The sequence below is a fragment of the Argiope bruennichi genome, chromosome 3, assembly GCF_947563725.1.
Source record: "Argiope bruennichi chromosome 3, qqArgBrue1.1, whole genome shotgun sequence".
Classification (NCBI taxonomy): Eukaryota; Metazoa; Arthropoda; class Arachnida; order Araneae; family Araneidae; genus Argiope; species Argiope bruennichi.
In genome coordinates, this window is record NC_079153.1 from 103,318,439 (window position 1) to 103,390,527 (window position 72,089).

At 27.1% G+C, this 72,089-nt stretch overlaps 3 protein-coding genes across 5 annotated transcripts in view; 1 reads left to right on the top strand and 2 right to left on the bottom strand.

The window, feature by feature from the left end:
• Positions 1 to 6,858: 6,858 nt before the first annotated feature.
• LOC129963721 (BET1 homolog) lies at positions 6,859 to 21,815 on the bottom strand. Its single transcript, XM_056078242.1, has 4 exons — positions 21,641 to 21,815; positions 19,359 to 19,453; positions 17,243 to 17,299; positions 6,859 to 7,317 (listed from the first exon to the last, which is right to left on the bottom strand). Exons 1-4 carry the CDS (start codon positions 21,657 to 21,659, stop codon positions 7,162 to 7,164), a joined length of 327 nt encoding a protein of 108 aa, XP_055934217.1. The 5' UTR covers positions 21,660 to 21,815; the 3' UTR covers positions 6,859 to 7,161.
• A 13,596-nt stretch (positions 21,816 to 35,411) lies between these two features.
• Positions 35,412 to 51,482, top strand: LOC129964034 (toxin-like protein 14). Of its 3 annotated transcripts, none has more exons than XM_056078699.1 (4): positions 35,412 to 35,718; positions 45,752 to 45,872; positions 48,152 to 48,246; positions 51,325 to 51,482. In XM_056078699.1, exons 1-4 carry the CDS (start codon positions 35,613 to 35,615, stop codon positions 51,333 to 51,335), a joined length of 333 nt encoding a protein of 110 aa, XP_055934674.1. In that variant the 5' UTR covers positions 35,412 to 35,612; the 3' UTR covers positions 51,336 to 51,482. The 3 variants fall into 3 exon arrangements, with proteins under 3 accessions (XP_055934674.1, XP_055934673.1, XP_055934672.1); XM_056078698.1 differs by having other exon boundaries at positions 35,416 to 35,718; positions 48,152 to 48,297; XM_056078697.1 differs by lacking the exon at positions 51,325 to 51,482 and having other exon boundaries at positions 35,417 to 35,718; positions 48,152 to 48,530.
• A 15,111-nt stretch (positions 51,483 to 66,593) lies between these two features.
• The window catches only part of LOC129964033 (glucose dehydrogenase [FAD, quinone]-like), a 10,275-nt gene continuing 4,779 nt past the window's right edge, over positions 66,594 to 72,089 (bottom strand). Inside the window, exons 7-11 of the mRNA XM_056078696.1 lie at positions 71,338 to 71,491; positions 70,631 to 70,794; positions 70,348 to 70,525; positions 68,446 to 68,671; positions 66,594 to 67,215 (exon numbers count right to left, since the gene is read on the bottom strand). Of these exons, the coding sequence (XP_055934671.1) occupies positions 67,014 to 67,215; positions 68,446 to 68,671; positions 70,348 to 70,525; positions 70,631 to 70,794; positions 71,338 to 71,491 (924 nt within the window). The 3' untranslated portion in view covers positions 66,594 to 67,013. The remainder of the gene's footprint in view (positions 67,216 to 68,445; positions 68,672 to 70,347; positions 70,526 to 70,630; positions 70,795 to 71,337; positions 71,492 to 72,089) is intronic.

A 72,089-nucleotide genomic window follows, 5' to 3' on the forward strand; every position in this document is an offset into this window, starting at 1 on the left:
TCTTTGCCATTGTTAAAAAATAATTTTTGAGTCCATTCAAATTTCTTTCAGTAACTCTAAGTAAATATTAATCAATTATTTACTTAGCCAACTCTTTTTCATAACTCCTTTTTCCTTCTTCCAAATAAAAGCAATTAATTCCATTAAAACAGAATTAGAAAAAAAATTAGAAGAAAAAAATTGAACGTTTTTTTGGAATTGTTCTAAATTTTCTTTCAAAATAATTATCTTAATCATTCCAACAAATGCCATCTTAAGCATTACGTCTGTAATTACAAACCGAACAAATTAAATTTTATTTCTAGTTAAAGGGAATAAAAAGAATTAATGAATTCAATAAAATGAAAGCAGAGAAATGGGTTACATTTGCAACCCATCTCTAAACCACAGATAAATACTAAAAACGTAATTAAAAATGCATTAAATTGGGATTTGAATTTAATGCAGACAGTAAATAGAATAAATTTGATTATTGCGCCAAAAGATAAGCAAAACTTTTTATTTCATTACATAATTTGTTATTTCATTGGTCATTCCATTTTATTATTCTGCACAAGTATATTTTATTTTTCTCATTTTATTAATCTTTTTACTTAAAAAAGAATTAAACTATTATTGTCAAAATGCGTTCCGTTAAAACAAAAGAATTCTGAGTTAATATTTTGAGAACGGACACGACAAGGATAAAATTTCTTAAATTGTTCTATAACCGATCACAATTAAATATGAGGTGTTTAGATACCTCCTATACAAAAATTATTGCCTGAAGCACAACTAAATTTGTGCACATACTTTCCTAAGTGACTATTTCTTAATTTATACCGGGGGGGGGGGGATGGAGAGAAAAAAAAATCTTTTCTAGTCAATAGGGGAAATAAGTTGTGATGAAAATATGTTTGTTCCATGTAAAAAATTACCTGCAACAAGTATCATTTTATGAGAAAAAGAAAAGTTATAAAATTATGCGTGCTTTATTTACTACCATGTGCGTTCGTTATTGTTTGTTGAACAATTTCAGAAGCAATTCTTCTCTTTATTACATTTGGTTTGATAATTCATCTAGATTTCACTGCAAAAATCTCATTCTCTTCAAAACACAGAAAGGTTCATCGAGATTTTGCAATAGTAAATAGATGAAGGCTAAACGTTTCACCTGTCGAAATGTCTTGCGAGTGGCAAATTCACTAAAATTTCAATTTATTTAAACTAAATCTTGCCTACATTCATTAAAAAAATTTTCATTTTTAACCAAATTATTAGTACCGCAGAGCCATTTTTTACCAACAGGTTAAAATATGATTTGTTTACTTTAATAATTTTTTCTTCTGAACTATTAAAAAAACACCCAGAAAAGTATGTATACAAATTTTGGTTGCAATACGAAGAATAGATTTTGAAAAGGACGTGTATAAACACATTATGTTCAATTTAGTTTATTTTGGGACAGACCTCGTAATTTTGAACCGCGGTCAGATAACGAGGACAACACCTTAGTTGGCACTCCCCTCTCCAAACTTCCACACCACACCAGCGAGAGGACATTTAGTCCCGACGGATTTAACGTGCACCAGACCCGCTTTCACGGCGGTTCTTCGGTGGAATAGGCTCTCTAACCTGAAACCCGTCCGCTTCCGAACCCAAAACCATACCACCAGGACACCGCGGCTTCTGCTCCATTTGGATTATCCTACACATTGTTAAACACATTTAAAGTAAAAATAGATGCACATGAACAAAACAATACAGAATATAGAGTAAATTTTGTTAAAATCATTGCACATGTCGAAATCAATTTTACCACAGATTTAAATGCAAGATTATTTAGGTAATTACTATAATAACTAATAAATATAATCCTTCTCTTACATACAGCATGCCTCATATATTTCGGTAAATTTTAAAAAATTCACAAAAAAATTTAAAAAATTAATGTATTGATATGAGGTTTGCATAATATCACTTTTTAGAAGCTCGACAGTTTTGGAGACAAGAAATTTTTTTTAAAAAAGAACTTTTAAATGTTAACCAATAATATATGTCATCAGCTCTCAAATTAAAAATTTCTATTCTCTTGAAAAGTTAAAAAAAAAAAAAAAAATTCTTTCAAGAAATTTCATTTAGTAAAAGTTTTTAGTTATTTATTTTAGTTTTTTTATTAAAATCCCAGATTATGCGAGATCCAAGTTATCATGCCAGTCACTTGAGGAAATTCTCTAAAGCAATCTATTGTGTTCTTATAGTAATTTCTTTAAAATTTTCTCCATGACACGTACCACCCACTTACTCCTAAATAATATTTTTCACCGACATTACCAGCATAATTCTTAAAAGATGCTCAGTTCCAACTTGAGTATGAAAAAGTTTATTTTATATTCACATTGTGGCACACAAGCAATGCATGTCCACTTTCTTGAGATTGGCAATAATGCTCATCTCTTCAGTGACAGCTAGTATGATCAGCGTTTCTATTGCATCACATGCAAATATTTTCTAGTGCTTCACCACTTATGACCAGGAGTCATGTGATGAATCCTATCAATCTGTGAATAAACATTCATCATAAGATGAATGTTTATTCACAGATGAATAATTATTCATCTTTTAAATTCTTTCACAGAATTTTGAAACCATATGTATTTATGAATGAATGCATACAGGGTTTGTACCCAATCTACAGTAGAACTGCTTTTCATTTTTATAAAGTATTAATAATGAAACTCGTTAGTAAATCAATAAAAAGAAGACAAAAAAAAAACCACAATTTTCTCTTTAAAAAAAACTAAACTTTAAAATGGAAATAAAATAAAAAAATAAATACTTAAAGCAGGATTGTATCAAGAGCATCCATTATATGAAATCTTTAATAATAATAATAAAAGAGAATATAAATGAGTAGAGACACTCTAGGCTAAACTAACTGGCTTACATTAACTAAATTTGATACAGACATACATTAAAAGCTAAAAATGTGCACTTTGGAGATTTTCAAAAATTTTAATTCATTAAAATCTATTGCAAAAAAAAACACCAAAATTTCATTTAGTTTTGAAAGGATAAAGGTAATTTCAAAAAATTGCTCCAATATACACATTTCCCAAAGCATATATATAAAATTTTGACAACTCAAGGTCAAGCAATTTAGCTGAAGAGTGCCAACAGACACACACACACACACACACACACACACACACACACACACACACACACGCATAAACATATTTTCATCTTCATGTCTATTAATAATAAAGATGAATATGTGATGGCGCTGTACATGCTAAAATATTTCATGTACAACTACTAAATTTGACACATCTTGAGAATGGGAATGTTTCACTGTAATTTCTATTTTTGTGTATGAAATTCAAAATAGAACTAAGAACTAATTAAGATGAAATTTGACATTTATCAGTAATAAATTCTGAAAAAATTATAGCTCAAAATTTATTTTTACAAAACAAATAAAACTTTAGTATTTTTATTGATTTTCACTTAGCCAATGTGCAATTTTTTCAGAGTGTTAGCAATTTTTTAAAAATATTTTTCCATCATTTTCAACCACAGCTACCATTAATGCACGGATTTTCAAAACTTAAAATTTTTTTCAATCAAATATTTGAAAATCTGCAATCTTCTTCCACTGCTGAAAACTAAAGAAGAAAGATTCTGTTCCATATCTGTGCAATTTACAGGATAAATAACAATCAGAAGTTATAGTACTGCGAAAGTTAGCAAATAGCTAAATAAGCAATTACATCTTTAATAACATTGTAATGCTATGAAATTTGACATCATTGAAACAAATCATGAATAGAAAGAACAAAAAATAGGGTAAGGCTATTAAAATAGCAGTTTTAAGTCTATGAAAACTAGATGCTTAAAAATAGTTTACTGACAGAATTATGATCATGAAACTATATCTAAAGACTTAAAGGAATTTAAATAAATCAATTTTTGCAATTTGTAAGTGAATTTGAACTTTCTGGTCAAAAATGGTGGCAACTAAGAAATAAATGACAAAGATTTTCCCATAAACTTGGATTAAATCTAACCATTAAATATCATTGATGATATAAAAAGTAAAAGAAAATAATCATTAAAAGATTACACCAGAAGACAAATAAATAATTTTTCTCAATAGGACAAGCAAAAATTATCAGTCATCTCAGTTTCATAAAATTCTTTGTACCACATGTCATTTCTAAGAACTATTACATTTAAAAAAATAGCATTATTAGGATAATTTACTAATATTATGAAGATTGAAACTTTCAAAATAAGGTATCAATAAAATACAAAATTTCTATAATATATTCAAAAAATACTAAACCACAAAAATGTTTGATCAAAAAGTCTGAACTGGTGACTGGCTGAATATAAAAAAAATGACACTCTAATATGACTACAAGGAGCAACTTATCAAATAAAAAAATAAATAAGAAATTAAGAAAAAAATGACTTGTCTAACAAATACAACATGATAAATGTGCTAATTAATTTTATTTAAAATGAAGAGGAAGCAATTATTCAAACTGAATATAGATAGATGATGATTGGATTAACAAACATTACAATTAATTAAAAAAAGAAAGAAATATTGTATTGTTTTATTTCCAATTAAAAGCTATAATCAGCATCATTATTTGAATAATTAACAACTCAATAATGTAAAAAGAATAATGAATTTAACTAAGCATATTTAAGAAATGAAATTCAATAAAGAAAAAATAATAAATTTAAATACATAGGAACCTCCATATACTAATAATTTTATATTTCAGATTTTCTTTGAGGAGTACTTAGATTTTTAATTGAAAATAATTACTATATAGAAAATAAAATTTTCTAAACATTTTAACAAAACAAAAATTTTTTAAATGAAATTAATGCATTCTGAGTGCCAAAAAAGAATATCATTAATTTCTTTCATAAGAATGAAAAATAATGGAAGGAGAGGGGATGAATCTTACTGCAATAGAAATTTTCAAAAGACCAAAAATCGTTTACAATAAAGCAATAAATATTTCACATTGAGTCATATGTTATTCTTAACTTCTATTCTATGAATTCCTTCCTAACTTGTAATAATATTTTGCTTTTAAATACAATTCAATTTGACATATTTAATATTGAGTATGCTCCCATACTTTGTGGTATTCAAATGGAAATTTTAAAATTTGAAAGTGAAGCTCAGCTTTGTAAAATATGTAAAGAAAAAACGAAAAATATACAATAGTTAATTTTAAAAATTCTTAGATTATTTTCTTTAAGTCTCCTTTAACACTAAAAAATTAACTATGTTTAGTTGTTTTCAACAAACAATTTTTTTTTTTTTTAAATTTTAATATATACTTTTACATACTGAAATTTCTATATATCGCCCCCTCCCCCGAAACAACATTTTATATAGAGTCTTTATTGCATACTACAGATATGAAATATAATCATCTCAAAATCTAAACAGAAAAATTCACTAAAACTATTTATAAAAATCAATACTAAATTTACGATTACTAAATTAATTCAAATCAAGGATAATCAGTTAAAAGGAATAGGTGCAACAAAATTCTGGCAGACTTCTATTTAATATGAACAGCCATTATTCTTGAAATAGCTTATTATTATATTAAAAGAAAAAAGTTTAAAACAAATAAATGTCAAATCAAATACAATAATTAATTATATAAAGTGAATCTGAAAAGTATGACCATGTTAATAATCTAATCTCATTTCTAATGAACTTCATGCAAATTATTTGTAAACACATCCATTCAATTATTAGAAATATAGCCTAAATTTCTTATGCAAGCAGTAATATAAAGTTTGCTAACAGTCTCCTAAAATTAATAAACTTAATCATAACTGCAGCATACTGTTTAATAATTAAAATAAAAATTCTAAAATCTTTGGATATTTTTATAAAGATGTAAAAAGTTCTTTAGATAGATATATCTGATAAAAAAAGTGGCTAAAGGACAATAAACTCTCTTAGAAATAATGCACAATTGCAAAAATTATTCGAATTAATGTTCTACTTCACAGTACAAAATATAAATCTATCTTTAGTAGCAAAAGGTATCATTCTTTTAATAATAACTATATCAAATTTAATTGAGAATATATATAATAAAAATATAAAAAGACATCTTTAAAACCAGTTTTTTTTTCTTCAATTGTAAATATAAAACAGTAAATAGTCTATAAAATTAGAACTATTTTAATAGTCAAAACAATCTGTAGAACAAATAAAGTTCCAATCACAAAAAAGAATAGAAACACAAATCTAAAAAGAGTTTTAATTTTAAAAAATGATTTTTCAGGTGAAAAATTGACAGCTTTGAAATGCAGATTGGTTGATAAGATAAACAATGAAATTTTCAGATCTTTTTCTAGATAATAAACTGTATAAGTGTCAAAATGTTTCTTTTGATATTAAAATAATTAACTCTAAATGCTCTAATAGAGTTAATAAAATAATTAACTTCATTATGCACCTTTGCAATTTATGGAAACTTAATCATATCAAGAAATAATTTTCCCTCAACCATCATCTTAAATTCTTTTGGAGGAATATAAATCAAGATACAAAGGGGGAAAAAATTAAACTTTAAACTTCAAGAAGGATATATATCTAATGTAATAATTTAAAATATCATAAAACTCCATGATTTTACAATTTCTATACAATGTAACTGAAATTAAATCTTTAATTAGAAAACAAACCATTTTTTTTTATTTCTTTTCATTTACAAAACAAAATTATCACATACTATTAAAGTATACAAAAATGAAACAGATTACAGAAAAATAACAAGATAAAAAAAGTTTATTTGCCCATTATACTGAAATAAATGGAACAAGGTGTTTGCTTTGTATATTGCAAATGTAATATAATTAACAATCCATCATTAAAATTATAAATAAAAAATATAGCAAAATATTTTACATTTTAGAAAATATTTTTTTAGAATGTATAAGTTATATTATGGAATTCCACAAAAGTTATACATAATTGCAAAACCTTACAAGAAATGTTATAAAACATTTATAACATAAAAACAAATCTCTTTATTCATAATTACATTCAATACACATTTCTGTAAAACATGAATTGAAAAACTTATCTGTTATTAATATTTTACAAAATTGTACTTATAAGAAAAATCACTGAAATTTTAAAATGATATAAATAACAAAGAACACAAAGAAGGAAAAAAGTAATAAATATAAGATATAACGGTTATGGCCAGCTCTAGCAAGTTTCAAGACTCTTCCCATAGTTGTAGACAAAAATCCGGAAGTGGAGTCAAAATCGTCATCCTAGAAAAGTAGATCAAATATGATGCTGATTCTCATTTTGATAAGAAAATATTTTCTGTAACTTAGTAGTAATAGTAGCAAAAGCAAATGTGCCAATTAAAAACCAAAACATGCAGAATAAATATGAAACACATATAATTATTCCAAAAAAACTAAAAAAATATTTGACATTTATAAACATTATGGTATTTTATTAATTATTTCTTTTATTAAAATTTGGATATTAAAACTTCCATAAAATTCTATAAATAATTTTTAATTTAAAAACAGATTTATAAATATAACATTAAAAAAGTTATTTAAGGATAGTAAATATAGTATAGTAATAAAGATGTATTTCTGACTGGTGCAATACTTGCTTTATTAAAAAAGGAAGAAAAAAATTACTTCAAAAGTTCCAGATATTAAATCCTTTTTATCAAAACTCAAAATCTTATTTTGAAAGTTCATATAGAATATCCTACAAATCCTAGAGAATATCCTACGATTTTAAAACCAAAGAGTTTATATTGGTTGGAATTATAAATGTAAGATTCAAAAACATATTAATGAGACAAAATTTATATAAGTTCATTTCAAGCAAAACTTGCTTTGCGTTCAGTCCTACAGAACTAAACAAGATTCTTAGTATTTAACAACTACAAACTTAAATTATCTTAATTTCATAACAAAAATTATTTTAGCTGAAGACTCAACAAAATATAATGAGATATTAAGATAAATATATATTCCAGTAAAGCAATTGGCAATATTAAAATTCAAAAAAATAACTTTAAAAACTCTTCAATGTTTCATTAAATTGAGTTAATTTCATTCTGAAATGTAGAAGAAAAAATTTAATGTTTTTAAAATTATTTGAATGAGAATTATATCTCGAATACCCATGCGCATAATACATTTTACATAACAATGCACATAATTTGGGACAGTAAAAATAATTAAAATATACAACCAAATTCTAAAGATCATTAAACACTTGAATTAGTAATTACAATACATAACGAAGATATGATAGTGATCCAACAAAAAGAGATATGGCTGAAATGTTCCAGTATAAACCAAAAAGAACATTAGAGACCTGACTCATGATCTGTCAAACAACAAATCAAAAAATATTCACAATATAATAACAAAAGTCTATAAAATAGAATTACAAAGTCAGAACTAAAGATGTATAGATTTTTCATTTTTTACACAAGAAAAAAAATTAATAATTCATACATAATAAGAAGAAATTTAGGAAAAAAATCATGCAGCCTCTTGCACTTACATATTAAAGTAAACAGAAATAAGCCAAAATTCATGTGTGTGTGTGTTTTTTATGCAGTGAATATCATGCAAAATTTATTATAAGTATACAACATCATTTTTTTTCAGAATTTATCCAATTTTAAAACAAATACAATATAAATTTTCAATTGTTTGTTTAATTATAAAATAACAAGGTGACAAAGGTACCAAATATCACGTGACAGTAATCTGAGGATGGGTGACTTTAAGATTTTCTTATTCACATACTCATGTTTGAAAGAAATAAAGATATATTCCATGACAACATTGTGCATTTTAAGATTTGGAAATAAGAAAACAGTCTTTTTCAATTTGATTATTACAACATATAATCTACTAGCAAAATTTTTGTTTATAAAATTAAAAAATGCTACAATTCCAGAAGAAGAAAGATACTATATTAAGAAAGTCTCAAATTCTTATTTCTAGAAAGCATATAGAAAAATGGGACTTGATTTCAGAAAAGTAAAAAACTAGAATTTAGCCTGGTTTATAAATATAAAGCAAAAAGAACATTCAAGTTTTTTTTAAGCAGTTATATATGTAATTTAACACAAGATTAGCAAATAAATACTCTTACAGAATATTTTCTTTATTGAATAAAATATTTTTTGCAATGCCAATAAATGCTGCAAAAAATGTATTTTAAGGCTATTCAGCTGACCTTTTTAATTATTCCATGGTATTAAATATTTTTACTAAATATTACAAATAGATTCAATCTCAAATAAAAAAATATTCCTACATCTTTTGAATACTATGCAATGGTTCTCAGAACATTTATTCCTTTTGTTAGTTACAGGGTGCCTCAAACATATTAGCTTTATACATAATTATCTTATTTCTGTGACCTTCTGAGATGAGGTGCAAATCATGTATTTAAATATGAAACATATATTCAATAAATTGCCATGATATGTGAATCAAATTAGAACTCCAAAGACAGTAACTATGCTTATTCTAAGCAATTTAGAAATGCTAATAAAGTGAATGTATATAGTAGGACATATTTTGACCTGTCCAATTTATATAAACTGATACGCAAGTCAAATTCTACTGCAGAGCAAACATTATTGATATCATGTCCAACAGTGATGCATATGTTAAAGATAAAAAATCTATTTGCCTAAATATAATTTGTAACATAATGAATTTAGTAATTCTTAATTGATTGTCTTGAATCTAAAATTGCAACTATATGAAGTGTTATATGGAACTGTAACTATAAGAATGTATAGCTGAAGCCCTCAAAATGAACTAAGCTAATCTTTAAAAGTATAATTTTTTAGTTTATAAAGAATCCACAACTAAAAGATCATGCACAGCTCAATAAAAAGACATACAAATTGGTGGCAGTGATAAAGAAAGAAAAAAACACTTTTGGATTTACATTTATTTTGTTTTGGTAGTTCATTATCTTTTAAGTACAATTTTCTCATATTTTAAGCCTTTCAGTTCATATGTTGAACTGTACTTAACATAATATTATTCATTTGTAACTTATATGTTGAGCTGCACTTGACAGAACATTAGTCTTATATAACTCACAGCTCATATGTTGAGCTATGCTTGACATAGCATTATTCTTTTATAACTTGTATGTTGAATTGTGCTTAACATAACATTCTGCAGTTGAACTTAAATAAAACCTGTAGTCATATAAAAACATGACAAATAATGACCAAAATTAGTTCTATATATTTTGTGGATTTGGACAGTTTTTCTCTGAACTTCCTCCTCACCTAGCTTCTTTCCACAATTTCCTTGATTATAAAGATTGCTTTAGAAATGAATGCATATGCATCACAGGTTATCATGCAAAGAGAATTATCACCACTGATCAAGAAATAAAGGCATTACTAGTGTCATTAATATGGGGCTCATTGGATTTCCAAGCATATACGATTATCAGTCAAAGAAATTTCACTCAAGAATACCCTTTTTTTGCCCACATATTTTCATATAATCGATTCATGCAAATTTTTTTGCACATAGCATTTGGAAACAATTCCAACAAAAAATGTAAATATAAGAATAAGTACACATAGAACTGACATATATCTTGAATTCCTCAATAAAAATGTTATGAAGCATTTCATACCGAGAAAACCTAAGCATTGACGAATCTACAGTAGGGTTCAAAGGCAGAATTTCTTTCCTTTGAATAATCGAAAGTAGCCAAGAAAGTGGGACATTCAAACATATATACTAGCAGACTTTAGAAAGAGTTATTGGGATATTTTTGTTCCTTATTATGGGAAAATCCCAACACATAGTCTCATCAGCCCAGAGCTAACTTTTACAAGCAGGATATTACTCTATTTATATAACAATCTCCAAAATTCTCTTGGAACTTCCAGTTACCACATATTTACAGACAGACTTTACACCAATTTGGTGTTGGCTGCTGAATTCGTATAACAAAACTGCTTTATAATGCCAAAAAAAAAAAAAAAAAAAAAAAAAGAAACCAAATAATAAGAATGACAAAAAAGAAAGGTCTTGATAAAGAAACCAAGAAACCCAAATTAACAACTGACTAAATCATTGCATGTTGCAAGGTAAAAACAGTGGCTTTAATCTGGAGATATAAAAGAGTGATTACAATAACCAAACATGTATCAGCCATGCTAGTTTGTATGAGAAGAAAAAGACATGCGAGTACAGCTTCAAAAAGTCAACTTGTTGTAAAACCATCAATGATATTCTGTTAAAATAACAATATGGGAAATGTTGAATCACAGAACAACATGCTGTTTCATATTGTTTAATTTGCAAGATATTGAAATGATGGCAAAAACTCTTCTTCTGGGGTTTGGAAATCTCTACCATCAATTCTTTTATATTATATAAAAATTGTATTTAAAAAATGAAAAGCATACATATCAACATAAATTTCAATAGCAATTCTTGATGGAACTGTAAGAGACTTTCTTTGAATAAAGACAAAACCCAGTCAGGCATTATGTAGAAATATAGAGCAGCAATTAGATAAGACACTCCATTTCCTTTCCCAACTACCTAATAGGAAAACCAAAGACTGCTTAATGTGTTCCAAACACAACATTTCTGGTGGACAGAAAGAAACCATTTACTTCTGTGAGACTTGTACAGTGAAACTTAAGACTCCTTTCAGGAAATTGTTTCAAATGATACTATATATTACATAGCTATAAAATTTGAAATAAATACAATCAAAATTAAACGTCTTTATTATTTTTAACTTTTGCTTTTCACAAATATAAATAAATTATATATAATTATAGCAAAATTCTGTTTTCAATTGGTGAGTGCTTGGAACAAAATGTTAAATTAATTGTTCATCCACAAAAAGCTAAGATGAAAGTCACCATCAACATAAAAGTTAGAGGACAACAAATTGGAAAATTGGAAGAATTCTAAGCAAAGATTCTTCATGTATTTAGAAACCTCTGGAAAAATAAAGTGGAAAATATTTTTTAAACAAGGAATTGTCTTAAACACAATAGGAGAAGGATAACATGATATATATATATATATATATATATATATATATATATATATATATTTGTTTTTCCTATTAACTTGATTCTAATACTTTTGTATATATATATATATATATATATATATATATATATATATATATCAGTTTTGGTTTGAATGCTGAGGACTTTAAATAATTTTAAATAAATATTTATCACCTAAGAAAAATATTATTAATGTTTGATATAAATTCTTTAATTGCATTCAAAGAAAAAGCAAAAACGTTGATTCTTTCATCACAAATTTATATCTTAACTGAAGACAGTGATTTTGAAATGAAAGAAGAAAACTTAAAAGATCTTTTGTTTATAGGTATAAAAGGTATATCTATTAAAGAAAAGCATTTGAATTAATCAAGTCTACATTTGGATCATGCTGTCAATACTAGCAAAAGAATCTAGCAATCAAATTATGAATCATCAAAAAATATTTTCCATTCATACCATGAAAGAAGGAGAAATTTTAACAGTTTGCCAGTTGAAAATAAGGAAAGGAAGAAAAATATTGTAAATTGTGCAAAGGGGGAAAAAAACAGAGATAAATTAAAAGTAAGTATATGTTAAATGAAATGCAATTCATATGTTCAGAAAATACCCTGCTTCCAGTAAAAAAAATTCTATAAAGATAAATAAAGTATTTTCAGAATTTTTCCTCATTCTTTTACCTTGATTTTCTCCCTATTAGATACTTTTTTGTTCAATTTTTTTTCATGTGTTTGTGAATATCCTGTCAATTCTGACCATATTATTTTAATTCAGTCTGCATGTTTATTTTATTGGTAAATGTAAACATCCCCTCCTTTCATCTTTTCTCTCACCCCTATTTTAATGAATTAAACCCATCCTGAAACGTGCAAAAGCGTGGAGGGTTTTAGAATCTGTTGTCAAACAATGAATCAGTTGTTCATAGAATTTCTTCTGAGCAAAAAGAAAATATATGCATTAATAAAACTAAAACATTGTGTAAAATAGATATGGGAGCAGAAGTCAATATTCTTTCAATTTCAAAATTCATTATGGTAAATTGTATAAGATAAAGTCCAGGAAAAGCATGATGATAAATTAATATCTGTTCTAGATAGAGATATAAACATGTCATAAAAGAGGTCAGTCTATAAATGAAGACAAAATACAAGCTTTAATTTAGAATAGCACACATAAAGAATAAAGTTAAATTACAAAAAGTTTAGGATATTATTACAATTTTAGGTAAATTCATATCACACAGAATAGAGATATTCAGAAAGTTATTAGGGGAATATATAGAATTTAGGTAAAGTTGAAATAGACAAAAGATTTTTGAAGTTTTTAAAAAAATTGTTACAAATTCATTCATTTTATTTTTATAACAGCAATTTTATTATTATTATTATTATTTCATTTTATTTTTTATAAACCATCAACAATTTAGTTGATGCCAGCCAATAAAACCAAGGAGCTGCCTTGTAACAAGGACATGTTATTGAATATGCACTTTCCTTAATAATTGAAACAACAAAGGCATAGTCAAATAGAAAAAGAAATGTTAGCCATTGAGATAAGCTGAAAAATTTCATTATTATATACATGGAATTAAATTTGTGATGGATATCGAATGATAAGTTCTTGATAGGTTTAAAGCAAAATCATTTGATAAGCTCTTTTTGAGGCTGCAATAAACTGTCTAGAAATTGTTTAAATATAATTTCCAGTTCAAAAATGAGTCAGGTAAGAGACTATACACTATAATAATTTAATCTAAAAGTCCATTAGAATGCAGTGAAGACAATCCTTTTGGAAACTTATGCAGCAATCCTCCATATAGCTATAACAACTTCTGATGAGAAACAAATTTTGAAGAAGTCACTGAAGAAGATTCTAAGTTAGTTCTAATTAGAAAATATGTAAAAGGGAGGTTGGTCAGAAAATTATAAAGAAATTTCAGGGAAAGCTAAATACTTTTGTGATAAAAAAGCAATTACATTGATGCAATGGTTTCATTTTTCTGAGAACCAGATTAGTTGTCCTAACCCTAAAGAAAACAGATTTTTGTAGAATTTGCATTCAAGGCATCAAGCTATCACACCTCATATTAAAGTAGCATCTAGAAATGTATATTGGCTTAACTTTAGTGGGGAAATCAAGAAGTTCATTAATTCTTGTTCATTTAATTAACAACATCCGCAAGCCAATGTGAAGTCAACTCATGTCTTTTTAATCACCTTGACTTTCCAAAGAAGTTTCCAATGATTTCTACAGAAATAGACTATCTACTATGTAAGGATTCATTGAATTAAAATTCATTAAAATCAAAAAGCTCACAGTGAAAACAGCTAATCTCTGATAAATGCACTGAAACAAACATTTCAAACACACAGAATTCTATGCAGATAGTATTCAGACAATGATTTCCATTTAACAGCAAATAATTTGTTAATTTTGCTATAAATATCTAATACAGAGCATGCAACTTTTTCAACCAATTATCCAAAGTTATATAAGTTACAGAGATCAAACACCTGAAATAATCTTTTAAAAAAACTGAATACAGTATATTCGTATCTCATTAAAACAGTTGCTGTGAGTGAGTTGAAAATAAATAGGATTAATCTGAGACCAGATCAAAATCCAAAAAGCAATCTAGAGATCTGTCATAAGCAAATTACAGCTGAGTGCGCAAAAGATGCAAATAAAATGGAAGTAGGAGAAAAAGAATCAATTGCAAAATTACTGTTCCTAGGATTATAAAAAATCTTTACAGTAATTCTAACTGGCAAATTAAAAGTAAAATAAGGAAATTACTCCACGAAATTTATAAAATTATAAAATGCTACTGTTTGAATTTATACTATCATAAGAATAATTAGCATAATGTAAATGCAATGTCAATAGTAAGTATCATCTTATAGTTTACTTAGCTGAGAAGTAAAAATGGGCCAAGCAAGAAACTGCATTATAAAGGGATTTCTTTTTTATTCAAATAGATTTCTTACATAAATGTTCCTGGAAACTTAATAAGACTATAAGAAAAAAGTATTCAAGTTTAAGTACTAGCACTAGTTAAGTATATATTTTTTTTTCTATTTCATTTATTATATTCCCATGCATACAGACTAACAGTCTACTATAAACTACAAGGTCCAAAATTTGATACAAAACATTTTGAAAATTAAAAAAAATATATGCAAAAATTTATTCATCTTGCTTGTTATGTTTAGAAATATGACAGTAACAAATAAATAGACTCACACCAAATTTGAAATTGATTTATATTCTGATTTAAAGAATGCATAAAATTTTAATTTATCTAGCATACTCTTTTTTGAGTCATGTTCAAATACACACAATATTCCAAAAATCCCATTGCACTAAGGGTTCAGTTTGGATTATTGGGTTTTACTGGTACAAAAGCCATCATTGGCTAAAATGCACCAAACTTTTGTTGAACATTGCACTCAGGGTTATTTAAAATATGGAAATTCATTAAAAATCTTGAAATTAAATTTTTGAATGGTTTTGGCTTAATATTTTTAAAATTTATACACAAGTAAATAAAAGATGCAATAAAGGATTCAAAACTTTGTTGTATATCAACTAAGAGAAAATGACAGATTTAAAATGATATTTAAGTTATGAGAATTAATTATGTGAGTTGTATTATAAAATCTGATATTATGCAAGAGTCATTTCAAATTATAAATACAAAATTTATTTACATGTATACATTTTACTCATGAACAGACAAGAGTATTTTACAAAATATATGTTTTACCATTTTAAGGATAGAAACAACAATACTGCAACACCAAACATAGAAAAGCATGACTAGTCATGCCACTACTAAAATGATATAAGAGAGGGGGAAAAAAGTAGCCTTTTTATAGACAAAGCAGACAGAACACTGTCTATGAAATGTTAAAAGCTTAGGTTATTTACGATGCATGTCTGATACCAGTACCACACAGATTGCTCAACATTTTCTAAAATGCTTGAAATTTTACAGATATTTACAAAAGTGATGTTAATGTTTGCAATAAGATTTTTCATCAGGAGCAAAGATTGTTTTAAAAATAATACATAAATGTGTAACTACAACTGAATAGATACTACTACTAATGGTGATAATAGAAAATTCAAATATACATGAGGGTCAACAGATCTACAATGTCTAATCCACTTATTCACAACAATGCAATTCAGATATCCACATAAAATAAAGGCCATAATAGCATGGTGTGATTGCAATTCAAGCATAAAAGAAAGATGCTCAGATGTCATCTAATCATTATCATCCACAAGTCTATGCAGATAAAGCAATTCCTTTTAAAAAAAAAAAGCAGATTCCCAAAATGAAGTAATATTTAATGACAGAGATGCAGATATCAACCTAAAATACTGGCATACAGGCCCTACTAGCCATTTCAATCATGCTTCTCAACATAAAACATATTGATATTTACAATTGTTTTTTCAAAGTTTGTAAATTAAGCTTTGAGAACCTGTATATATAAAATCAAATCTAAATTCTGACCTAAGTTTTAGAGAACGGAAGGATTCATTTTCATTACATAAATGCAATTTCAATATAATAAGAAAAAAAAAAAATAAAGAATAGATTTTACTTTCACAGAGTTTCTAAATTTATCAAGATACAAAAGAGCAAAAATATTAGAAAAATTGCAATGGAAAAAAAAAAAAAAAAAAAAAATTGGAACACTTACACAGATTGATATTTTGAAAACACAACTATAATCGATAAAATTTTCATAAAGAGAATTTAAAAATGAATTATTCAAATTTATAGCACTTTAGAAAGGAGCATAATTAGTGAACATAATAATGGTGGCCTGTATTTAATTTCATCATCAAAAATCAATCATTGAAAAATTGCATGGATAACATTTAAACATATGAAAAATAACATTTTATAAATCAAAATCAAGCCTTTATGAGGAAAAAGATGGAAGTAAATAAATAAATTGAACAGTGAAATAAGAAACTCATTTATAATGGGAAAAATGTATATGAATTATTAAATACCTTTTCATAATAACTACTTAGATGATTTTTTAAAAAATATGCTTTATGAATGCAGCTTTGAACAATAGAAATAAATTTTTTAAAAATATATTTACCATTTCCCGAAGCATCTGATTCTGTGCTCGAACTTCATGACCAATATCAATTGAGAGCTTAAATGTAAAATAATTCATAATAAATTCACATGAAATCATTAAACACCTCTAGCTTTCAAATAAAACAGAAAATATTTGAAAGTATTGGTTTTTTTTATATATAATTTTTTTTTAAATGTTAAGAATTGCTTGTTTTTGCTAAGCACTAACTCTATCATAATAATGAAATTCATAGGCACCACACAGCTTAAACGTAATGTTTCTAACTTTTAAAGATCAAGAAAATGAGAAAGAATAGATGCAGTATTTTTTAATAAATTATTTTATTATTGGACCATATAAGTTTTCCCAATAAACCCATGGATGTATCATCAAGTATAGTAAAAGGTATAAAGGATTTTTTTTTTTTAATAACACTTATTTGAACAAAATTATTTGAGTTATTCAGAGAGAACTAATTGCTAGTCTAACATGTTTTATTTATTACTTTTTATTTTTCAATTTAGAAATCCAGTAAAGAACTTTTATCAGAAAACTGGAATTTCTTTCATTTATACATTCTATGATACAATCATTAAAAGAAGACAGCATTTTTCTTATACACTATAGATAATATTTTTAATACTTTATTTTATACATCAATATTAATGACAATTTTTTTATACACTATAGATAATATTTTCAATACTTTATTTTACACATCAATATTAATGACAATCTTAAAAGCAAAAGTGCAGCTAAAAAGCATCGGCTTATTCATTAATGTATCATATTTTCTAAAACAAAAAGTTTATTTCTAATTTTAGATTGGAATAATAAAAGTCATTTGTATGTGAGTGTCTCATTTAATTAAAATAATATTCTGATACAACAAGATGTACAAGATATTTTCCTCTAATTTTAAAAAAATAGTTGTACAAAATAATAATGTAAAACAATTATATCAGTACATAGCTTTGTACATAATTTTTTATTAACAATTAATAAGCAAAAATTAGTCCATTAATCTACGTGTCTGTTTGATAAACAGCATAAATAACAGGAAAAGAGTAATTTTGCAATTCCAAGAAAACTATTATTTCTACTTTTTTTTTTTTTTTTTTTTTTGTTTAGATTATGTTATGAATGGAATCCTCTAAAGGTATAGATTAAAAAACACTCAGCACTGAAGTTCTGCTATTTACCAGTTCCATGATAAAAAGTTACTGGTAAAGATTTTGGATGAGATGGATCACATTATGGATCCTATGTCTTTTTAAATCACTCCTCTTGATTTTTTTTAAAGTATTTTATTAAGAAAATGGAGTCTGCACCATCTGTTCATGATATTGGAAAATTAAGAGCTACAATAATAGATATGTTTAGCACTTTTAATATAAGACATATAATATAATCTTGACATTTTAATGCCAAGGGTACAAAAGAATACATTGAAATTTTATATAGAATTTTTTATTTTTTTTACAATATATGGAAATAAAAATATATGTCAGCATAATAGTTTCTGCATATATTTCAGCATAATAGTTTCTGTATATATTTCAGCATAATAGTTTCTGCACAAAGGTAATAATTTCTGCAAAAAGAGATTTAATGCTATTTAAATTTGGCAACAGCTGCTTTATAGCTCATGGAAAACAACCCTTTTAATAATTCAATTTTGAACAATCACAAATTGGTTTAATTCAAGGAAAAAACTCAGGTACATCTCCATCAGCAGTGTTCCAAACACATCAACTTTAAACTGAGCCAATATTTCATAAGAAGTTATCACTAAGTTTTAACAGCTTATCACCTTGTTAACCATATAATGTGGAATGGGAATTTCTTAAACATAGAATAAACTATGTTCTGCATGTAATATATGCATTTTTGCAATAAGTGGATTTATATAAATATAATGTTGGATATAATAAAACTTCAAACCTAAATATAAATAATTTCTTATGGTTTAAAATTTATATTATGAGAGTCACCATCTAATTCAATACATGAAATCCATGCGATTAAGGTCAAATAAAATAAATAAGAATAGTAAGATATTCAGAGAAACAATATTTAAATTAAAGCTTTTAAAATATAGATAAATAGACAAATAGAAAATACAAACACTTACAGATTTTAGAGCGCTAATTTTATTCCCCAATTCATCTGTTAGATGTTCATTTTCACCTTCCACAGTATTTTGGTTGTAAGCTGTGTATGAATCCGCTATAAGAATACAAATTATATAATAAATGTAACTGCATTACCACAAAAAAAAACAAAAAATCTCGATACTATAAAACTCAATACTATTAAACTCGATAAATCAGAATATGTTTCTGCTATGATATTTTCTATGAAAAAATCAAATCATATCATTATTGAATATCATTTAGTGATATTAAGCTAATACACTAACATTTAAATAACCAAGAGAGTACCAGGTATCATTAATTCAAAATGCTGGTTGAAACTTGGGTTCCCACTCTAATTAAAGGAAAGCAGTTCAAAGATATTTTTAAGAAAATTCAAGCATTATACAAAGCAAATAAATTAAAGGACCTATTTCAAGCCTCTTTAACCTTACTTTCACCAGTAAATAGCAGAATTAAGGGAAAAGAGACGAATACAAAGGATAGATACAAATAAAAAAAAAAGTCAGCCAATGATTTAAATAAAAAATCTGAAAAACCATCTTTCATCAACCATCTAAAATATACAAAGTAATGATAAATGGAAGTAAATAAGAGCATTTTGTCAGTCAACAGGAAAACTTTTCAACGATCTTATTGTCTAGGAATGTTTTGTAGTACAAGCATGAAATCTCCTTGCTTAAAAAAAAATTCAATTCTGGATCTAAACAAGGTAAAGGCACAATAAATGGCATTATATTATTATCTATAGCTGCTAGGGCTGATAGAGATTCCATACAATTAGTGGTAATCCAACCTGGTTAACCATCTCCCATTCTAAATCACAGTGAAAAGAAAGACTTATGATTAACTGTATTCCTATATCAAAACCTCATTTTCATTAGTGGAATACTTAAGACAAAACAATGTCAAAAGCTAATTTTTTTTACTTTTATAAATAATAATGTATGTGCATCTTAATTATATTTTAAAGACTTTTCAAAGGTTAAAAAAAAATTAAATATTTTCCCAGGGTACCAAACAGAACAAAATAAAATCAAGGAGTTTTTAGGAATTTTCATAGACTGTAGGAACTGAAAATTATGATTTATAAGTTTTTTTTTCTATATTTAGTTGATATTTGTGCATTAATTGCATACCATGGCCAAATTTTAATAATAACAGCACAGTAACAGCAAACAAATTATAAAAAAGACAATTAATATAAAAAATTTGGAAATTTTTTTGAGATTAATACTATTAATACACAAATACAATTTAGTTCCACAAGCATTCTTTAAATATTAAAAAGGAAAAAAAATCTAATAGGAAGTTTTTTTTTTACATTCTGAAATTAATTTCAAATAATGAATAAAAACAAGTAATTATGTTATTTAAAAAAACTATTATATATGTACTGCATAGCAAAAAACTACATATATATTCTTTCAACTATACAGCACTTTGAAATGTTAAAAAAGAATTTGTATATCCAAACTGAGAAAAATTATAGCATTAAATATAAATTTTTCTCTCTCTGTTTTGGTTATGCAACTATTTTTTTTTTTTTTTTTTGTTGCCAATAAAGAAAAACATATGTTTTTAAGAAAATGGAATTTTTTAATCTCAAAATACAACAAAACACAAGATACAAACTGATATTTTCTTTTGGTACAACTGAAATATAATAAATGAAAAATCAAAACAGTAGGTAGCAAATTATCGGGTATTGAATACAATATAGTCTACATATTCAAGATAAAACATCCACCATGTATTTCTCTTAAAACCTTTACTCACAAAGTTTAATCTAATGATTTATTTATTCCTTTTGGAAATCCAATACTTTTTTTGGGTTGTTATTCAAAAAATAGACAACTTTTAAGTTGCTTTATTAGCAGCCTTCAATGTCATTGATGTGAAATTTCTAATTAATATTAAACACAATAAATTTATTTTGGCTATAAAAATCGTTGTTTTTATAAATTTTTACATTAAAAAATTTTTTAAGTTCGATTAAACCGAAAATAGGCTGTATTCCTTTAAAAATGATCAATTAATTTCTTCCTCGTTAAATTTACAAAATAATGAACTCTTTCGCTGGGAATGAATTTCTTATGAAACACTAATTTTATCAATTCATTCCAACTGAAATGTAATTAAAATAGCTATAATTTGAATATTATTTAACAATTGAATATAATTGTTAATTTAATTTAACATTCAAAATAAAGTACACAAAATTTGCAATATATGTTCAGTCATAACAGATGGAACTTACAAGCATGGCTACGACGCATTTTTAAAAATTATAATGGCTAGAAGAACACATAAAAAGCATTATATTAAAAATGCAACACAAATGTAATATTTAAGAATGTCATCCAGCAAAAAAACAGTATTATTAATCAAAACCAAAATTTGTTTTCCCCCATTCCTTTGCTGACGACAACTATTTGAAGTGGAGTTGAAAAGAAAGCTGGCTTCTGTTTATTATTAAGAAATTATTAAAACATCTATTTTGAGAGAAGAATTAATATATGAAAAGTTTACTTCAAGTAAGGCGATTTTATTGGCATAAAAAGAATTAAATTAAAATTTTTCTGCAATTAATTTAATATTTGACACATAAAATAAACGAACATAGAGATATTGCCGGTATTTCATATTGGCGAAGAAAAATGAAGTGAGAACTCACGCCGCGAGCTTTTGAAACATGCGTTTTCCGAAATTGAATTTTAGGGGTTATTTTTTTAAGAATTACATGATAAGGAATTTTCTAAATTTTTTTTGCTAAAGCGGCTACTTTTTGAAAAAAAAAAATTTAACTCTGCATTCTTGAATGCTTTAAAATTATAAGTATGGTTAAACATTGCTATGTGTTAAATTGCCCAACTGGAAGAAAATCGTGCAAGGAAAAGGTTTCTCTTTTCAAAGCTCCAAATGATATAGTGATGTTAGAAAGATGGAGACATTTTGTACCTCAAAAAGAAAGAATACTGATGAGTACGGATCGTATTTGTGAGAGACATTTTAAGAAGAAATATGTAATTTCTCGATGGCAGCAGTCATATCTTGGTGATTATTATGAGGACCGTCATAGATCAAAATTGACGCCTGATGCAATTCCCACAATTTTCAAGAATATTGACCCAAAAGATCCTCGAATTCGTAAATATGTTCCACAAGCAAGAAATAAAGCTTACAACTCGGAAAACAAAAAACTGCACGAAAACAAAAACTCGTGGAACTCGAACACTTCAAAGATTCCAGAAAAAAATATATTTAATGATGAATTTATAAAAAATGTAAAGGTTTCTGAATCAGACTCCATTTTTATTTGTTTTAATTGTCTTGTTGGCATTTGTAAAAAGCATGCAACTGTATTACAAAATACTTCTAATGGACAATATGACTTTATGAATCGAAAAGCATAAATTATAACCATTTATCTATTAATTTTTATAATTATTAAAATTAATAGCTAATATTTTTCTACATTCAGCAACTTATCTCAAATTTCAAGTTTTTATATGTTTACTGTTAGTTTGTTCAATCAAGATTTTTATGACTAGTTATTTACTTGAAAAATAGTCTGTATGAACATTTCTTGTGTTGTAATTTTCTATGTTAAAAAAGATGAATATTCTCTTTACTTGGTTTTTATCAATTTAATTTTTTGTATAATTATCTGAAATTCAACTACTATTAATTTTCTTTATAATGTTTATTATATAATATTTTTTCAAAATTTATCAAAACTACCTAAACCTATCAAATTAATAATCTGATAAATTGTTTTCTTTGAAGTCCAATAACAAGCTTTAAAAAAAAAAAAAAAAAAAAAACTTTTAAAGTATTTGTATTTAGATAAAAGGAAAGAAAATAAATTTAACAACTGTATCATTTTATTTATGTTTAAAATGACAATATCTATATGATAAAATGCTATAAACCTTTTATATCATAATATAAAAGGTTAATGAAATAATATCATATAATCATAATATAAAAGGTATAATGAAAATGTCAAATTTTAAATAGAAGTTTAGATTTTTAAATGTTTTGTGTTAATTAACCATCAGGTTTTCATAATAATTAATTAATACCCTTATTCATTTGTGGTTCTATGAACTGTTTATTGATAGAAGTCAGATATTGGATTTAAAAATTGCTTTCCATAAATATAATCAATAATTTGTAATTAAAATCATATTTTGACTGTAAATGCATACATTAATTTATTTTATGTATTACTGTATTTCCAAGATGAAAGTAATGTAAGTTGATTATTTTCTTACATATATTTAAAATTTTTCTGTTTTGATCCTAAGATAAACTACTATGTGTTCCAAGGAAACATGCACATGGTAGTAATATGCAATTATAATTGATCATTAATACATATTTTGAAATCTTATTTTTTTTTCTAATATCTTTTTATTCTCTTCAATATGATTATATCTTTGCTGTAAATCTAATAGCATGTTTTATTCAATTAAGTAATTACTTATTGCAGTTTTATGCTATTATTTATTACTATACATTTTATCATATTATTATTGCATAAAATCCAGACCTTGCATTTATCAAGATCTGTCTCATATTTTTTTGGGTTTTATGAATATATAAGCGTAAAAAGAAAAAGATTAATTAAGTAAAATAGTAATACCTTTAATTAGAAAAAAATCATTGTTAATTCCGATTTTCAGATTGCATCATAGGTAGTGTGACATATAATGACTCAAAAATTATGCATTGTGTAATAATCTTGTCAGTTGTCATCTAAAGTTGCTAATTAACTCAACATAAATACATTTTTTTTTTTTTAGATGTCATATTTTAAAAATTATTTTGGAAGTATAATTCGACGTCATCTAAAGCATTATTGTCTGTATTTGAATTTCTACATATCCTGGCAATAATAAGCTGACTCATTTTTTTAATTACTGTAAAATGTTTCATCTTAAAGCCTTTGAAAAGAATTATCAATTTTGTAGTCTTTTATTTTGTTTTAATTTTTGGAAAAATTCTTTCTTTCTTTTTTTTTTTTTTTTTTTTTTTAATTTAGCGATTAAGTTCTATAGACTAAGTCAAAATATTTTTCATTTTATGTATTGTGCAATTTATTTTATAAATTTTCAATTTACCATTTATTGACTTTTTTATTTCTTTCTGAAAATAATTGCAATAAAATAATCTCTTGCACTATAAATTTATTGACAGAAACATATGTAGAGGTATACATAGTACAAGTCATTATAGTACAAAAGGTTAATGTTTGTAATCAAAAATAGTTAATTTTTTTAATGTGTTTTTTTTTAATTGTAGAATGTTTCTGTTTAAATAACAACATTACCTTTTTGCATGAAAGTTTGAAAAGAATGGAAATTTATGAAGCTGTGAAAATAACTGGTTTTAATAGAAATAAGTTATGATGGGAAAAAGAAAATTCCTTATATTTATGTTTAAAAAAAGTGTAGTTTGTCATGCTTTTCATTAAAGCTATTTCAAATTGCATAATATTTTATTGGTTAATTTTTTTTCCTTTAAATGTAATCTCAAACCATGTAATTATCAATATAATTTTAAATCAAAAATAAAACTATAGTTTTATTCCTTAATTTGCTTTTAAGAGATGTCAATGTACTAAGTATTGTGCAAATTTAATCAGATATTCAAATATTTCTTTATTTTTACTTTTTTTCTCAGTTCCTTCATGACAGCATAACATATATGATACTGTTGGACATTAAAATTTCAAAGCCAATTTAAGTGATTTTTTAATGATAAAAATAGTCTTTTTTAACAATACAATGTTGCACTCATCGTTTATATTTAAAGAAAGCATTCATACAATGAATTTTAAAAATAGACTATTTTCATTATTGTTTTATGACTAATTTTAAATGTACACAGCTGGTTTAATGATACTAAATGGAACATTATTAACAAAAAGAAATATAACCTGTTTTAATTTGTTGGAAAAGGCTTCTTATAGTTGATAACAAGTAATCAAACAAGAATTAACTTAAACATTATTTCATATCTTGCAATCTTTTGACTGCTATTTTTAAATAGGGAATTAGAATTTTTTTTCTCATCTTCCCAAAAAGCATTTATAAATAAAAAAATTTAAGGAAGATTAAATTAAATGTATGTGCTACATATTTTGTTGATTTGTAAAAACCATCTGTTATCTATTTAAAAAATTAAACAAAAAAGAAAATTTTCATATCTTCAAATCTAAAACATATTTTAATTAGAATTTTTCACTTAAATTAAAGAGATACAATGTATTATATTGCATGCAATAGATAATATATAAGTTCTAATAAGACATAATGTCCTATTAGAACATATTTTGTTATGTATAAAAGCAATTAAGCATTTAAATTTTCTGTTCTGTTAAGAGCTTTTGGAACTTTTTGTTGAAAAGCTTATTGAATGTTTATCTGATTAAATTAATGTTGATTGTTAAATGATTAAATTATATTGATATTAATTAGTGCAAGTGTTGAGAGAGAATTTATTCAGTCGGATTAAGAATCTATGTATTTTATTTTAAAATTGCTTTATAAATTTCAAAATTATTAAAAATTGTGGTAAGCCAGACACATCCAAGGAGTTTAAAAATTCAGATAGATAGGTGGTGACTTCGTCTTCGTTTGTTACACAATCAATAGATTTGAATGCAGAGTAAAACGATTTTATTCTGAATTACGAAGTTTAAGTCATCCACATCTTTGTTCTTAGTTGCCAAAATTGCTCGCTCATTTAGCCATTTGTGATTTTTGTGGTTATCAATGATGTTCGGGAACTCTTTGTTAATGAGCTCATCTTTCGATGAAACGAAATTGCAAAAATTCCGAGGAAATGAAAACAATTCGTTCGATACGTCGACAGTTTAACGGCAACTTTAACACTGATTGAGCCGTATGGCATTCTTTCAACAATGTGGCCGCTATGCCAGAAGAAGCAACTGCTACCGCAATGTCCGATCTCGCACGAACAGTGGCCAAAAGCAATGATATGAGGAATTGTGCAATCGTATAGAAATGCTACTTGATTCAAATCAACACTTGAAGCCTCGCGCCGAAGATTATTTCGCTGTTGATCTCTACGTCGAGTTCGATGATTTCTCATTGCTAACCGGGCCGTTTCACGTACTTCCTCTCTTTGCTCTTCTGTTTGAAAAGGTCGAAGCCGGGCCATACTAACCCGGCGCTCTTCGTGTGGGTTTCTTTTTCTTCTTCGGTGGATTGATTCGCAATGTTCCGAAGACTAATTGCATTATGGGTTTGTTGGGAAAGATTAGATCCTTTGCGTCGCGACATAATAATATAAAACAAATAAATGGAGCCGGTAACCAAAATGTTTTTTCACAACAAATCACAGACAACATGAAAAAAAAGACACGGTAGTGACGTGTCATCTTGAGCTAAGCTTAGCTCAAATTTACTCGAGTTGAAATCTCAATCTATTAAAATGTTTTAAAAATTGTTACGAAGCTCAGTCATTAAATTGGTAAAAACAAAACATGCGTTCCAACGCCGTTCTGAACAGCCTGACTAATGCATTATACTCATGAAGTAATTGCTGCAGATCATGGAGAATTGCTCTTTTCATTGCTGGGTTGATCTCTTCACGTGAATCAAGTTGTTCCTCCATCATTCTTCTAATCCTTCCTCCAATGATGTATATTTGCAAGAATTTATACTGTGCATCTTCAAGAGGTAGCATAGATCCAATTTGATGGTGAATCTGGTCTTGAATATGAGGAAAGTGAAATCAGTAGTACTCATTTATAATGTCTCTTCCTTTATGTTAGCATACCTTATTTATTTTAGAAACAAATACATTGACCTAAACCTTTTCGCCTGTAATTGAAACTACATTTGAGCAAGTTTTCATCTATTAAACAAAACTTTTCTTTTAAAGAAAATGAACATTGACTCTCTTCAACATAAATTAAATTACCTTGAATGTCCGATTAAATCCTCGTTCTTGGATAATGTTTGCCCCAAATAAAGTCATTTTAAAACAGCCATTGTATTTTATTTTTTTTTTCCCGCTAGAAAATGTCGCGATTCTAGTTTTCGCCGAAAAGCAATGACCGCAACGGCTCAGATGGCGAAGTCAATAATGGTAATTTCACTTTGCCATTAAGACAACACAATCCAGGCGTTTCTACAGTAAACTTTAATGCGCCACAAAGCTCGCAAACAACGTCCATTTGACCAATGCGAACGAAAGGATGAGAGCTGTAATCAATTATGCAATCGTATAGAAACGCTGCGCGATTCAAATCAACACTTGGAGCATCGTGCCGAAGATTATCTCACAGTTGCAGTTATTCCAGCTTTTTAAAGAAATAATAATGAATTATAAAAAATAATTTTTAAATACACAACGGAAAATTGCAAATAATATTCCGTTCGAAAGACCGCCATCGACGTTCAAGATATATATATTTGTTCCTTATTATTTGAAGTTGTCTTTTTAATATATCGTTATTGGTGTAAATCTATTTTTTTTTCTTTCCGTAATGTCCGTACCCATTTATTTTAATTTCGTAAGACTTTTTCTTTTATATATATAACACTATATTTATATAAATGTTTTAAGAACGCAAGGATATTAGAAAATTCAGTATTCTGTAATATATTCATTTCAGGTACGACAATTTTGCTCGTAATTTAAAAAATAATGTCATTTCTAATTCTCCATCGTTTAATGCCAATGATGTAGGTAATGATCTTGGAAGAGCCTAGGCTCGACGGCTTTTGATCTTCCGCTCGGCTGAAATGATTAGTGAATGACAAACCAAATATATTGAGCATAACGTTAAGAATTTAGTGATGACTCTGTTTAGTTTACACAGCATTGAAATTATTATATTTAAATAAGATAATAAAATTTAATGAAAAAGGGGAGAAAATGAGTGATATATATATATATATATATATATGTTACAGTGAAAACCCGAAATCAGTCAAAACGCGAATTAACTAGGGAAAACGCGTTTTAACTGACAGCGTCAGAGAAAATTCGAATTAACTAGGGAAAACGCGTTCTAACTGGCAGCGCCAGGGAAAACCCGAATTAACTAGGGAAAACGCGTTCCAACTGTTTTATTCTTAATGCTTTTTACGCTAAATAGTGGAAAAATAGATTTTTTGAACAATTACAACTGGTACAGGAAAAACAGAATAATTTGAATGTTATTATACGTGGCGAATACAACACTCTTTTATCTCAGGCAAAATCTGCCGTTAGCAAGATTTCTGTTCAGTACCGCAGATTAAAAAGTTTTGACATTCTTGAAATCAGTGGAGTAAAATAATGGATTTCTTCAAATGAACCAATAAAATATTATTTACCAGTTGAAGAAATTTTTGATGTTATCGAAAGTGCACATATTGTCATTGGACACGGTGGTTAGGAAGCCAAAGAAAATTTAATAAAGCAAGTCAAACGAATGGAAAAGATTCCCAATGCAACACATCCTGAGTTTGATATTGGAAGTAATGTTGTTGTTTCCGTTCCAGATGTTGATAGAACAAAAGCTGATTGCGAAATCTCATCGGTGTAGTGCTTGAAAAAATAAAGATAGCCCTGTACAAAACCGAAACGAAAGATGGGGTTCTGAACAAACTGTATTCGAGGCAATAAATGATATTTAAACTTAATTAGTTCAGTATTTATTCAATAAATATAATTTATTAAATTTTAAATTTTATACGTAATTATACAGTAGATTACATTTATTCAGATTGCAAGGTACAAAAGTTTAACATATTTACTGACTTTTAGATCTGAATTAGATGTATCACCGCAAATTTTCTTGACTAAAGAACAAGTATCGAATCGGGAAATTTCTCTGAGAACATCAGCAAGAAAAGGAGCTATAGGAACAGGACAGAACAGAACGCCGTCTCATATCCCATATCCGTGACCATTCTGGTCACTGAACGGTTTGGTGGGCATGTTACGGGAATTTTATTTAATTAACAAAATATTTACAGTAGGAAAACGAAACAAAAATAACTTTTTACAGAATTTACAATTGTATAAGAAATTATATTGAGATGAGACCGTTTACATAATTTTTCAACTTAGAAATATAATTTGTAGTAATAAACTTAGAAATATAATGCTGAGAGATAAAATGTGTAAAAATATACATATAATCTGTGTTCACTTATATTTTATGATATAGTAGATCATAATGCAGTTAAAAAAATTAGATGGAAAATAATTTGAGAAATGGAAATGAAGAGAATCTCTGTTTGATTGAAATGTGTGACAGGAGACTGCTGTGTTTGTTTTTTCCCTTAGCATTTTTGGTGTGAGACAGCTATCGAGGCAAGAATAGGTCTCTATTTTCACTTATAAATTTGATTATACTGTGGATTTTTTGCCTGGAAAGGAAGTTGCCGGCGACTCGTTTCAGCCATTCCTGTTCATGGCTTGTTGATGGTTTTTTCATATGCCAGGAGATTGTGAGGAGGCATTCTGTAGCATAATGAAGTGCGGTGCCTGTCCCACCACAACTGCACTGGTCACTCTCAGACAGATTGAACCTTTTGAGGTAGGCAGGAAAAGGGCTGTGTTCTGAGCAAGGGTTGTCCACTGTTCTTGTAAAAAACAATGTTCTTCAAAGAGATATTTCTGTATGAAAAATGGTTCTCTTTGCAATTCTAAGTGTCACAGTAGTTTGCCTTGTCGAAGTAAATAATTTGTAATAATAGTACTGCTTTAAACAATATCCAAATAAAGTATTTTACTTCAATGATATGTTTTTCCTTCATATACTGTTTTACTAAGAATAATTTAATATAATAATTTTTTATAGATGTAAATAATTTTGTCTAAAACAATCAGTCAAAACACGAATAAAACGGTTATCCCTAGCGCTGCTAGTGAGAACGCGTTTTCCCCAGTTATATAATTCGGGTTTTCCCTGGCGCTGCCAGTTAGAACGCGGTTTCCTTAGTTATTTCGCGTTTTGACTGATTTCGGGTTTTCACTATAACATATATATATATATTCTATCGACATAATAAGTCCACTTAAATGTACTGGCCATTAGCGAATTAGACTCAACCATATTAATGAGGTGAGTAGGGGTTTAAAGGTAGATGCCATTAATTTATAATATCAGTGTTTATATCAGTGTCCATTAATTTATAACATCAGTGTTATAATATATACTACCCTCTTCTACGATTTCGCTCACTTCTGTGGTCATAAATGGGGAATTCCTTTATCGCCTTATTTTGATCACTGTCTAACTTTTGATAGTATTTAATTGCTATTTTCCAAAAAGAATTCCTTGATTGTTGGTAATCTAAAGTCTTTTAGAAGGTTTTTATTTCTAATAAAACAAGGCATGTTCGCAGTTTGTCTGCCTCTTCCGTTTTGGGAGGTTTTAATTTTTTATTATGTGTTTTTTCAGCCCTCTCCCTACGCACAGACGGGCAAGACGTAGCTAATTGTAGTCTGTGTATTTTCTGTAGGCGGTTCAAGGTCACATTTTCTACCACGTTACTGGTACCAGACAACCAATAACGAAGTAGAAAATGTGACCTTGAACCGCCTATTGAAAATACACAGACTATAATGGACGTAGTAATGTCTTGTAAAGCAGGAGCTTATTCCTAACGAAAGTTTAGAGTTTCTGTCCAGCAGCACATATAAGAAGCCCTTTGCTTTCCTAAATTTACCTCGGATATCGTCAATATGATTTTCGATTAATATGAATTAGTTTAATGTTAATAAGATAAGTTTAATAAAATAGAGTTTTAAATAATTTAAATTAAAAATAGAAATGCTATGTAAAATAGAATTTTTAATATAAATTATAATGTATTCCTAAGAATTTCATTTGTAAATTATCATAAATACTATGCAATTTTTTAATCAATCGGTTTCTCCAATTTGGTTTTCAATGGCGTCATAAGCATGGAATCAAAATTTGAGTTATTAGATTAACTGATATTTAAATTCGGAAAGTATTAAAATACTATATGAAAGTATAAAATACATCGATGACATGTAATTTTGACTGAAATTTTTGCATTTAGAATTCTTATTTATTTTATACTAGCCTCCTTTGGCGATCAGCCGGTTAGCCAATCTTAATGTTCCTTAAAATTTTAATAATTAAATATTTTATGCAATTCCTACTTTAATAGCTTCTTCATCAAAATATTTTAAAACTTCAAATTTTGATTGTCATATAATTCACACATAATATTATAAAGGCCTTCAGTCAAAACGTAATAAGTATCTTTCTAATTTTCTGTTAGCTCCCGTAGAATTTATGCTTTAAATTAAAGTGGAAAGGATTAATCTGCAATTAATATAATAATATTTTTTACTGAAACAAAGCAATTTTTTATAATATGATTACTGAAAACAGAGTCACTGAGTCACTGTTTAAACTTTATGGGTATTAAAGAATATCTTTCTAAATTTATGTAATATCTCAAGAATTTGTCAACAAAATTTTCTCAGATTCATCATGAACAGATCGATTAATTAACAATGTTTGATTTTAAATGCATCAGACACTAAGAAAATAAACAGAATTGTTTAAAATAATGGGTCGAAAATAGGCAACAAAAAAAAAAAACTATTTAAAAAAAAACGATGTACTTAAAGCTATAAGAATATACAAAAAATATATGACTAACATAAATACAATTTAATTACAAAAGCATACAACTAACCTAAAAATAATTTAAATCAAGTCCACATCCGTTAATAATAGTTGTCAACAATCAGAACAAAATGCGCATGCGTGAATTTTCAACACCAGTTACGGTAACCCAAATGCGTGAATTTTTCTACGCCAGTTGGGATAACGCTATGCGGATTGGAAATTTTTAATTTCCTTTATTCTGTTTTATTTTAATTCAAAAGTACTTCAGAATAAATCTGAAAAATCGATTAATTAACAATGTTTAATTTTAAATGCATCAAACATCGTTTGAAATAATCGGTAATAATAATAATAATATAAGAATTATATATTATAATTCTTGTATTATTATTATTATTATTATTCGTATAAAGAAGTATGTACGAATAATCAATTAAAATCGGATTATCTTTATTAAAACACATTTCTAATGCCCTTCTATAAATATGATTTCGATTTTTGGCCGCGATCGACTTTTTATTTTCTCGTACACAAAAAGAAAATATTGCAATCATCAAAAAAATTTTAAATGACATATTTTTAATACAAGTCTCAATTTATGCCAAAAACCATTTTGCTGGAGTAATCCTAATCATCAAGTTATTTGAAGAAGTTTAATTAAAATTAAATGTAAATTATTTTTCCGGCGAGCCAGAGGCAAGCAATAAAACATAAGATAAAGGTGAGAACTTTGGATTTTACAGAAAAAGAGTTTTCATTCTTTGATTAATTTTAAACAATTAAATAAATTACAAAACAAAATTCAACATAGAAATTTTATTGAATGTTCTTATTTTGGATCTCCTGTATCCCAAAAAGGAAAAAAACTAACAATGGAGGAATTTTTATTTCTGACATGATAACTCAAAAATCGGCAAATTAAACTGATAAATTTTCTAATCTTTTCATTAAAATTTCGATCAAATTTTGAACGAAACTTTTTTATGAAAGGTTTCTTCATCAATAATCCTGTGAACAGAATCAATTAAAAACTATGAGCTAGATAGATGAGATTTCATTCTCATAATCAGTGACGGATTTCTCATGATACCACTGTTTAGGACAACTAAGCTGAAAGAGACCCGCAAGCAAGCCGACTAAAAACCTTATTTTTTGTTTGTCAAATAAATTTTTTTTGAAATATAAAAATTCTGTTAAATATAAAATATTAGGATAAAATAAACAGTTAATTAAGTATAATTGGTCAAGTTTCTAAACGTTTCTTTACATTCACTTCGTTATTAGAATTTATATAAACATCGAGAATCTACTACCATAATTTTATATAAGAATGTGGATGTCGGACAGTCTGTAATCATCTTAAGTAAAGACATATATTTTCGCAAATTTAATCAAGCAAAAAAAAGAAAAAAATGATTTTTCTTAAATAAAGCATTAACATATTGAAATGTTAAACTAAAATGATCATCTTATTAAAAATGGTGCCGCATAAATGGGCACTGCCTAAAGCCGCAAAATAACTAAATCTTCCCTGATCATGTCAATCTAAAAAAATTCTGTATCAAATCTGTTAAAGAGGTGTAATAGGGTCTACTAATCTATATATTAGCTTATCAATATCGTGATAAAACACAATAAATTAGCTAAGTAAAATTTAGTGTGCAATTTTTTCTTTATAATTGCAAATTTATGTTAGTTTTTAGACCTTATTGATAGCAAGGAAAACAACAAAAATATGTTTATTTCGGTTAAATATTATACGCCTAAATACCAAATCTATGTTGAACCTCTGTTTCAATCTATCTAATATGGTCTATGTATTCGGTATACTGTTCTATATATTCGATATTGATATTTGAATATATAGACTAGTAGACCATACTAGCTTTGAGAGATTTGATATCGAATTTTTTAGATTGAAATGATCAAGACGATTTAGTTATTTTGTTTCTTAAGACAGTGCACAATTATGAGAATTTTATATAGAAATGTGAGTGCTGGGCAGTCTGTAATCACATTAGGTAAAGACATATTTTCACAAAGTTAATAAAGCAAAAGAAAAAAAAGATTTTTCTAAAATAAATCATTAATATGGTGAACTGCGAAACCAAAATGATCACATTACTAAAAGTGGTGCCTCATAAATGTGTACTGTCTAAAGCCGCAAAACAACTAAATCCGCCTGATCATGTAAATCTGTAAAAATAAATTATATCAAATCTGTTAAAGAAAGGATCATCTACTGGTCTATATATTCGCTTGCCAATACCGTGATAACTCAAAAATGCAATGAATTAGATAAGCGAAATTCGGAGTGTAATCTTTTTACTATAATTGCAAATTTATGTTAATTTTTAGACTTTATTGGTAGCAAGGCAATAGGAGTATGCGTATTTCGGTTTAAGCATCATACTTCGAAGCGTGAAATCCATCATATTATATTAATGTACCAGAAAGTCAATGGGAGAATTATTGCCAGTTTACAGCAGTTAGGTTTACCGTCCGCCCTGATCATGTGAATCTGTAAAAAAAAAAAAAATCTTTATCAAATTTGTCAAAGAGAGGATCGTCTATTGGACTATATGTATATTCGCTAACCAGAACCGCGATAACTCAAAAACATCATGTGTTAGATAAATTTGGAGTGCAATCTTTTCTCTATAATTGCAAATTTATGTTAATTTTTAGACTTTATTGGTAGCAAGGCAATAAAAATATGCATATTTCGGTTTAAACATTCGTATTGTATTAGTATACCAGAAAGTCAACGTTAAAATTATTGCTAGTTTACAGTTAGGTTTCAAACAGAAAGAATTTTTGATGCAAGAATTTTTGAATCCCTTGAATTTCGATATTTTTTTATTCTCTAAAGTAATATTAGGGTAAAAATTATTTTGAAAGCAATCTTGTTTCGGAACTGCATTTTTTCTTATCTTAAAAAATAATTAAATAAATATAAATATAAATTAAATAAATATAAATTTAATATCTATGAATGCCCTAGTTTTTGAATACCAATGTTGCGGTAAAATTTTCCAAATGAAACTGGAATCCCGACATTTTCTTTAGTTCAAAATTCAAGTTCAGGGTGCTAAAAAGAGGAAGTTTTGAATGACTTATTTTACGTAAACCGATTTCATGAATGCTATTTCTAATTATTAATGATTTTTTTTTCCTTTCTGAGAATCATAATTATTTCTTCTTCCGTATTCTATTCTGGCCCGGTTGTTTACTGCTCATTATTCATTTTGATTTGCAAGTTTCAATGGTTTGCTCAGCTTTTCTCGTCACCGCTTTCTCGTTTCCCCGATTTTCTTAAAATTGTCTATGCTTGGAAGGAAGTGACAATGCCACATTTCCGTTTATGAAGCGGAAACATTTTAATCTCTTTGTTGTCTGAATTTGTCTTTGTCTGCGTCATAACGGTTTTCGTATCCAAAAAGAGCTTCGATGTTCTGGGTAATAATAAGAAAATAAGTATTCCTGTTATGGTGAAACTCTTATTGCATGCTTGGAGACATGCTTTATAAATGGTGAAAGTTATTTGTGTTTCAGTATCTGCAAGCAAGTGTTACTTTACATCATGACTTTTGTATCGCATACCGTTCTTGCCGGTGTTTTCTTAATTGTATATTTTGCTATTTGTTGCTGTGGATACTCATATTTGCAACCTGTCAAATACGGTGACGGTAAGTTTCTTAAGGTAATATTTTAAAATGTTTTGTTATACTTATACAAATTCATGTGAAATGCACATAAAAAAATTTTTCTGGCGGAATGAAAATCCACTTTAATGTAATAATATATTTGTAGAGATATAGAATGCAGTAACCCTTTGTAAATATATATATTCATGAATTATCAAAATTAATTTTAAAAAAACCCCTCTTTTTTTATAATTTCTAAATGTACCATTGAACGATTTTTTTCACCTTTTCAATAATTTAAAGTCATAGTTAAAACATTAAAGCTATTTTTTTTCTTTGATGAATTTAAGAATAATTTCGTGAAAAGGAGGGCTTTAAACTATCTCTCAGTTGTAGCTCCTAAAATTATCTTTTCTATTATGATTTAATTATCGTTGCTTTTATTAAAAGACCTAATTGAGTATTGAGTTTACTTGAGGGTGAAATACATATGAAAATTTTTCTTGAGTTCTGCATTAAAAAAAAAACTCTACTGTAATGTAATAATATATTTGTAGAGATGTAGAATGTATTGGCTCTCTGAAAAAAATATATTTATAAATTATCAAAATTAATAAAAAAAAATCTTTTTTTAATAATTTCTAAATGCGCCAATGAAAGATTTTTTTTTTCACTTTTTAAATAATTTAAAATGTCATAATTAAGAAATTTAAACTAACTTTTTATTATTTTTCTTTTAAAAAAATTAATTTAAGAATAATTTTGTGGGAGGAAGCATAAGACTGTCTTTCAGGTGCAGCTCCGAAAATTATTTTTTCAATGATTATCATTTCTTTTTTTCATCCTAACTGAATCTAAGTTTTTAAAAAATACATTTAGAAACATTTTTTTCAATCCTTCCCTCCTTTCCTTCCATTTTTTCTTTTTCTATGGCTGAGTGAGAGCTTAAATTCTGGTAAACATGGATTTTAAAGAATGAAGATATATTAAACGTAAATTTTTGCAAAAAAAAAAAAAAAAAAAAAAAAAAAAGTGAGAGAGAGAGAGTGAGAGAAAATATTCCAATGTAATTTAAACTGTTTTAATTGCGCATTATATACTTGGTTACTTGGTTGTTGGAAGGCGCATGCCTGTTACAAGAAGCATTGAGGAAATGAATAGTGAAAAGATGGAAATTATTTAAACTTAAGATTAAAAAGTACTTCGAAATACTTTTATCGCACGGAACAAAGTGAGTAAATTATTCTTTAATTAAAAAGTAAATTGATCGTAATTTCTTTATAACAACATAATTAAAATAAAAGAGCTCATAAGATGCAACTGCATTTATATCTGTATTTTAAATAATTTTCTCCCTCTTTTAGTTTCAAAAATAAAATTTTCAGGTTATAATTTTGAAATAAATATTTTTGATACTCTTTATACTAACTTTATTATTTTTTGTTCTTTTTTAACTATTTTCTGAAATTAATTTTAGAAGTAGTGGTTGAATTAATAGTTACAATAATTTCTTTAAGATATCCATTTAAATATGTTTAATATTTGTTATTCATTATATGCAACACAGTAATCAGACCAATTAATTAGGCAATTAGGCAAAACGAGAAAGAAAGTAATTTCAAAATTTATTTTACAACAATGACAAATTTTCAAATCTATATTGTATAAATAGACAGATTTATATTTATAATAATTAATTTATTATATTGTATAATAATTAATTAATATAAATTTTATTATATAAATTAATATATAAATTTTATACTGCATTCTGTTTTTGAAAAAGTTTTGTATAAAAATACTCGCAGCACTCATTTGATGTACGTTTCTTTAAAAATGTGTATGAAATCACATAAATCCTCTTTTAAATGCGTAAATTGTTCATGCGTATACATTTTTAAATGATTCGAATAATTGGAGTCCAATCGTAATTGAAATTAATATTTAATATCAATAATAACAATTTTTTATGCTATTCCTTAAAAAAAAAAAAGATGGAAATTTTAATATTTGTGTGTCCAGTGGCGAATTTAGGTCTTTTGCGGTTCTCGGTAGAGCATATTATGCGGTGCTCTTTTAATAAATTGCTCAATTTAGTATCCAATTTTAATATATTTAAAATTTAATCAATATGTTAATGATTTATTTTAAGTTATTTTTTAATTTCAGTAAATTTTAAAAAATATGTGTTTTTATTTGCTTATGATGGCTTATGACTGTTCGACGTCCACATTTGTACGCAATATTAATGAATCAGCCTGAATGTAGATATTTTATCATTGCCATATTTGTAACTACTGTAATAATTAAGTGAACTTACTGAAACAGATCAACTACCTGGCCAGTTGTAGTTGATAAAATTTGGATATTATTATTCGTGTATTTTCAATTATTACATATTTATTTATACGACAACTAAATTAATAACAATTTTAAAACGAGCTGCCTACAACTTCTTTTCACTCAGTGGCATTAGCCTGCTGTCTAATCGAAAATCCGCCAGTGTGAATTCACAATTTAATTGAATATTTAAAGAAGCACCATAATTAAAGAATCATCTGAAGTTTATTTTATTATGAAGTTTTACATTACTCTTTGTTCATATTTTATATTAAACTGTGAAATAGATTTTAAATAATTTCGGAAATGATGACGATGAGTGAAGAAAAAGAACCGAATCTTCTTGTAATAAAATTACACAAGTTTGCAGTGAGCAAATAGTAAATATCGAACATAAAGATTCAAATAGGGAATACGTCACTAAAAAGGTAGCTTCTTAAAAGAATTTTCAATGATTTTATCGTATATGAAGTACTATATGTAAAGAGAAAGTATCGTAAGGATAAAATAACTTCATTGAAATTTTGAGGTATCTCCCCCTTTCAAATCTCCTAAAAAAGACATTTTTAAAATTCTGTCTCTCTGTGATTCAGAATTTCTCAAAAACAGTTTGAACTAAACGGATGAAATTTATGTACGGGGATTTCATTCAAATTACTATCAAATTTTGGATGAAATCCTTTCAGTGGGAGTCAATGCAAATGAACATGCAACAGAAGGCAAATGAACATGATAACTGTAAAACGTGAAGAAACAGCTTGATAAACTTGGGATATAGGTTTTACAATTAAAATGTATATCCGTATCAATTTTAGAACTAAATCTGTCTAGGGATTGACCGCAGGTTGATCTGTACTTTCGCATGTATGTAAACGTAGATTAAAAAAGATAATGACTTAAATAAATGGATTTTTTTTGTGATCATGTAGTTACAATTGTAATTTTATGTAACATTTTATTTTCCATCGATCGGAAAATAGGTATCAAAATACATAATCGTTTTTTATTACTGTGTATTAATCGTTCGCCCGCAATTAATCACCAAATATGTTATACAGATTTAATAAAAACGCTAGATTTACGCCAAAAAGACATTATTATTATTCGCCAAATATGTCATACAGATTTAATAAAAATGCTAAATTTACGCGAAAGAGACATTATTATTATTCGCCAAATATGTCATACAGATTTAATTAAAATGCTAGATTTACGTCAAAGAGACACTATTATTAATCGCCAAATATGTCATACAGATTTAATAAAAACGTTAGATTTCCGCCGAAGAGACATTATTATTATTCGCCAATTCTATGCAATTAACGTACAAGTATTTGTTTTCTTTATTATATTGCTATTCTTATATGTGGGAATGTAAGAAAATATAAATCTGATCACTGAACATATTCATGACCTTGCCAAAAGTCCATAATTTCAGCAGTGTGGACAGACAGATAATACCGTTATTAGAGAATAAGTGAGAAAGTTTCGCTGATATCACTGAATCTGTTTTTTTTCTTTGTTGCATAAAACTTGCATGTAGTACCACATTAAAAAAAATAATTGCCTTTTTATTCATTCAGAATTGACTAGAAATAAATTAAATATAAAAGATCATCAATCGAATCATGATTCAATAGCTTGTTTCTAAACTTTTAGAGATAAACACAAAATTCCAATCAAAAATTTATTCAAATTTTATAATATATTTTATGTTGTTTGAGTCAATAAATATATTACAGAAAAATTATGAAATGTAAATTTTATAAAGTCCTGGTTATATCCAATAAAATTCTCTGATCACATCATGAATTTAATATATTAAATTTAGGGTTAGTGCGTCTTCCCTGAGATCCGGGCATCCCGGGTTCGAGTTCTGGCATGGTTGTTTTTCATCCTGCATTCCGTATGTGAGGTGTGTGAATGTGCCCCCCCCCCCTGTTAAAAGAGGATGTGGAAGCGAATATGTGAGTGTCATCTTCATATGAGCTGGAAGTCAGACTTCTGTCCTCGGGTGCTCAGGGGTCCTTACCTTCTGCAGGTACTGCACCCCCTTTCCGTGGAAACGCGGCACGGCATCATCATCAATATATTAAAATCATAAAATTTTAATCATTACCTGTATCTTTAAGGGTTTACAAATTAGCCATTAGTGTACGATTGGATTGGATATGATACAACAATGAGAATAAGATCTATTTTAAAATAACTAAAAAAACCATAGTTTTTTTAAGTGAGTAGAACAATATAGATTTTCTGGTGCTCATACTTGAAAAGCTACGCACACATGTCCAATACATTGTACATCGTTCAACACTATTTTGATTAGAATTAAGCTTCTAATGAATTAAAAAGAACTATTTTTGAAACATATATTAGTGTAAAAAAAGTAGAATTTTTATAAAAGGATAATTATGATTCACTATCATCAATATTATCTAAAAATCTACTTTATTCATTTTGAAATTTCATCCAAGGTGACATCACTTAGGTAGAATCAATATTTAATTGATTTGATTGATTAACTTACCTTCAAAAACATGCAAACTTACAAAATTTCAAAATATTTTTGCATATCTCTTCCATCTATTTTTGTGATACACACCATTGAGATTTTTTGTTCTTTTGACAATAATACCTTAAAGAGATGTACTTTGATTTTGACTACCTAGATTACTTTTGAAATTTTGATATGCTTTTGAAATATGTGATGATAATTTTGATAGGAAAACTGATGATTGATTTTTACAAATAATTCGTCAACTTCTAAACTCACTTACGTAATTAGATATACTTCAAATTAAATAAGTAATTTTTCATTTGAAGGGAAAAAAATTCAAATTATGATGTATTTTTCATATGTTATCTTTCACTTTGCCACTGGATGAAATAATACTCAATTTAAAAAACTGATAGTAAAACAAAAGCAAAACATTTAACATTAAAAAGAAGATCTATTTGTATCGTCTGCGAAAAACAGTCCGTTTCATCTTTGTTTTTAATCACTTGCATCAAATTTTTACGAATTAAATTTTTTCAAAGTTTTGTGAAATATTGTTTTGAAAACTTATATTATTTGGGGTATTTGTGCTAAACAAAAACCTTTGATTCTTACTGATCATTATAAAACAAAGAAATCGTAATAAAATATGAAACCTCTTTAACTAAGCGATCATTGTTGACATAAATTATGAAACGATTTGGACAATGACAAGGTGAAACGAAGTAATTCGTTTTTTATAAAGGACTTTAATCTCAACCATTAATCACTTTGAACACAAATTTATTTTTTTCTTTTCAAAAATAACAGAAACACCTAAAAAATACTAGTTTTTTATTTCAAGAGATTTTTCTCATGCTTACTTGCTTGTGGATACTATGAAAATGTACAAAATTTAATTTCTACTTTCGAAAACTTATTAAAAATTAATTGCGCTTCTTGTATTTTTTATAACTTTTGAATATTTATCAGAAGAGTAAATAACTGCATAAATCAATTAATTGTTCATTTGATTTCTAATAATCAAAATTAGGCAGAATTTACTGCATCTAAAAATCTGTTATCGTATAATATAACGCAGGAAAAAGAAAATTTATCGCCTTATCTATTTGATTAATAAGGCATGCTAATATCCTTTTCTTCATTTAATGATTTCTTTTTTATAATATGCAGATTACTTTCTGTTTTAAATGAAAACATTTCCTTGAAAAAGCTAATTGTTGTTCTTGCTTTTCTCAGTACTAATAAATCGGAAACAAGTGTCATTGTCCTTAAAAGATAAGTTCTTCCTTTCTTTTAATGTTATTGCTAAAAGATACCATTATCAACAATTAGAAGTTTCTAAGAGAAGGAAATATTTATTTTAAATGAATGCAGTTATTTGAATGAAACTTCATTCAAGCATTTCTTGTGTCGATTTTTTTTTCAATAACTGCCATAAAAATAACTTGATTTTATTATTACACCATACTACTGACACTCAAACTGCACTATGACCGGCAGATGCTTATATTAATATCTCATCTACATGCAAGAGAAACAGACAATAATGAGTTTTAATAATTCAACATAAAACAAGCTAAGAACAAGGCATATATAATATGTTTTAATGAAATTTTGGTAATAAAAGTTTTGGAGAAAAATTCCGAATTCCAATCATAAATATCAGAATGTTTTTAGATATCTATAAGTCTTTTTAAAATTCATTGAAAATAAATAAAATAAAATGATGAGAGAGAATGTCGCTCCATCTTTTGTTTTGATTTCTCTTATATTTATACAACATGGCTTGTTTTATTTTTGACTTCGTTGTATAGTAAAAAGAATGGAATATGAATTTTGACTTCTTTCCGAATCCAAAATTTAGCACAGGTTTTTAAGATAATTCTGATATGAAGACTACTGATTAGATTTGAAAAAGATAGTATGTATAGTATGTATAGTTTTTTTTAAATTTTTTGTTGGATACAATTGAAATCCTGACGCAAAAAATTATATATTAAAAATAATTTATCTAAGTTATTTGTTTCTTTTTAATTTTTTCCCTTTAACATACTTATGAACAGAACATCAACCACATTATTAAAAATTACATATCACTTTTCAGCTGTCTAGCTTCTTATACTTTTGAGATATCTTGTTCAAGGGGAGATAGAATTGCAAAGGTAGTTTTATTATTATTATTATTCGATGAGATTTTAAACCTGAAAATTTATCAAAATCTTAAAGTTCAATTTTTTTTTCGATTACTATATTTTCTTTCATTTTTAAAAATTCGAAAAAGAAATTCATCTTAATTCATTGTGCCCTAACTATGTTACATGTATCATATTATTGAAACTCTTTCGGAATTGTTTTACCAAAAACTTTTATGCTCCTCGAAAGGGGATGAGATGGAATTTGAAAGATTTTATGTTTTTCTACAATAATTTCTGAACAAAAATTGCCCAAAAATTATTTTTTCACCATCTTAAAATATTAAAAAAATAAACTTTTTAATGATGGAGGTTTTGTTTCTGCATTATTATTTCCTTAACTAACTATTTCTTCAAAATTAATTTAAACACATTTTAAAACACTGGGTTTTTTTCGTTGGAATATTATGCCTGTTTTCTGCTTAATTACATCTGCCTTTGCACACCTTATCAACATTGAAGTTAATTTACTTTCTATTTACATTTTCATTTTTGCTTTTGTTGCATATTTTTAAAAATTTAAATTGAATTTGATACGTAACTACGTAATACAATAATTCACCTTTAAAGTGTAATTTTTTAAAAACTATTTGGCCTAATTTCTCTCATATTGTAATATTCTTAATTTTATTGTGTCCAATTATGTCTGCATCAAGATTCCTAAACGCGTGTGAATCTAGCTAATAAAATCCATATGGAAATAAAAGTATTTACACAATAAATAAACATAGACGAAAAATATTTTCAAATTGCACAATGACATTTACAGTGCTCGCATTGTATCTTATCCGATGGAAATTATTTAGCAGTGGAATATAAAATTTGTAACTGATGGAATTCTGTTTTAGTATAATTATAAAGTGTCATTATTGTAATCTTTCGATAATCGGATTCATTTGATTAATTCCGATTGAAAGGTCGACATTTTAGCGATCTATCCAGCCATTTATGACTTCTCTGCTCCTGAAAAAAATTAATTTTGCTGACAGGCAGTTTCTCTATCCTTCAAGCCTTAAATGGTCCTCTTCCAAATCACAATGTGTTATTCATAAAATAATCACGATAATCTTTAGAGCCAAACTAAAGTAAATCATCGTATTAGTTTGGACTCCAAAACATTAAAATATTTCTTGGAATGAAGAAGTAAATCCTCTCACAAGAACGATCGTGAAATTGAAAGAAACGCAGTTGAAGATATTATCAAATATTACCAAACACTTTCGTTGTAAAATTAATTAAAATAGAAAATATCAAGAAACTTTCTGTAAATATGATTTCTTTCCTTACTCCATGCCTAAAATAATAAAAGAAAGGACATAATAACAACAAGCCTGATTTTCCGTATTGTTAATACTTCAGCCCTACTGAATAAATTTGAAATTTATGACAATCCCTATTGTCCCTCCTGTAATCAAAAAAAAAAAAAAAAAAAAAAAAAAAGAGAAAAAAAGAGACATTGACCGTATTTCTTTGCATTGAAATATACAAAGCGTAGAAGAAACTTGAAACTAGAACAACTTTGATCTTAATCAAAAATTCCTACAGTCTTTCAAAAATGTTCTCCAGGAAATTGTTTTATTAGACACATCTGCATTTTATTCTTCAATCACTGAAATTTTTTGTCTTATACTCATTTTAATTTGACGCCTTTTTTGCTGAAGAGAGATTCTAGTCAGTAGGTACATTTAGAAAAAAGAAGTATTGAATATTTGGGACTAAAAAGCCTTTAGGTTTCTCTTTCCTGGCATTGCAAAAGCTTTAAGATGAAATTTAATATTTTAAAAACACCACAGTGAACCTAAAAACTCCATATTTTTTCAATTATATGTAATCAAACTCTAGAGCGGGAGCTTAAATCTATTAACAGGAAACAATGATATTAAAAATGTTTTTGTCTGATATTTTAGAATAGCAGTAAAGTAGAGGGTTAAGGTTTAAACCTTTTTGCGTTGAAAGAAAAAACAAACTGTGCGATTTAAAAGTATATGCGTTTTGCTTTTTCTTTTTATATATATATATATATATATATATATATATATATATATATATATATATATATATATATATATATATATATATATATATATATATATATATATATATATATATATATATATATATAAATTTAAAGAAAAAGCAGATTAAAATAGACGCAGGCGAAGTTACAGGTGAAGTGGCTAGTCAGCTTACAAGATTAGTTTGAAATTTCTTTTGATGTGAAGAAGATATAGATAAATTTTTCGCATTTAATTTTCTTTTATACAAAAGATATGATTTCCATTAAAAGAGAATGGATATAGGTGGATTATAAATTATAAGTAACATGTCTCGAACACCATTTTTGCTCGCTAGTAATAAATGTGTGAGCTTCATTTTTTAGATTTCACAATTTAGTTTATGTTTAAATCTCGGAAAAATAAAAGCAAAGCAATAATTTATCAAAGATTAAATTTACTAGGTAAGCGTTAGAACTCTCTTGAATTTTGGAAACTTATAATCCTTTTCTACTATATTTCTAAAGCATTTATAATTTTTTATTGATTAAATAGGAATTAAAATTTAAGTTCAATAATTAAAATCGAAAGTAGTTTCTGATAAATTTTATAATTGTTAAGAGTAACTTCACTTGAATTTAGTATTCTTTCCTCATATAAATTACAAACAAGTCATTTCACAAATCAACACGTTTAATCAAAAATTTTGGTTATTATTTCAAGAATATAAAAAATTCAGTTGAATCTCTTTTAGACAGATTTAGATTTTGCATTAAAAGGTATCAGCAATTTTTCCATTTCATATTAATGTATTACATTATCTGCTTCTAGTCTTAATCTGGTCTACAAGTAATATTTAGTTTTGACGTACTTACGTAAATTTCATAAAAACTTAAATTGTTGTTTAAAGTTAAGTTTTCCCGAGATAACATGTCAGTATTCGGTCGCATGTTTACGTTAGAATACTAATCAACTTGAAAAATATATAAAATAATGAATATACATTATCTGATTCCATACTGATTCATTTATTTATATGTTTTCAGGTGAATGCATTGATGATGATTGGGAAATACATCCTGTAGGCTCAGTTTGGTATGATACTACAAAATGTGAACAGTTAGAATGCGTTTATTATGGGGATGTGCTTTATATTCAAGGTTATGGGTAAATATTCTCGGTTTTATGCTTCCTTTTATGTGTTGTTAAAATTCCATAAAATCTTACAATTCTCTATTCTGTAGCTTCTTTTTCTGAAAACTTTCATCTGCTAACATTTTCGATTCACGTAAAGCCAAACAGTCATTATAAAGTTTTTAATGTGAAATACAAATTTATTCACTACAAAGAATTTAATAACCATCTTGTCCATCTATTTTTTTAAAAATATTTTTTGATAATCAAATTTTTAATGATATTTAACTAAATGATGCATTCTGATTTAGGAATTCGTTGTAGATAGAGTCCATAAAAGACTTGAATTTATAATGAATATAAAAGAATCAGTTTTAATTTATAAGTTTACAAATTTGATGATTTGATGAATTACGCTCTGGCAAATTAATTTAAAAATAAAAATAGTTTAAAAGTGTTTCATGCCTATGAGTTTAATATTAAAAAAAATCGAGAAATGGAGGCGAAAGTCAAGCTTTCTTGGAAATAAATCAGGTTTGTAAAACACGATTGAAGCGCATAATTTGTTTAATTATAAATGGAAAATTTTTCCTTTGATAAAAATTCGTTAGATTAACATATGTACAAAACTCAATAAATAAAAAAGTACTGAAACGACAAAGATAATTTCAGATTTATTAAAAATGTTTTGCGTCAAAGAAATACCGTTCTTGCAATTGTTTATGAAATGATGAAACAAAATATACGAATTCGTCTGTGAATAAAATTGTTCTATATTATTTTTTAATTTTTTTTTTGTAAATCGAAAAATAATTTACTATTTATACTAACTGATTATAAAAGGAAAATTCTATTAATGTAAATAAGCATTCAGCAAATCAGACAAAACAGATATTTTCAATAAGTTATTAAAATTTCAAAAAACGTATAATTTGGGTTTCGATGTTATTTAGTTAATTTCCAAATATCATACACTATACTACTCTAAATATTAATTTTGAAAGGGTTTTTTATAAATACAGTAGATTCTAGTATATTAAATCTTAGAATTAACATTAGGTGTTTGATTTCTTGATTGCTGAAGTAGATAATTCACTCAATGCTTGAAGTACAGATGTTTTTAATGAACTATTAAAAAATATATACTCTATTTCTCAAAAAAAAAGAACCTAGTGTTTTGCGCTTTAACGAATAGTTAGTAGTTGTCCGTTAAAGAATTCGATCAGAAATAAAAAGCATTACATGTTATTTCAAATGCTTCGGTGAGAGAAATTACTAACTTAGCTCTTCCTAGAAGCAATACTAGAATTATAATCATTGAAGGAGCAAAAAGTTTTTTTTGACACACAATTACATTGTTTGATGGCATTGTTTTGTTAAATATCGAAATTCCGACTTATGCATCTTTAATAAAATGTTTAGGTATTAGTAGTTTTACTCGTGTTTTTTTTAATAAATGATAACACGATTATGTTTATTCAAATTGTGCAGAGCATATTTTATGGCTTCATCAATTATGTAACGATGTTATTCAAGATTCTGATTCTCAAGATTTTATTCAGAAAGAAAACGCAATTTGGTAAATCACACAAAAATAAAATTTTGTTATTAAAATCTTAATTTTATACTTTTGATGCCGAAAAACGGTTGAATTTTTATTGATAGAAAGTATAAAAGCATAAATTTGCGAAAGGCTAAGAATTAAAATTTTATTGCTGATTCCCCCAAAATAATAATTAATTTAATATTAATTGATATTAATTAAAAAATAATCTCAAAATTTATTTCAAATAAAACTATGCATTTAATATATATCAATTACAAATCAAAATAATGGATAGCTGTTGATTCCAGATAGCTATCAGTAATGCGGAAAACAAAACTATCGCTAAAAAATAGAGTAATAAAACTAATAAATTCATTTAGAATGAATTATAATGAAGTACATGTGGTGAAACCAAATAAAGAAATAATGGTAACACACACACACAAATAAATAAATAAAAAGCGGTTTATTACGATAAAAGAAACTTTGACTCGTTCTGCTAATAACAACATAATATTTATTTGTTCTGCCTTTTTTACATTGGTAAGCCAAGTCCCATGCTATTTTAAAATAGTATAACCCTAATTTAGCATATTGGGTTATTGGCAATAATTGGCTAAAAACTCCAAACTTGGCCTGTTGGCAATAAAGTACTTACAATAATAATCGGTAATCGATTGTCATAACCGTAAAACATTTAATTCAGTTAATGAAAAAATTGAAAAATAAATAATTTCTCACTTTTGTTCATTTTTATTCTTATCAGATGCGGGAAAATCGGCCATCCAAAGGAGTGCTGGCTAGTTCCGGGTAAAGGTCCAAACTATCCAAGCTGTTGTCCTCAAGTTCAATGCTTAGAAGGTATTATTTGGTAAAACAGAAGAAAGAACGTCTTCCTGAAAGTATTCATTGGTTGGTTTACAGAATACATTGGTTGTGAAGAAATAATATCAGTTTTGAGTAATTAAATTGCATGTTATGTGAAACGAAGTGATTGAAACAGCGAACAAGAAACAAAAGTAGTTTCAATTACTGAATAAAAATTTTGTTAAATTAACATGAATTTTGTTATTCTTTGAAATAAGTGTATTAATAGTTATTATCTAATGTAAATAATAAATAATTTGCATTCTGTAGCAGTTTTATATTCTTTGATGATTTCTTGCCTCTTTTAAATGTGTTATAAATCTTGTGTCTTATCATTTTAATTATTTTTCAAAAGGGCTTTTCATAAAAAGCAATACTTTTTTTTAAAAAGAAAAATAATGAGGATGAAAGCTAAAATTCAGAAACATAATTTAGAGAAGTAAAAATAAATTATTTTTTATCATATATGAACGTTTTGAAGAATTATTATTTAATTTCTGAATTTTTTAAAACCAAATATTTAATTTTTAAAAATATTTTGGTGCCAATTTCTAATGTCCTAAAATAAAAAGCATTTTAAAAGTATGCTTCTCACTTTGAAATAATTAGTATTTTTAACAGAACGATTATTTGAGTAATTTAATTGAAAAAATTTACAATGTTCTATGCCCTACTAAAAGAAAACAAACAATTGTACGTGTTGCTGCTGAATATGTCACACAAAATTAAATCGTAAATATAGAAGAAACTATTGGTAGAGTTTCTGAAATGAATTATAATTCGTATTCATGTATGGGGAAGAGAAAAATATTATTTGTGATGAAAATCCATTTCAGCGGAGCAAAAATATAAAAACATATGATAAAAATTCTAAAAGAACATAATTAAAGAAATTTAAAAAGCAAAGCAGACGGTCTGTAATAAAAACATGAATCACCATTCTTAAGAAATTCTTACAAATAATGCAAAAGCATTTTGTTTACAAAATATTTAGCGTTTTTGAGATTCGGGTTAAGGATGATAATAAAACATGTTGTAATAACTGCTCACTAAAACTAAAAGATTGAAGAATCATTAATAAAGGAATCAGTAAAGTGTATCAATTCTCATTCTGCGGTATTTTTGTTTTGTTATATTTTAATCATATGCTACTAAGCCACAGCTTACCTATTACATGAACATGAGACAGCAGAAAGAAATCAACAGGCTTCTTTAGTAATCATCATTAGGATAGCGATCTGCTAGCAATTAATAAGTGAACGTATGAGGGGTTTTTGTAATATACTGATTTCGTATTGTTTTTAATTTTGGAAAAGATCTGCTATTTAAATAATTTTTTAAACTGTAAATTAAAACACTTTTATTAATTTTGGTACATTCTTTACACTTAAAATGTGTATTGTTCTGAATGACATTTATTTCTGTTCATCTCTACTTAAATGTCATATATTTAAGAAATAAACATTTAATGCCTTTTAAATTTAAGCTCTTAACTTTTCATAAAATTTATAATTATATAAAAGCCCAGAAAAGTTTGAAAATGATTGTAAAAATAAGCACTAGCGTCTGTAGCTGGTTATATGCTTTAAGCTATATACCCAGCTTAATTATGGCACTGATATAATTTGGCAAACATTTGTTGAGATAACAATGTTTTGAGGAATTCACTGAGAAATCCTCATTTATGCTATGAGGAATTCACTGAGAAATCACTATTTATGCTACTATATGTTTTAATCACTGCCATTTTAATGTTTCCCTAAAAACATAAGATCTCCCTCCAGATACTTTTTTAAAAAACTTGTCCCATAATAGCAGGTTAAGTTGATGAAATTGCTATGTCATTACAAAGTGAAAAGTATTGCTTCAAGAATTATAAGGTTGTCAATATTAATCTGACGCAGCTATTAATTTCTTAGATTTGTTGCACTCCAAAAATCTAATTCTTAAAAACGTTCCGGTTATTAATTAGAAATCTTTTAAAATCTTGTTTGAATCGGATGTCGAGTATAGGGCATTCAATTCAGCTTACAATATTTCTTTAAAACATATCCATACAAGATTAAATACAAGAAATGTAATTTTTTGAATGGTAGCATATAATAATTCGAAAAGTTCGTTAGAGCATAAAATCTAGCAATTCATTTGAAAGAACTAAATAAAATCTTAAATATAAATATGGTCAGTATATATAATTTATAACTGTTTGCAAGTTTGAAATATAGATGCTCTGCAAGGAAATCTTTATTCCTTTATCAGAATCGAGCTTACCATTTCATTGTTATCAATCATGAAAATTACATTAAGTTTTAAATTCCGTTATAAAGTATCTACTCCAAAATTAAATCATATAAGCATTTATTGCAAGTTTGATTATTCGTTAATAAATTTCGAATGTAGTGATCGTCTGTGGCAGTTATTTTCAACATGTTGAAAATTTTTTTCTGAAAGTACTTGTAGTGACAAAAGTGGAGGAATACAAAGAAAAAGCATTAATTATTGATGCCTTTAACAAGAATTAATCGGTTAGTGACATAAAAAAATATTAGGAAAATATTTGAAAATAATAAAATGTATATTGATACATAGCTTCCGAAATTCGAAAAATAATTTGGAAGGTTTTAAAAATTTTATAAAAGCAATCGGGAATTATCAACACCAAAACTGTTGCTGAAAGAATGATTAAAATAAAAGTGAAAGTATTTGGCTATCAGTGTTCAGCCAAAAGCAATTTCAGAAGGCTTTTAAATAATCCAGAATAGAAACTGAGCCTGCTCCATCATGAACAAGTTAAAAGATCAATATTTGAACAGATGCCTTGTTCATGAATTGAGTATTTTATATTTCATTCCATTTCCTCTACTTATTCATATATGTGTAGCAATAGAGCAACAATACAATGGAAATATATACATATTATTTCCATTGTATTGTTACGCTATTGCTACAAATATCATAATATTCTTCATTTTGCTACCATTGCAACTAGAGTTTTTGTGATCATTCTCTTCATATTATTATATGACTTTTTAATTTACATTATTGTTTCTCATACTTGTTTTAATATTTCAGGCCCTAAATGATCTTCATCTCATACAGCACGGATGAAAAATATAAAAGAATCTTCTTGTGACAATCCACCAGTATTGCAGTTTAAGATTTACTGTACAGTCGTTTGCTTATCAAAGAATTCACAACATTTAGCTAATAAAATGGATCTTTAACACTTATGTAAAGTTTTGAATCATTTTTTGTCAATCTAATTACCTAATTTTTAAATATATTTTTTTGTTATGTTTATCAAATATACGTTAATTAGAATTTATGTTTAGTTTTCAATCACATAGATAAAGACTGGATAAAAGGTTCTTAAAAGGTTTCATATGTAATTAATTATTCATGAAGAAAAATTAAGTTATTTTCAAATGATGTTAATAAATTTTGTTTGTATTTATGAAACACAAATATAAATTTCCAACAGATCATGTTAAAACTAGAATAGGACTATAACAGGCGTTTGTATTACCTATCTGCATATATCAGTCCATTGAGAAGGGGATGGGAAAAAAGGGAGTTCCTTCCATAACGAGGGACGGAAGGAACTGGCCGCTCCTAGATGAAGAATATATATTTCTTATATTCAGAGATAAAGAGCTTAGCACTTAGACACTACATATTCCAGAATCTCAGCTTGTCTCTCGGTGGTCTTATGTATAGTTATAGTAAATACTTTTAAAAACTAATTTTTAAAAAAATGCTTGAGTGGCAATGTGGAGCATTGGTATGAGCGAGGATAGAACCTGGGACTGTGTGGTCGCAGCCCAGTAACATGACCACAATACAAAAGTAATTGCTCGGGTAGAGTAGCTGGCTTATAAGCGTTAACTGGCTTATAAGCTTCCACCACAGTATCCTCAAATCTTTCTCGTGTGCTCTCAAATAAAGGTGTTATTCTAGAAAATTCCATGTATGCAGTGCTGCACAATAGTCATGAAATATTAACTTTTGAGGTAAATTTAGCATTTTGACTGAATCTATTGTGTGATCCTAGATGTGACTTTTGGCGACGAATCCCTGGTTTGCGGCTACTAATATCCCCAAAACAAATTTTTGTTTGAGTTGCGTTTTTCCCAACCAATGAAAGAAAAATTTGACACAAAACTACACTTACAGTCACAAAATCCTACACCAACTTCGCTATATTTAAATCATTCCGTTTTTGAGCTATCATGTTTACATGAAAATACAGACCAACAGACGGTGAACTCCTTGATTGATTTGACTCAGACTTTAATAAGTATCTACGCTTTAAATCTATGTGTCGAATTTCATTTATTTAGCTCTTTTCTTTTAGCAGCTATCGTGTTAACTTATATTCGAACAGCCGGACAGACAGATTTCTTCTGAATGGAGTTGCTCAAAATTTGATAGAATTCTACAAATTTGATATGAAGACCGTATACGAAATTTCACCTGTCTAGCTCAAAACATTTTTGAGTTATTTTTGTCACAGATAAACAAAAATTTTCTAAAAATGTGATTCGAATTCAGTGAATTCGTCAAAATCTCGAATTCGAATTTTTTGACGATTACAATATTTTCTCTGTGCTACGTATACGAGAAAATAAAAAATGAATGTTTTCAGATTATTTTAAAATATTGCAAAATAGAGAAACACAATAATCTCTTTTTTTAATCCAGTATCCACCCTTTTTAAGGAAATTTAATTCAATTCATTGTTAGATAGATTTAAGATTTATGCAAAAACAGTAACTGTCAGAGCACGAGTGGGGGTGGGGTTAGAGGACTAAATCTCAAATAGGATCAGGACTGCCTAATAGTAATTTTTCGGTTTAAATATTGGCAAATTCCAAAGTATTTGATGTCTAGTCAAACTTTTGTTAATGTGGTAAGGAAATTCTGAAAGTATTGTATTGATCCAAATTTATATTTTCCATCTAAACATGACAAAATCTGTCCCGGAATTATCCTCTTGCTGATTCAAAACGGAAAGTTAATCAAATTATACAAGGCTACAGACTTAGACGATTAAGATCCTATACTATATTCAGTTAAATATATGTCGTGAATTATGGAGTCAAAATTCACGATAAATAATTTAAAATAGCATGTATGAATCTTAACGAAGAGAATAACAAGGGCGCCATCATTATCTGACCACGATTTAAAATCACAATTACTTTCAAAATAACCCTTATTTCGCTTTCAAAGTGTATCTATATTCTCTACATCAACGGCAGTAAATACCAGCAGCGGTTCCTTGTTTAATTAATTATTATAAACCTTCCTTTTACATCTTTAAATAAACGCAATCGCTGCAAAATTATCGCGTTTGTTTTGAAATCCTTACTGATTCACCAGCTGATTCAGCTGCTGCGCAGACGATTTGTCTAGAGTTTAGAAACGCAAAAGTATCTCAAATGTATAATTATTTTCCCGCCAAAAATGCAGTATGATTATCGTTTTCTTTAATTAATACAGCATCGGACGTTGGTAAATATGCTTCTAATTTTTACAATTTATTTTATAACTTGAAGAAAATTGCGTTTTAAATAAACTATTCCCACAAATTAAAATTATTTTGTTATAAATCATTTTTATTTTTTTCCAGAATTTAGTAAAAGAGTAAAACTAAAGTATATCTGCATCTGAAAATAAGTGTTATTCAAAATTGTACAGTTCATAGCGAATATATCGTGAACGCACCTATTGTTCAACAATATGAATATTTTAAAGCATCTAAGCCAAATTATATGATTGAAAATAAGTCATTAATTCTTCAAACACATTTTGAAATTTCCTTTTTAAAAAGTTTTTATTCTGGTTTAAATGACATTTTTTAATAGTTTTTTTTTTTTGATAAAAATAGTGTAATCTGAAAAGACGTATGTTAAATTTCAATTGAAATTAAAATAGAAAAAAAGGGGAATTCGAAATATTAATTTCATTATAATTAATATAATTTTTTGTCAATTGAAAGCATTTTCTACACCTGTGAGTAAAAAATTATCAGATTGATAAAAAAAAATGAATTTTTAGAGTAAATAATAAAAATTTAATACACTTATTATACATTATGATTTAAATTTTTCATAATTTAATTATGGCTTATGCAGTTTTTTTATGCAATAAATATTTTCGTTGTTATAGTATTACTTCTTTTAAATAACATCATTATTAACATATGCATCTAACATATTGCTAACGTTATTTTATTATCTGCTATGCATTTCCTCTAAAAATAAAAAAACACGGTTTAAACGAAAACAAACAAACAAAACAAAAACAAAGAAAGGACGGATTTCAGACATTCGTTTCCATGTTATTGATTTATGTTTTCGAAATAACATATAATATAGCTATATAAAGAATCGCTAATAGTTAGTAAATAAAACATTCTTTCTAAAAGTTTGCTACTAAATAATCTGATTTATTTCATGTATGTTTCAAAAATTCGGGTTTGAATACTTAAGAATAAGTTACATTGTATGAACAAAAGAAGGAAAAAAAAAAAGGAAAAGAAACGCCATTTATGACAAACTCTGAAATTGAAAAAGATTATTTTCATACTAAATTCAAATACTCAAATGAATTTATGTCATTATTTTTATTATGACAAAAAAAATCTTTATAAGCAACTCACGATAATGAATTTTCGATTAAATTGGTTAGGCCTAAGTCCATTGGATGAAATGAGGCGGCAGAAGGTAGGCCGATTAAAAATGCTGTTAACCTAAATGTCAAATAAATAAGTAAAAAATACATTTTTTTTTGAATTATAGAACAGTAGGATTACAGTGTGTAATTGAAGTATTAGAATGATTAATTTAAGTATAAGAAATTAATTTTACATATATACTGGAATAATATGTTTTCATTAACTCTCCACGTCATATTTCATTATATCAGTCCTTCAAAATAATAATTTTTAATATTATTTTCGTTTGAAATTTAATATTTCTTTGTGATCTTAGGTAATAATGCTTGCATTTTTAAATAAGGAAATTCTCAACTAAAAATTATGATCCTGGACTATAATTAGATTAATTTGTAATAATTATGTTAGATTCTTCCTTTTTTTCTACGATATGTGTATTAAAATTTAATATGAGTATATATTTTACAAAGGTACTAAAATACAAAAAAAAAATCATTAATATGTTGATAAGGTGAAAGATGTGAAAATGAGTAGACCGGTCATTAGAATTAGAGTCTGATGACTTGTAAACGGAGCTTCAAAATTTCTACATCCTCCACGGGCCTCATATACGTTAAATGCGTGGAGAAACAAATGCATTTCCTTTAACATAGGATGGCTATTTTGAAAAGAATTATTAGCATAATCTGATTACCAGTATTTTACCTTTAAAATTACAAGGTCTGTCTTAAAATAATCCTCAACTGAAGATGGGTTTTATGTCTAATAATTGAATTATTCTAACAATTTTGTTAGTACAAAGACTGAAGTATTGTAAGTCATGTAGTACATAAAGCTGCAGTCTTTATAAAATATCTCTCAAGGCCGAAGAATTCAATAAAAGTATATATATGAAGATGGGGATAATTTATAATGGAACATTTTTGTTGTTAGTAGTTTCAATCTTTTTTTTAAAAAGGTTTCATATCTTGGAAAAATTATTTCTTGTAACAGTAAAATACCAATTTTTAAAAATTTCAGTTTAGGGAGTGGCTTTAATACACCTGTGCTATCGTTTTTTATTTATTTTAATCATTTGATTTTATACTTTGCTTCGAAGAGCAGATGTGAAGTTGAACTTCAAACTATTAGAAGATTCGCGCCAAATCAAAGCTTCGCGGAAAGATTTAAAAGTGGAAACATGATTGTAAATTTTGTGTGGAAACATGATTGTAAATTTTTATAGAATGCTGTCGAGAAATAAATGTTATTTCGTCTACGAAAATGAACAAGAGTTGGAGTGGACTCCAAACGAGTCTCATCGATATGCATATATAAATGTATATATGCGCTACAGACAGTTTTATCGACGCGTGTATTGCTAGCAGAATTTTGTTAGAAAATTTTAAGCTTCTCAATAAAATCTTAACAATGAAGTAGGATAATCCTGGACCTGAATGAAGCAAGCTTAGTTTAATTTAGTTATATTAGCGTCCCATTTTAAAGCAACACTACGGTTATTTTATGATGGATTTCGTAATTTTGAATTGCGGTCAGATGATGAGGACAAAACCAGATTCGGCGGCTCCCTCTCCATTCTTCAACACCACAACAGCGTGAGGACGTTTGGCCACGACGGATTTAGGATTCACCAGACCCGCTTACGCAACGATTCTTCGGGGTAACCGGATCTCGAACCTGAAATCCTCCGGCGACGTAGCCGAGACTTTACCAATAGAACATCGCGGGAGCGAAGTTAATGAATCGAATTTGAAAGAGGTAAGAAGTTTAATTCTTTAATTTTTATGCTATAATTTAGTAAGATTTTTCTAATTAAAGAGGCAAATTTTGCTTTGAAACCGTTTACCCGAATATGAAATTGTTATCGAATACCATTTATTTATCATTTATATACAAAGCCAAATGCTTTATATTTGTACACAGAAAAAAAAAGCATCTATTTTCCCTACACATGCTGTGGGGCATTTCCAAATTAGCAAACTAAGGTATCACTTGCGGTCATTGAGCTGAGAGGAGCTATAAGCATGTCGATAAAAAAAATTACTAACTTTAATGCCAAATAAATTTGAAAAAAAAATTCTATGAATTACAAATTATTAGGAAAACTATATGGGTTTGTATTTAATTATCATGATCGTTATTAAAACGAAGTGAACACATTTGCATACTTATAATATATTGTATTATATTATTTGTTTAACTGTCTACATTATTTTTCACTTGATAGGTCCCAAAAATAATAATTTTTAATGTTTTGTTTGTTTTTTCATCTGAAATCCAGATCGTAATTAAATGCCTTTATTTGTAAATAAGGAAATCGCCTGCTAATAATTAATGATTAAATCTTCAAAAAGTTTATTATTTAAATCATTTATCACATGAATTTCAAGTTAAATTCCAATTACCATGATGTTTTGTTAATTTATTAAGAGAGGGGGCCTCTTAACGTGCACTGCCTAGGGCCGTAAGATGCTTAAATTCGCCATTGCTCGTTCAGAAATACTAATTGTATTCAAAGAGAAATCATATACTGTTGAGCAATTTAAGTCTGCTGTTTTTCATTTGAAGTCGTATGATTTATACTAATTTTTCTTCACTTGGATTTTCAGCAGTATAATGTTTAATCTTCAAATTTCCATTGTACGTTGTTTTTTATTGTTCCGAAGTCGAAATTAAAAAAATGCAATATATATATCATAAAATATATATTATATAAATATTGCATTCTTGGATTGTTTTTGTTTTCAAATCCTTCCTTCCTTCAAATCCTTTCCTTCAAAAATTTTATGAAAAGGTTAATATATGTCAAAGTAGCTGTTAATATATTGAAGTAATTATTTTTTAATTACCCATTTTTCCATTGTTATTATTATTGCTTTATTTATTACTACATGTTTATTATGTATTATTTGTTAAATCCGATATGGAAAAAAAAATGAATCTTTAAACTCATTTTTAGTTTCATAATTTTCTCTCTTGTTGCTCTCGTTTAGGATGCGTGTTTTTCTTGATTTAAATTCCTTTATAATACAATATATTTTTAATATTTGAATTTAGAATGCAGTTAGGCAAGTTCCTTTGTGCATAGCACACACACACACACACACACACATACACACACATGTTTGTAAAAAAAAGTATAATTTCTTTTAGAAAATATTATTTTCAAATCATAACACAAGATGGCAGCACGTGTATATCTTTCTCATTTCTTGTAATAAGAGCTCCAAATGATTTAAAAAGATTTCTGCAAAAAGTGATTTTTTCTTCGAATGCCAAAAAATATATAATTTTTACACCTAAGTTTATATTGGGTACCACTATTAGCAATTTGCCTTAGCAATTTAGCAATTAAACTTAGCAAATTGTTTTTTTATTAGCAAATGAGTAAAATTGTTTTGAAATGCTTTTGGTCATGTAAAATGGAAAATAATAGAATACCTCATATAGCAAACTGATCATCAATTTTTTTTTGAATAAATAGAACTGCAAACAGAATCTACTTAATACTTTAAAAAGCTAATTTTCTCATTAATAAGGCATATCGTGAATTTATTTATCTATGTTAAATATTTTTTTTAATCGAAGTGTGTGTGTATATATATATATATATATATATATATATATATATATATATATATATATATATATATATATATACATGCTCATATTTGAGCATATGAGCATCAAAAATATAATTTCTTCCGTCTCTTGAATACCAGTTTATGGGTTAAAAAATATTGGATAGTTATTTGATTGATCTTTTATAAACTTAACTAATCATTAAGATTATTAAAAATTTTAATAATAATTTTCATTTTATAAATTATTTTTAATATTGTTTTATTTATTAGCATTTACCAGTAACTAGCACATAACAAAAACATTGTAACTCATTTACTGTAATATTATATTATATATTTTACTACATATATTTCCATGATTTTATTGTGTGCTTTTCTCTTAAAATTTTAATTAATTAAAATCGCCTACAAGTATGAAAAGTTACAACAGTTAATGGCAAATAGAAAAACATTTAAGTGATAATAAACATTATTTTACATTTTTGTTTCATTATTATACTTTATTTAGGGAACAAGTAGTAAATATTCTTTTGCAGCCTGACATCATATGACGAAAGAGCACTTTCTAAATAGGATCGAAATTGCAAAAAAATATTTTCTTATAGGCATACAAACATTATTTTTTTATCATTTTTTTTAAAAATAATGCATTATATGCACGGAACGTTAATAATTATTCATTAACCTTTTTATTTCTAGCACATTAAAATGTAACAAGTATTTTTAATATTTTTCTAATTTAAAAAACGTGATGAAATGTCAGTTTATATATATATATATATATATATATATATATATATATATATATATATATATATATATATATATATATATATATATATATATATATATATATATATATATATATACTAACAGCTTAAAAAAGTAATTCTCTATTTGTTACTCAAAATTTTTTCCAGATTTTACCAGTTATATTGATTATTTTTTCTGATATTTTTTTATTTTATCCAAAATAACATTAGATTGTTTGGTATACATATATTTATGTAGATAGATATGCCTAACCATATATAAAATGTGAGTGTGTGTAATGAGATTGCACCTGAAAAAAAAATCCATAAAGTCTTTATTGCTTTCATTAAATTGTTTTTCGCATAAATGAAAATTAAAAAAAAAAAAATATGCGCGAACTTATTATCATCTGTTGATTATAAATAACCGGGAAATTATATTTAATTATAAGATTAAAATCCTCTTGTACCATGATTCTTAACTTTTCTCCTAAAGATTGTTTCGCAATTGATGTTTACAAAATTGTGGAAGTTAACAAATGGAATTGAATATCCCTTTGTTAAATTGATTTCATTCTGAAATTAAGAACGACTGGTGAAAAGCTAGACAAACAAAATGTATCTCTTTAATTAATATTTCACTCAGAATTCCTTTGAGCATTCCACTTAAAAGTCATCAAATCCTTAAAGTATTATCGGCAAATTCAATTGGATTTATTTTTCAATCAAGATGATGCTGAATCCGAAGAGGCTCTTTATTCTATCACTCTTGTTATGTTAATATTTTGGAACCTTAGATTTTTAGTTTCTTAGATTTTGAGAACATTACATTCCAGAGACAATTTACAGTTGATAATAAATACGATAATGATGAAATTGTTGGATTAAATAAGGAAATGGGACCAAAATTTTAACGATAGAATGAATTTTGTTTATTCAAAGAACAATATCCTGTGTCTCTTATGAGCCTTTCCAGTAATACCGACTGTCAATAAATAGTTTCAATATTGTGAAGTTAACATTTCGAAGTTTGATGTAGTCTTTGTGTTTACTTGCAAGTGAATCTCTTTTCAAAAAATATATGTTTTCTATTTTAATCGTGGCTAGGGATTGCAATACCGGTATACCGGGATACCGAATACCTGTATTTTGAGCCGTTTGTACAATTTTGTAATACCGGTATTCATGAGTTTAAATACCGTTTTTTCGGTATTTACTAGAAATTATTTTTTATTCCTAATAATGGAACAATTTTTGAATCCAAAAAGCAATAATCGACTTAAACCTGCAAATTAATTTTTCAGATAGTGAATTCGACTTAATATCCAGAACTGTATCAGTTCTATTTCCAATAAAACTGGCTGTTGAGGCATTATATCGGAGAGATTCTAATTTATTAACAGCTAATGCAACAATAAATTTCATGTGGCAGTCACTCAAAGAACAGCACACATCACTACTGAAGAATTACATATTATATTGAAAAATCGCACAGAAAAAAGGCATACCGAAATAGAAAATGTCTTACGGTATTTACATAATTATAATGATTTTAAAAATGGAAATGAAAAAAGGAGAAAAGAGACTAACCAATTCAAATCTGATCAAGTTTATAGTAAAAATTTTTACCCACAAACCTATCCACATTCAGAAGAATTCGGTACAGTTATCGAAGATTATGATCACACTAATGTCGATAGTGAAAAGGAATTAGAACAAAATTAGAAATTAGAGATAATCTCTTGAAATAAATTAGAAATTAGCGATAAATAAAAAAAAAATCAACAAACCAAAATACAATACAGAAATTATCTATATCCAAAACCATCCAACGAGAAATCGATTTATTAGAAGATGAGGGATTTAGAGGTAAATACTTGGAAAAAGTATATCGCGCATTGCTATATTGTACCACTATTGTACCACCAACTACCGTAGATGCCGAAAGAGCGTTTTCGAAAGCTGGTAATTTTTGAACAAAATTACGTTCCTGGCCTAATGACAGTACAATTGATGCATTATGTTTTTTAAGATCACATTTCAAAAATTTGTAATAGTACCACAGACTGAATAGTGATATTTACGCTTTTTTGTGATTTAAATAAATAAGATGTTCCTTTACTTTTTTTGTGATTCTTTATAGACTGTTATAATTTATAAGTTACTAATTATTTTTTGTGATATTTACACTCTCTAATAAAACTGGCAAATAAAACAAACCTGCGTTTTCTTTCTTCTTCGAAAATTTCTACTACCGGTATTAAAACCGGTATCCCGGTATTAAGATCTAAAAAATACCGAATACCGGTATTCAACTTTTGGTCCGATATTGCAATCCCTGGTCGTGGCCCAAAAGCTCATTTATAAATAGTTATAGATAGATGTACAGGGTGAACGGTAAACTCCTTTTAAGCCCTTTAAATAAGGTTCTCGTATAGCTATAGCAGCGATGCGTATCTATAGTAAAGTCACCACGCTGAATTTTTTTAGTTAGGTTGCAGCGGCCCAAAAAGTGAAATAAGAAATTTACTGAAAATAACTAAAATATAATAAATAAAAGGAGATCGGCTTAATAGACCATTTAGAAAAATATGAGCTGCACCATTATACAAAAATATGTTAAAAGTTTCGTAGAAGTTATCTGTAAAATTAGCGGAGATATTTGCATTTAAAATTATGAACTTCCCGGAGTTTGTCCTAAGATATATTATTACGTAATCAAGAATAAGATGATTCATCTATTATAATAAATTTATAGATTAATTAAAGCCCATTACACCATAATAATAGTTATCATATTATTTAATTTGATGTAATTATTATTTGTTGATGATAAAATTTCTGTGAATTCAGATTAACTTATCTATTAAATATGCATATTATTGTTGAAAGTAATTAAAGAATCGTTGTATGAAGGAAACACAACTAGCTTATGAATTTTTTTTGTATATTACAAATGAACAAATAAATATTATTTATCAAAAAATATTTAATGAGCCATAGATCTAAAAAATAATCGATGACTTAATAGTAAATATTGAAATAAGATTTAAAAAAATGTGTGATGAAATTAAAAAGTTTTTTAAAAAATCCTTCATTCAAGGCTTCCTTTCAGTCTAAGAACCCTAATGCACGCACAATTTGCCTGCTTTTTTAATCTGCCTCTGAAGAGAGACAACTAATACATTTTATTGCTGAAAAATATTATAAGGAAGTTCTTTTCTTATACTGATAAAAGCTTCCTTTAAATTGTGCACACAATTTTTACGTTTTCCTTGGGTATACTCGAATGTAGGTTATTCAACTTACATTCATTTCCGGTTGTTATGTAACCAACATTTTTCAGCTAAGATTAAATATTTATAGGTTATCTGGATCTTATCATTTTATAACATAACCGTAAAGAATTCTGCTGAAAAATTCCTATCTCCTATTCCCATATTAACACAGTAAGATATTTTTTTAAATATAACATTTCAGATGTAGTTCTTCCTCCTCCCGTAACCTTGACCTAAAAGTTTGCTAGAGTCAATAACCTAAATAAAACAGAATTTTATAATAGAAAAAAAAAGGAACTAAGAAAGACCTGAACAAAAATTAGAACAAGACCACAACTGACAATTAAGTCAAGTCTCATCTTCGCCAAATTTTGAAGCTGAGACAAAGAGATTTTAGACAATTTTCATCAAATTTTGAAGACTGGCGTTCAACATTTTTCCTGTAAAAATAAGCATGCTTTATAATTTATATTATAACTTTCAGTATTTTTTATTCAGAATGCCATGCGTTATTCTATTTTACTTGTATTCTATGGACAGAACTGGTTCGCATTACCAGTAAGATTTGGGAACGAATTATGTTCATTAAAGGAGGTTTCATTATATTGCCTATCATATCTTTTGAGAGACAATGCCGTATCAGACATCAAGAGATATACTATTATAAGGCATAGTTTAGTCAGAAATTTTGACGGCAGAAATATTGCACTTGAAGTGAGCAATAAGCACAATATCAGCCTTACGAAGCCGATAAAATTGCTTCTGGAAGCGTACTGATAAGTGTAGAAAGAAAACGAATACCGAGTGGCCAGAGTGAGTGAATAATTCTAGATAACTTATGGAAAGAATAGTCATCTCCTTTATCGATTAATATTTTCCAAACAATTCCATTCTACGAGCATTTAGGCCATTAAGCAAACAGTGTTTGGCAACTTGAATTTTAGTTAAGCAATGCCAATGATTCATTCTGTAGAAGTAGTAGAAAAGCCAACTGAACAAAGGAATTAATATTCACTTTGTTTTGGATCATTGAGCGCTGCTGTATCAGGAGAATAATAAGAGTAAACTGTAGTTAATATGTAATTACTTTTAGTACACCGGAGAGTTTTTTTTGTGTCGATTATTAGGTTTGAAGAATATTTCGCTTTCATATGGCATACGCTATTTTGGGATAGGTTTAGTACTCATACTATTTATGCTGTAGTAAAAAAACACGCGCACACACACAATTAATATTAGTATTTCTTGGATTAGCATCATATCTATTTTTTTTATCCCTATTTGATTTTCTGGGAAGTAAAGGAAGACATGTTTCTTATTCATACAGATAACATAGTTCAAAGAGTTTGACAATGCAGTAGACATATTATATGAATCCTTCAACTTCTTGCTTGAGCGTTATTTATGGGGGGGGGGGGGGGGTAGTGTGACTGGATATTTAAGGCTAAATTTTTTCACTTAAAATTAAACTTCCGACATTGATTGAAAAGTAGGGGTTGTTCAGCATGAAAAGCTAATTTATGATAAATTAAATCTATACATGATTTTTAAGCATCAATCTCTCACTGTGCTAGACGTGCTAAGCAATATTTTTTTTTCTTCTTTCAAATTATCTGTAAATTTTCATATATATGTAATGATATTTTAAACTTTTAATTTCAATTTAATTAATTTCCAAGATTTTATCTTAATTTAGCCCATAGTAACTTCATTCTAAAATATTCTCTTATTTCGTGATCCAATTCCACTGTCTCTACTTAATTAATTCAAGAGAAGCTTTCTTGAATCAGCTAAAATCTAACTTTCCCACACTGCGCGTGAAGAGGCAAAATACCGGTGATCAGGCAAATTCTTTTTTAAAATCTCCCTGTGTTTCCTCTACCTTGTCCACCCATGTAACGAAAATCCCTATCGAAATCTCATAATACATTAGCACTGTAAAGAAATATTTTCCCTATCAAAATCATAGGTTATATAAGACCACGGATAAAATGTCCAAGAGCTTTTCCACATTTCTTTTCTGTGTCGTTCTGTGTGCTCATCGCTTGTACATATGCCTGCTTCTTCAAAATGAAATAAAACGACGTCACGAAATTAAAAGTATCTTCACTGTCTTCAAACTGCATTCTGCTTCACATAAAATAATGTTACATATTAAAGAGCCGACAGGATCCGAAAATTGTTATATATATATAAATATTATCAATATAAGCATTGAATTATATAAAAGACTATCCAAAACTCATATTTGTCAGATTTTGATTCCCTCAATAATGAAATACTTTCTTGAACTCAATGATTGTAATATAGATAAAATTATATCTTAATGAACGCAAATGAGAAAGTAAAACTAACATCTATAATTTGTAGAATTGTCTTGCAGCGAGCCACATTTTTATTAGTATTAATATCATTCACCAAGGAAGTTTACTTTATCTAAAGAGAAAAAAATTCTTATTATTTTTCATCAACGAATATATCCAATTCTAAAATATTATAAATGAGCTTTCAATTAAGGATTTTGCAGATTGTTTATTGCTATTTCTTAAAAGCTGAAAATTCCATAATAAATAATACTAAATTTCTCTAGATTTAGTAAAATGTAAACAGTTTAGACACTCATATGTAGGATTTGAAGAGAATTTAGTTTTTAAGAGTGCTGATATTAAAAAATTAAAAACACAAATGACTTTTTCAATTGTTTTATTCAATATATTTCTTATACACAATTCAAAAAACATGATGAGAGATGTCATTGATACAAATGCTTCTATTCAAAAATCGATAAGGAAAATAGAAATTTTGTTTGATAAAAAAACTGGTATATTTCTATTTCCTATTAGATTTTCAATGAATTTTCATAAAAATGAATTTGATAACACAATCTATACATAATAAAAAAATAAGATATTAACACAAATATAAAATTAGTTTTTACAGTTTTGTTTTTCGCAACCAGAAAACTCAAGTACAAAAGTTTTCAAAAACTGATTGCAAAAAGTCTATTACGCAAATAAAGTTATTTTGCAGAAAGCAAAATATAAACGTAACAGGATGAAATAATGCATAATAAATAAGATGAAATAGTTTTTAAAAAACTGACCAGGAAGAAATAAAACTTTTTGAAAGACTAATTTTTCAGATCTCACTTTAAAAACGTATAATAAGTTTCGAAGTTTATGATAACAATATTATTAAAAATGTTATAAATTTAAAAAAGTTTTGCTATTCTTTAAAATTATTGTTAAACTTTTGTTATTTGTTATCAATAATTTAACATTAAAATATTTTTAAAAATTGCAAAAATATTTGGAAATAGAATATTTTTTTAGAAACATGCTTAATAATAAAATGTGATTTAATTTATATCGTTTCAATTATTCTTGAATCGAAGAATGGGAATAAAATTTCCAAAAAATTAATCTCAAAGATTAATTATTCCAGTCAATAATTAATCCCAAAGATTAATTATTCCAATCAATAATTAATCTCAAAGATTAATTATTCCAGTCAATAATTAATCCCAAAGATTAATTATTCCAATCAATAATTAATCTCAAAGATTAATTCCAGCATATTAATTAATTTAGAAACATTATACATAAGATTTCATTTTTGTACACTAAAAAAATGGTATCAAATTAATTAGTTCAATAAACATTTGTCAATAGAAAATATGAAAAAAAAAAAAATCTGTGATATTTGACAAAAAAATACGTAATGCTAAATGTATTGACAATTTATTACATGCATCTGCGTCGTCATATGTTTTATGTGTAATTATACACGATAAAAATATAAATAAATGCGCATGATAAAAGCGACTTATTTGTACGTCAAACATATTATATACCTTAATATGCATATATTTAACACATAAATACAAACTTAATTCAAGGTATATGTAAAGTGCTCTACATTTTAAGCTACATAAATGTTTAAGGAATTTTCTAGTTAAATTAAAAAGGGAAAAGAAATATATAGAGTAAAAATATACTGTATCATTTGTATTATATAATATTAATATCATTATATTTTTAAAAACATTTTTTTAAAAATTCACGTTTCAGACAAAACTCTAGATTTTTCAGAAATACAAAATTTATAAACTCTAAAAGTTCAAAATATTTGGATTTTTAAATTCAACAGTTTTTTTTTCATTTCCTATACTGATTTTGTATCGTATTTTTAATCAGTAATCAATCAATTATCTTTTATTTTAATCAGTTTTTAATCATTTAATGTTTAGTATATGTGGTTTAACATAGATATAAAATAATAACAAACCATGCCTCACAAATCTGATAAACTTTCTCATATGAATGCATGTTTCAAAAACACATATCAGATGTTCGGCACATTAGAGTTTTATCTGAAAGAGTAAAAATTTCTCAAAAATATTTATTCAAGTACAGAACTAAGAATATCTCCCCGCCTCCCCCCGAGAAAGCAAATATTACAATATCGTTTATTTTTTAAACCAATCGAACCAGCTATATTCTTTTTTGTATTGTTCTTCTGGATTACAATTCTTCCTATCTGGATTGTCCTTCTTGATTAAGTCGGATGCTTTTTCTGCAATCATGATGATAGGAGCATTCGTGTTCCCAGAAATGATAGTTGGCATGACAGATCCATCTACAACTCGAAGGTTCTTGATGCCCTTCACTCTAGAATTAAAGAACAAAAACAATTTAATAAAAGCTTGCTGTAGCAGTGGTGCAAGGATAATCACACTGGCTACTCCACCCCGTTTATTAAAGGCATAAAGGCATGCGGATTAAATCTGAGATTAGATAATGAGGTTGCTCAAGTTAGCCAGGAAAGTTACTTATAAATGTTTCTGTGAATACCAAAATGATTCTTTCTTATTTATGCTTTAAGAAAAATATAAAAAATATTATTATTTTCTTATCTTACAAAATCTTAGAGTTGTCCCATAAATTTCAAAGATTTCGCAGGATAACCACGCTGACTACTTCGCCCAGCCTAATTAAGGAATTCGAATAAAATCTTATTGACCAGATCGCCATGATAGCAACTCTGGCGGGAACTATGATTGAATCCCAAGGGTCATCACCGGCCACTGTAGAACCTTTCCCGCAGGAAGCGCGTCATATCATCGACAGGAGGTACTCGACTCCCACTGTTTCTATACTCACCAGGGTGGCGAGAACCAATTGCCATGCCGGGAGCTTTTCATCCTCATTTCGAAGTACCTACCCGGAGGGATGTAGTGTAAGGGTAAATATGATTTAGAAATAAAATATTTGTGTCAATCGTTTTCACTATTTTTCGCTTTAAAAGATGAAACAGCGAATATATTTCGAATCTCAATAGAAGATTTTTCTCAGAAACCTCAGCAAGAACGGATCAAACCTATATATTAAAGTTCGTCAGTAGAGAAATGAAGATGGCAAAATTCTCTAGTGTCTGCCATCTAAAAATTAGGAAAATTATACATTTCTTATTTTTAAGCTGAAATATTGTGTGCGTCCGGAATGCATTGCATTGCTTTAGAATCTACTCCAGCTTTCGGCGACCGGCGCATACACGGTAAATCTGCAATGGAAATAAATGTTGAACCCAAGCTCTTTTTCTTCTAGAACGCACAATCGCTAGATGACTGTGAAAATAGAGAACGCCCTGATCAATAGATTCAAACCAATAAGACTTTAAAAAAAAAATTTGATTTTGGCGACACAATTCGTATCCATTTCCCAAAAATTAAAAAAAAAAAAAATGTGCTGAAATCTGTTGAAAAGACCTTCGTAATTCATGGATTTCGAAAATTTATAAAATTTCTCCGATTATTCAACTACGATCAAGTGAAATATAAAATGAATTGAAGCGTGTTCAGTTACACTAAATCAATTTGGGAAAGAAACGATGCGACTTACTTGAGTTCAGGATCTAAAACTGTAGTAGGATCATTGGGGTTGCCCATCTTGCAGGTACCAACAGGATGGTAGAGATTAAAGACGTAATTCCTTCCGAGACATCGCAGATATTTATCCGAGTAGATTTTGTATTGTTCACAACCGGGATGCTTAGTCTGGAACATTTTGGCTCCAATTTTTTGGAAGGCTGTTGTATTTTCTACTAAGTACACACACGCCTTCATAACTGCAAAAAAACATTAAAATTTATTTTCATAAATAAATTTTAAGAAAATTAATAAAGTAGATAGTTATTTATATAGGTTTTGAAAGCTTTTGAAGGCAAACTGAAAATTGTTCAGTTTTTATTAAAAGCCAAAAAGTAAATAGTAAAATTTACTTCATTTTTTTAATTAATAGATATCATAAAAATACTTTTAAGCACATTTTTATTAATTTATCAATAGGTAGAAACTATTTTTATGGATTAATAATGTTTTCGTTGTTATTATATTAATTATTTTTCTTTTGAGTCATTAATTTATAGTTCATTTTTATAAATATCATGGAATGATGGAATCTGTTTTTCACAAAACTCCAACCAGACTCTCACGTGAGATCAAAATTTAAATAAAATTGATCAATTGATTATTAGTATTTAAATGAAGTATTTAAAATATTAAAATAGTGCATTTAAAATATTAAAATTGTGATTAAGAACGCAATCAAAAATTCAAACCAAATGGAAACTATTGATTGTAAAAATCAATTATTTCTATTAAGAAAATCTAAAATATTTCCTGAATATCGTTGTAAGTTAGAATTAAAAACATCAAAAAAGTCTTTGGCAAATTTTATCTTAAATTTTTACATTGCATTGTTCAACTATAATTAAAAAATGCAAAATTCATCTTGATTACATTCCTGATATTAAAAAAAAAGAACTCAATTTTGAATATCGAAAAATCCATGTAAACTTATTCAAAGAATATTTTCGGTAAATCTAATTATTTTTTATAGATAGAAGGACTTAGTTGTAAAAATTGTTCGATTTTTCGTAAACTTTGAAGAATACGATTAATAATATAACACAGCAAATATTGTACCTTGCTCTTTACCCTTTTTTTTTATGAAGTTTGATTTCAAATAAATAAATAGGAAATCCGAATTCAGAATTATCAATTTTTTTCTTTTATTAGCTAACATTCGATATAAAAACCCATTATAAATTATTCATTATAAACATGATAGATAACTAAAAATAAAGGATAGGAGGGATCCATTGGTTGCATTTTGAATAGATAAAGTTGGCAAAACTTCTGAGACTAACAAGTTTTAGAAATGGAAATTATATCTATTTATCAGATCTAATCGAGTGACTAAAAATAATGGACTCTCAAATCATTCGTATTCTAATAGCAGTTCTTTGGATAGATTTCATATAGCAGAAAAACATTTTCAAGATTACAAATGAAGAAGATGAAATCTGAGTTAAGATTTATGATTTGTCTTTGGAGCAATGATAAGTCAACCATCTAACTCTCCGACCCGCCACGAAGATACTGAATGACCGGATCGCCGCAACAGCAACATTGGCGGGAACTGTGGTTGAGTCCTAAGGGCCGTCACCGGCTAAGGTACAACCCTCCGCGAAGGAAGTACGTCTCGTCATCGATGGGAGGAGTCAGATCCCTCCACCTATTAGTGTACCCTCCAGGGTGGCGAGATCCAAAAACCATGCAGGAAGCAACTCATCCTCATTTCGAGGTGCCCCTCCCCCGAGGATTTTGGAGCAATGATAAAGTAAACAAAACTTAAAGTATACGATAGTTAATAGAAGTGATGAAATAGGATGAAATGTTGAAAGGTGTGAAAGTGGTGGTGATAACAATGATTAAGTAAAACAATAAAAAAAAAACTAACCTTCAACTAATCTATCCAGATCTTCTTCGACTTGAAACAAATTTGGATCAATGAGAGGAAAATCTTTTGGATTGGCCGAATGCAGTCGAACGGTTCCTTTACTTTTTGGACGCAGGTAACAAGGGAAGAAAGTGAATGTGTTTTTTCCGGTATATGGAGCGTATACTCTTCTGTACACCTGGAATCGTATAAAACAGGATTGTAGATCTATATTATTTTTCATATTTTTGAAAAGAAAATATTCATTTAATAATATTATAACTGCAATTAAAAAAATCATTACCTGAGAAGTCATTCCAACTGTATCACTTAAAATTTGACCATAGTCACTGGCTGGTGAGCCAGAAGCCAAATGGATTTCCAGGTCCGGCCAATCCAGTTTCGGATTTTGATACTTAGAATTTATATAAGCCATACCTTCGATCCCAGAAAAGCTGGTCAAGGGACCTGAAGGGGGGACAGACAAAAAAAAAATGAATAAAGTTTTTCACTTCTCTTTAATTAGCGATAATTTACCTTGTCTTATTAATTACGAATAATGTTGCAAATCCTGTACCTTACGTTGCAGTCAAATTTCAGTTTCATATCAATAAATTAATTTTGAAACATGTTTTTTACCTTATTTTTAATAACAAATTATTTTTATTCATAATGCTAATAAGTAAAATTTAAAAAAAAATTGTTATGTCTATCAAAATGATAAAGATAAATTTCTGTTGAGTAAAATTTAAAAGCACAAATTATTATTTAGTTATTTCAATCATAGTTATTAACGCATATACAATTTATGATTATGCCAGTACATAATCTGTATATTAATAATATAGCTGCACACTATGAAGTTTATTATGTAGTCCATACTAACTTACTAACTCAGAATGTGATAAGTAAGCATTTTAATTCAAATTCAAATTTAGTAAGGAACTGATGATTAAACATATGCTAAAAACACAAACAGAAAAACAAAACATATGAATGAAAGGAAAATACCTGTTCCATTTCTGATGAATTCTCGCAAGTTGAAAGGATTGGTGACTTGTCCTAACAAAAGAGACTGTGCATCTTTTGCTTCAAAATTCAGAGATGCTGTACCGACATGGTCCTGTAAATTATCACCAACTGGTAGATTAGCCACAACAGGAATCTGAAAAGAGAAATATCCAAACCAATATAATAAATTAGAATCAGTGTTTTATTTTAAAACATATTGTCGGATTAAAAATTTGTTTTAAATTTGCCCTTAAAATGATGTTATTAGAACATCATTCTGAATAGAAATGTTTTAAATTTTAATCCTAATTGTTAGCATTATTCAGATTAGATATTATTTTAAAGAACAATATTTTTAATAAAATTTTTTTATTTCTTTTAACATATTTTATATTTACATATTTTTTATATATTAAATATTGCTGTTTCTGATCAAGAATTGAATGACACTTTTTGATAATTTTATATCGTTTGTTTCAGTATGGTTTAATCAACAATGTCGACGGATATAGGTATTTCATGGCTATAGGCACTGTGAGACTTTTCTTTTAATAAACTGGTTAATGTATTGTCGCTTTTAAGCTCATTTTTAACTTAACATCATGTAAATAATTCATTGAAATGCATATGTTTCCATTTAGACTTAAGACTTCTTGTTGTTTATAAATACTTTAATAACTAAATTAAGGGCATGAAAGAGTTATATACCGGTATATTTTTTATTTGATAAAGTATTAATATCATCCTAACAT

Coding starts and splice junctions, on each gene's coding strand:
- LOC129963721 (XM_056078242.1), bottom strand. Junction 17,300..19,358: donor AAATTAGCGCTCTAAAATCT/GTAAGTGTTTGT, acceptor TTTACATTTAAG/CTCTCAATTGATATTGGTCA. Junction 7,318..17,242: donor ATCAGATGCTTCGGGAAATG/GTAAATATATTT, acceptor CTACTTTTCTAG/GATGACGATTTTGACTCCAC.
- LOC129964034 (XM_056078698.1), top strand. CDS start 35,613: ATGACTTTTGTATCGCATACCGTTCTTGCCGGTGTTTTCTTAATTGTA. Junction 35,719..45,751: donor ACCTGTCAAATACGGTGACG/GTAAGTTTCTTA, acceptor ATATGTTTTCAG/GTGAATGCATTGATGATGAT. Junction 45,873..48,151: donor CTTTATATTCAAGGTTATGG/GTAAATATTCTC, acceptor TATTCTTATCAG/ATGCGGGAAAATCGGCCATC.